At 36.7% G+C, this 72089-nt stretch overlaps 2 protein-coding genes, 1 long non-coding RNA gene and 2 other non-coding genes across 9 annotated transcripts; all 5 read right to left on the reverse strand.

Moving 5' to 3' along the window:
• Window positions 1-12873: 12873 nt before the first annotated feature.
• Window positions 12874-12980, reverse strand: LOC118492636. Its single transcript, XR_004894641.1, has one exon. It is a non-coding gene; the product is annotated as a small nucleolar RNA R71 (small nucleolar RNA).
• Window positions 12981-20826: 7846 nt separating this feature from the next.
• LOC118492633 lies at window positions 20827-20933 on the reverse strand. Its single transcript, XR_004894638.1, has one exon. It is a non-coding gene; the product is annotated as a small nucleolar RNA R71 (small nucleolar RNA).
• Window positions 20934-28665: 7732 nt separating this feature from the next.
• LOC118492337 lies at window positions 28666-29849 on the reverse strand. Its single transcript, XM_035990262.1, has 2 exons — window positions 29501-29849; window positions 28666-29057 (listed from the first exon to the last, which is right to left on the reverse strand). The coding sequence occupies exons 1-2, from the start codon at window positions 29693-29695 to the stop codon at window positions 28941-28943; spliced, it is 312 nt and encodes a 103-aa protein (XP_035846155.1). The 5' UTR covers window positions 29696-29849; the 3' UTR covers window positions 28666-28940.
• Window positions 29850-33774: 3925 nt separating this feature from the next.
• On the reverse strand, window positions 33775-36984 carry LOC110941345. 5 transcript variants are annotated; one of them, XR_004893256.1, is made up of 5 exons: window positions 36747-36982; window positions 36166-36663; window positions 35190-36072; window positions 34260-35093; window positions 33775-33957 (listed from the first exon to the last, which is right to left on the reverse strand). It is a non-coding gene; the product is annotated as an uncharacterized LOC110941345 (long non-coding RNA). The 5 variants fall into 5 exon arrangements; XR_002594027.2 differs by having other exon boundaries at window positions 34260-34609; window positions 35048-35093; window positions 36166-36958; XR_004893254.1 differs by having other exon boundaries at window positions 36166-36978.
• Window positions 36985-55671: 18687 nt separating this feature from the next.
• On the reverse strand, window positions 55672-58066 carry LOC110943641. Its single transcript, XM_022185378.1, has 4 exons — window positions 56667-58066; window positions 56508-56574; window positions 56162-56424; window positions 55672-55945 (listed from the first exon to the last, which is right to left on the reverse strand). The coding sequence occupies exons 1-4, from the start codon at window positions 58064-58066 to the stop codon at window positions 55672-55674; spliced, it is 2004 nt and encodes a 667-aa protein (XP_022041070.1).
• Window positions 58067-72089: the final 14023 nt, after the last annotated feature.

A 72089-nucleotide genomic window follows, 5' to 3' on the forward strand; every position in this document is an offset into this window, starting at 1 on the left:
AAACTAGTTACAAAGATGCATCAAAATAAAAAGTAGCGGTCAAGGCGTGCCCCCTATTCGGGCATGTGGTGACGTTCCAACCTAGCTAATGATTTTCAATTGAGAGGTTTGTTATATGTACATAAAAAAATCATCAAAATGTGTAGGTTTAACTAGTGCATTGTGGTATATGTTTAACGCATAGGTCTATAACGATGCATTATACAATTACAATAGTATGCCAAACTTTGTTATAAAGTGTTTTGACCCGATGTATATAATGATGCATCAAACACATTACATCGGCAGTGCATCAAAATTTGTAAGTTTGATTCAGTAATGTAAGTAATGTAGACGGGTTTTGACTCACAAGATTATAAGGGGAGGCGGGGCAGTCCGTGATGGACCTCCCACCACGCGTTATTGTATCACGCACACCGCCGCCGCCAACTTCATCACGCGTTGAATTGAAAACGCGTTGAAAACTTTTGTTTTGCAGAGATTGTTTTTTCGTTTATGTAATTGAATTAATAGAACTTTGATGAAAAGTGCAAAAATTAGCCCCTTAACTTTTGTTAGCTATTTTAAATAGCTATTTTTTATCACTAGTGACCACCGCCACTACAATTCTATCACTAGTGATAGAATAGTGGCTGATGACATGGCAGGAGATGATTGGATATTGCGAGTAATAGAATTCTATCACTAGTGACCACCACCACTCCCCTAATGGCGTGTCACACCGTAGCACCATCCAGCAAGTGACGGATCTAGACTAAAACTTTAGGGATAATATTCAATTTCTTTTACTGTTATTCATATTCATACAATGTAAACCAAAAAACAAACATGATAATAAAAAGCTCGAGAACGGGTGCAAAGGAGCTTGAGCCTGAGTGGCGGATCTTGACTACAAAACGGCTCGTAAGCTGCTCGAGATCGGCTCGAAACGAGCCAAGCCTTGTCGTGTCCGAACTGAGTTTGAGTCTAAAATAATGCTCGTTTTTATTTATGGAGAACGAGCTCGAGAATAGCATGTGAAGCTCGTTACGCTCGTCGAGCCTTATCGAGCCCTAGTGTATTATTAGTTGTTTATTACTATTTAGTAACTTTTACACTTTTATTTAAAGTTGTCTAGTAAACGAGCCGAGTCGAGCTTGAGCTCCCAAAAATTAATTGAACTCGAGCCTGGTCGAGCTCGGGATCGGCTCGTTTGCACACTAGTGACAATGGAGGTGCATGGTGTTACCTGTTGTAGTCGTTGTGTTCACATTCAGTCCCTTCAAAAATCGATTCTAACTAGCATTTAGGTTTTAATCTATTATTTTAATTGAGTTTTTAACTTATAAATTAAGTAGCGAGCTTTAGTTAGGCTTTAATCTATCATTTTAATTGAGCTTTTTAACTTATAAATTGAGTAGCGGGCTTTTAATAAAATTTTGAGATGATAAGAGTGTTGGGCTTTTTACATGTTGATGAATAACATAATTTAATTTAATTTAATTTAATTTCAGGTGTAGCGTAATACAAAAAAACGTAAAAAAAATGTATTTCGTCGGAAAAGTTGAGGCTAAACACTACATCCGCCTGCCCAGTACCCTAAAACCATCACACCATCCACTTCCCTTCTCCGTTTCTCTCTTAGGGGGTGGGTTTCCATCGCTCACCACACCCAATTATGTCCTGTCACGTCATTGAACTTGATTCCATCACTAGCATTGGATTTAAGTGGAGGTGCCCATCACTAGTGACCACCATCATCATTGAACTTGATTCAAACGGTAACATCATCATCACCATGCGTTGTCACCACCACGCGTTATCACACCACGCGTGGTCACCATGAGTGGCGACGGTCTTCCACGCGTGGTGAGCCACAAACAACGGGCTATCACGTAGCGCTCCACCTGCCCTTATCCTCAAAATATTCACGATCTATATTTCTCTCTGTATCATGCCACTAACATATCATTTTCTTTATCTGTTATTTAAAAACAATGAAGATGACATATTTTTGAAAATAAATAAAATAAAATAAAATGTGTCGTTGTCAATACCTTTGACAATGTTAGAGAAAACGAAAACAGTGTCAAAACACCTCAAAAACTAATACACCAATCAACATACCAAATGAAGAAAGAAGACGAAGACAATTTGCCCTCAAGTCAACACCACAGAACCGAAGACGCTAGGTTCGGATGTGAACACCTTGAACCCGAAATATGCTATAAAGACTACGAATGTGACTTGAGGACACACCATGGCCATAAAGAAAATATGTTCATATGTATATACAATTTATGAAGAAAGTTAATTACATGGCCATAAAGAAAATATGTTCATATGTATATACAATTTATGAAGAAAGTTAATTATGTATGCGCCGCAAACAAAATATCAAGTTTGACAATTTCGTAAATTCACAGATTAAAGAAAGTAAAGTTAGATAGGTTAAACTATTTGAAAGTTATTCATAGCGTCTTTTTTATATAAGATGTCATGTTCTACTATAACGTAACCAACATTTTTTCGATTTACAAAGCAATCATTTTTTTACGCCGACTTCCAGATTGACTGGGTGATCCTAGGTCGGCTTGCGAGATAGACCTCAATTTCAAAACTCACAGGGTTCTTCAAAGAGGGCATAACACATGCTTAACAAAGCAATATTTTTTTGCCAACACATCGTATTATTTTATTAAAGAATAAAATATTTTTACAATAATATAATTTTAAGCGTTTCATATCTAAGTTAAATCAACTCTATATTATAATTTTTTTTTTCTGTATACAAATCGACTCCTTTTAATATTGTGTGATAGGCTGTTTGAGTGTTACACCCAATCTTGTGGTATATTTACAATATATTAGATTATATTCATGTGAATTCATGTGAGAATAAAAAATATAAAATAAGAATTTGACATTTTACACAGGTTGACATATAAAGAAATGGCAACCACAAGTAATTGCAATATACGAGTGTCCCTACAACAAGACTAAATTATGGCTTCCAACAAAATTCTCTTTGAAAATATGTGCATTTTTTCAAAAGTATTATATTATTATTATTATATATTATTATTATATATTATTATTATTATTATTATTTTTATTATTATTATATATTATATATTATATATATTATTAATTATTAATTATTATTATTAATTATTAATTATTATTATTATTATTATTTAATTATTAATAGGAAACTGATAATGAATAGTAGTTCTAAAATTTTTTAAGAAAACTAATGATGAATAGTAGTTCTAGAATTTTTTAATACAATAGTATTCTAAGTTTCTATTATTTTATTATTTATTACTTATATTATTTTATTGTTTTCTTATTTTATTATTTTAAGTTTTCTCATATAACATTTAAGATAATGTCTTCGCAACATTGGTGTTCTGTAGATCTTGACCGAACAACATCGGTTCGGTATCGTAATTATCAGAACCGTTACTAATATTCGTATTTATGGTTTTTGAACAATGTAAAACACGTATCGATATTATTTTGGTCATATCATGACTTTATTTTTTAGGTTTTATTTTTCACTTGATATATTGAGTGGCACTACCGTACCAATAACGTAATGAATCGAACCGATACCAAATGAATACCCGTCAATTGGCGATGAACAATTATCTAACATTTTAATATTTTAAAGTGTTTATTTATTTTTTACATCTATTTTCAAGCATTTATTTATTTTTATTAAATATTTTATTCATCATTCAATTTAATACTTTTCTAATAACTTGCTTCGTTAATTTTTCAAAAATTTAAATCCGTAACTATATCTTTTTCAACATTGCGATATAAAGAAAATTGATACCGTGTCGATATTGTATAAAATAAATCAAAACCGTCGACGAATTGTAGTGTGTTATTTTGATGTACTTATTTACTTTTATTTACTTTTAGAATATTTTATTCATGATTTATTTTGATTTTTTTTCTAATAACTTGCATTTTGTGTTTATTTATTTCAACGTCACACTAAAAAATTATTACTTCAATATTTTTGTTCAATATTGTTTTTTTAAGTTTTAGTTATTTTATTGTTTTATTACTTTAATTCAATTTAATCATTCTTTTTCTTATATTACTTTTAAGTTTAAGATACGATCAAAGTATCCGTTATCAAACAAAACACTATAAAAATAATGCAAACCGGTGTGTTGTTCAGTTCAGTTCAGTTCGGTATGATATCGTAACGATAGGGTGTCAGTTTATTGAAAAAGTTAACAATAAAATTAAATATCGGTACCGATTGATACAGATGTTGTTTAATCGGTTTCAATTCGATTTGGTACGACAACGATACAACGTCCGTTTTCAAATAAAAAATTGCAATGTTGAAATAAAATAGATAAAGAATGCAAACGAACATAACCGATATCAACTGAACAAGATCAGTACCGGTATTGATATTCGTTTTTATTGTTTTCGACTGATGTAATGTTCTCTTTAGAATAATACTATAGCAAATGCCGGTACCGTAACGAACCGAACGAATACCGACTGATTCCCGCTGCGAAGCGCGGGGGAATCTCACTAGTACATATTAATAGGAACTCGTGATGAACAGTAATTCAATTTTTTTAATATTATAGTTTTTTAAGTTTTCATTATTTTATTATTTTATTACTTTAATTTATTATTTTATTATTTCCTTATTTTATTATTTTAAGTTTTCTCATATAACATTTAATATAATGTCTACATTGATGCCCTGGCGATTTCGACTGTATAACATGGTATCGATATCCTTATTATCAGAACCCATTACTGATATTTGTATTTATGGTTTTTGACCGATGTAAAACACATATTGATATTATTTTGGTCATATCGTTACTTTATTTTTTGGGTTTTATCTTCTGCTTGATATATCAAGTGGCAATACCGTATCGATGTCATAATGAATCGAACCCATACCAAATAATACCCGCCGCAACGTGCGAGGGAATTTAACTAGTTAAATGTAAAAATAATAGTGATCTCCTCTATTTTTTTATAGTATATAATAATTTAAAATACTTAATTTTATATTTTAGTTGCATCACATATCACCATTCTTTAAGCCAAAGATTTTTTCTTCTTGATTCTTTTATTTCATCCTTTTGTATTTTATCTATTATTTATGTAATATATATTATTTCAAAATTACGTTTTTATAATTATCAAATCGTTATTACTAACAATTCAACCCGTATAATACATGAGTTTCTAATCTAGTAATACTAACAAAGTAAAAATTATAAATTAACTTTTTAAAGAATAGTCATACTTCTCTACCTCTAAAAAAAAACTTCTAAAAAATCTTTTCCATGTATGGATAATTCAGTGTTTGTTGGAAAATATTTACTAAACCAGGTGGTTTAAAAATTGAGTTTCGGAACTGGAATTTGGTTGAACTCGTGCGTCCCCGCACAAATGCAGATCTGAAAACCCGGGCTCGCGTGAGATAGTTTTTGCACGCGAGACTGACTAATTGTTTTTTAATTAGTCTTAAACTGAAACGGTTGGTCTTGTTAATGAGTTTTAAACTGAAATGATTATTCAGCGATAATTATTGAGTTTCAATTTTAAACGGTTATTATTATCAGTTTTAAAACCGTACTAATGACCATTATTTGGTTTTAATTCGTTGCAATAATGTCCAGAATTCGGTTATGAATTCTTTGACTATAAAACCAGATCATACCAACACAGTTGAGACACACCAACAACATCTTCTCCTCTCTCAATCTCTGCAACATCTCTCTTGTTTCTTTTCAAGCATGTGTTCAAGTCCGGCAGTGCGCTGTTGCTGCTTCGAACCGGCGTACCCTGGGAACAGACCATGAATCTGTTTAAGGGAATTGTGTCAAACACAAGCCCGGTTTATCGTTTCTGTCTCGTTTACTTTACTGTTTCTGTTTCTGCTTTCTTGTTCATATCAACAGGTACTAACAAACTTAAATAGATCAATTTTACTAATTGTTTCTGCATTCCTTTTCTTTTCGGAATGGCATCCCAGCCCCTGTCTACTTCTGTTTCTGCAGTCATGACTGCTGTCATGACTTCTGCTGTTGCTGTCACAACCGGTCTGGTTGCACCACTGCCTAACGCTGTCTCGCATGCTGAGAAACCTGAGAAATTCGACGGTGTGAATTTCAAACAGTGGCAGCAAAAGATGTTCTTTTATCTGACCACTCTGAACCTAGCACGGTTCTTGACTGAAACTGTTCCCCATGTGGATGAAGGGGATGTCGATGCTCAATCAGAGAGCGTGGTTCATGCTTGGAATCATTCGGATTTCTTGTGCCGCAACTATATCTTGAATGGTATGGTTGATACGCTTTACAATGTGTATTGTAAAGCCAAGACTGCCAAAGAGTTATGGGAGTCTTTGGACCGTAAATACAAAACAGAAGATGCTGGCACTAAGAAATTCGTGGTGGCTAAGTTCCTTGACTTCAAAATGATCATTAGCCAAGTCCAAGAACTTCAAGTTATTCTTTATGATATTCATGCGGAAGGAATGGTGCTCAGCGAGACATTCCAAGTTGCAACTATGATCGAAAAGCTACTACTAAGTTGGGTTGATTTCAAGAACTATCTCAAGCATAAGCGAAGGGAAATGACCATTGAAGATCTTGTTGTTCGCCTTCGCATTGAAGAAGATAATAAAGTTGCTTTGAAAAGGATTGATAATCCTGAAACAGCAAAGGCCAATATTGTTGAACATGGCCAATCTTCAAAGGGAAACAAGAACGGTGGAAAGGGTGGAAAGAAAGCTCATGGGAAACGCTCCAACCTTGGTCCTAAGGGGGGAGTTGGGAAAAAGAAGTTCCAAGGAACTTGTTATAATTGTCAAAAACAAGGCCATAAGGCCAACGAATGCAAGCTTCCAAAGAAGGAAAATGCTCGACAAGTTAACATGGTTCATGAGGTTGATAACCTCATTGCTATGATCACGGACCTTTCGATTTTGGTCACCGAGGTTAACTTGGTTGGGTAAAACCACAACGATTGGTGGATGGATACGGGGGCTACCCGTCATGTGTGTTTTGACAAGAACCTGTTTAGCACCTTCAAGGAGGTGACTAATGGTGAAACGGTTTTTATGGGAAATTCCGCCACGACCGAAATCAAAGGCGAGGGGAATGTGGTTTTGAAAATGACTTCTAGAAAGGAACTCACTTTGTCAAATGTGTTGTATGTTCCAGAAATTCGTAAGAACCTTGTGTCGGGGTGGCAATTGAACAAGTTTGGGTTCAAAATGGTGATTGAGTCAGATAAGGTCGTGTTGGCCAAAATGGTATGTATGTTGGTAAGGGCTATGCCCTAAATGGAATGTTTAAACTCAATGTAATGGTTGTGAATGCAATGAAAGAAACCGCTACTAGTTCTACATACTTGATTGAGTCTTCTAATCTTTGGCATGGTAGACTAGGTCATGTTAATAATAATTCCAGTCGTCGTTTAATTAAACTTGATTGCATACCAACATTCGATATCGACTCAATTAATAAATGTGAAACTTGCGTAGAAGCAAAACAAATGAAATCGTCATTCAAAAAGGTTGAACGAATCACCGAACCCCTCGAGATGATCCACATTGATGTGTGTGATCTAAAAGCAATTCCTACTCGTGGTGGGCACAAGTACTTCATCACGTTCATTGATTATAGTACTAGGTATTGCTATGTGTACTTACTTAAGAGTAAGGACGAGGCTATTGACAAGTTTATCTTGTTCAAAGCCGAAGTTGAGAATCAACTAAATCGGAAAATCAAAATCGTAAGGAGCAACCGAGGAGGTGAATATGTTTCACCTTTTATTGACGTATGTGCAAAAAGTGGAATCATCCACGAACTCACTGCTCCTTACTCCCCTCAATCAAATGGCATAGCGGAACGGAAAAATCGCACCTTGAAAGAAATGATGAATGCCAAGATGATAAGTTCTGGTGTAAACCAAAACATGTGGGTGGAAGTAATCTTATCGGCAAATTATGTGTTGAACATGATACCCAATAAGAAAAAGGATGTAACGCCTTACGAATTATGGACGGGAAAGAAACCACCATATAAATCCTTGAATGTGTGGGGGTGTCTAGCTAAGGTGGTGGTCATACCACCTAAGCGCCTACTAATAGGACCCAAAACGGTGGATTGTGTATTTGTAGGATACACTCGTCCTTATGGTCCTTATCGTTTTCTTGTGTATGATTCTAAGAACCCTGGAATACGCGAAGGCACCATAATAGAATATAAGGATGCATCATGGTTTGAACATATGTTCCCATGCTTAGATAAAGTGAACCGAGTTCTTCTAGACCAGTTGAGGAAATTGTTCCCGAGGGTGAAGTTGAAAACGATGAACCTCGAGAACAATCTAAGACTGAGGAAGTTGAAATCAGGAAAATTAAACGGCAAAGGACTAAAAAATCCTTTGGCCCTGAGTTTCTTACCTATATGGTAGAAGATGAACCTCAAACGTACCAACAAGAGGTGCATTCCTCAGAAGGACCTCAGTGGAGGGAGGCAATCAAAAGTGAGATAGACTCTATCTTACAAAACCATACTTGGGAACTAGTGGACCTTCCTCAAGGATGTAAACCACTAGGATATCGATGGATCTTCAAGAAGAAGATGAAACCAGATGGAACCATCGATAAGTACAAAGCAATGTTGGTGATCAAAGGATATAAACAACGAGAAGGTTTAGATTACTTTGATACATATTCACCAGTTACGCGAATAACATCCATCAGGTTGGTGCTTGCCATTACCGCCATTAGAAATTTGGAAGTTCACCAAATGGATGTGAAAACAACTTTCTTGAATGGAATTCTTGAGGAAGAAATCTACATGGAGCAACCCGAAGGCTTCATAACTATTGGGCAAGAAAAGAAAGTGTGTAAACTTGTAAAACCTTGTATGGGTTGAAACAAGCTCCAGAACAATGGCACCAAAAGTTTGATCATGTTATGCTTGATGCTGGGTTCAAAATCAATGAATGTGACAAGTGTGTGTATGTGAAGGACACATCTAAAGGATATGTCATTTTGTGTCTATATGTAGATGATATGCTCATTGCTGGAAGTGATGACAAAATCATAAAATCTACAAAGAACCTGCTAAAGGCAAGGTTTGACATGAAAGACATGGGTCTTGCGGATGTGATTTTAGGGGTCAAAATCACGCGAACCCAAAGTGGACTTGTTTTAAGTCAATCCCATTATGTGGAAAAAATTCTTGAGAAGTTCAATGCAAATGACTCTAATGAAGCTAGAAATCCACTTGACACGAATCAACATCTACCCAAGAATAGAGGTGAACCTATAAACCAGTTGGAGTACTAAAGAATTATGGGTAGCTTGATGTATCTTATGAGTTGTACTAGACCAGACTTACCATATGCCGTGAGCAAGCTAAGCAGGTACATGAGCAACCAAGTTCAATGCATTGGAACTGTATCACTAGGTTGCTTCGCTACTTAAGATACACCCGGGAATACGGGTTGCATTATAACAGATATCCAGCAGTTAATTATAGAAGGACATTGCGATGCAAATTGGACATCTGACACGAATGATTCCAGAGCAACAAGTGGGTATGTATTCACACTTGGAGGTGCTGCTATATCGTGGAACTCGTCAAAACAAACGGTTATCGCTAGATCCACATTGGAATCAGAGTTCATCGCTTTAGATAAAGCAGGTGAAGAGGCAGAATGGCTACGTCAATTTGTTGAGGATATACTAAGATGGCCTAAGCCGACATCGGCCATTTGTATACATTGTGATAAAGATGGCCTAAGCCGACATCGGCCATTTGTATACATTGTGATAGCCAATCGGCACTTGGCAGAGCTCGTAGCACAATGTATAACGGTAGGAACAAACATATCAGACGTATACATAATACGACATGACAACTAATCTCTACAGGAATTTTCACTGTTGACTACGTGAGGTCAAAGGATGATATTGCGGATCCGCTAACAAAAGGCCTAAGTAGAGAGTTAGTACAGAAGTCGTCCATGGGAATGGGACTGAAGCCCTTGAAATTATAAGTTCATATGATGGAAACTTAACTTAGTAAACTGGAGATCCCAAGAGCTGAGTTCAATAGGAAAACCTAATTGTATGAATTAGTAAGGTCATTGTGGGGGATAACCCTACGTATATATATAAGGGAGTTTATTGCAAAGCTTAGTAAACTTCCTAGTCCATTCCTAAAAGTGACAAGTGTGAGGCTAAACCTATGGCTTTTAATGATTCGACGAAGGTAACAATACATAGTGAATCACCTATGTGAGAGAGAAGTGGGGTCGCTTCGAAGGGTGTTGTTGAGGCACAATACCTAATGGCTCTCACAGAACCAGGCTCATGTTCATGACCATAACGAACATTGATGTGTGTAAAATGCAACATATAAATTACATCAAATAAGGCATAAAACTAACCCTTTTTAGTACTAATGTTGGAAAAAGTGTACTTTTATCTTCCTTTTGTATTTTCAGGACTAAATGAGCGTAAATGAACAAAAGAAGCAAATATGCAGCAAAATGTAACATAATTACAAGAAAATAACGTGGCATGCCCGACCCCTCGACAGCATCTTCCCAAGCAAAAACAAGTGAACAGAAGGCTGAACACGGCCCCGTGCCCAACGGACACGGGGGCGTGGTCAGGTGTCTGCAGAAAGGACAAAGCTATAGAAGCTTCTATTTCCCAACATGGGGGCGTGCCCAGCTCAACACGGCCGTGGTCAACGCTAAGATTCGCAGAATCCAAGCAAATCTTGATAGTACAGATACGCTTCTACACACGGGGCCGTGCCCAGCGGACACGGGGGCGTGTGGAGCTAATGCAGACAAATTGCAATTAATGAAGAAAGAGAAAGTGGATGGACACGGGGCCGTGTATGGCCTTCTGTGCAGGCTATAAATAGAGGTGCTTGGTTCACTTCAAAGGCATCCCTTGGTAAACCACCTCTCTCCCACTTCACCCACACTCCACCACCATCACAACCCACATCCACCACCATCATCCATCATCCATCATAGAGTGTGTGTAGTAGTCTCGGGATCCAAGATTGATAGTAAGAGTTCTTGACAATCAAAGGCCATGTTTGCCTAAGTCTCTAACATCACTTGGTGAAGACAAGCATTTAGTGTAATACTTTTGTTTTTTAATCTTTTCGCACTTTTTATATGGTTTTGTATTAATGACTTTAATAACTAGTTTCTTATGTTGAAGGTGAAACTTCCTTATCATTTGTCCGTGGTGTCTTGGCATTATTTTACTGTCTATATAAAATAAAAGATTTACACCATTCATATCTTTACGGTCTATATAGAGATATGTTGGCTACCTGGTTGGGGGTTAAGGGAATGGTTTGGTAAGGTTCTTGCCTTGTTCAGTGTATAGATCCTGCAAGGACCTGGGTCAAGCTTACTAGGACCTCCTTCAATACCTTAATACGCATTAATAACTTAATTGATTATCTTTCAATATTCCGACCCTTTAGGATTGTATCCTTGCTGACTCAAACTATTGGGTTGAGGGTAACGTCATCTTCAAAAGAGGGGCCTACTACTATAACTAAGATAATCTCTTAAAAAGTGTAAAAGTGCGGAAATCATCAAAGGTTACACTAAAGGCGAGTCGGATCCAAGTGATTCATCTTGTCTATCTGTTTTTATTTTTATTTTTTTCAGCATTTTTAATTTTTATTTTCATGTTTAAAACTTTTGCTAAACTTTTGATTTGATTAGATGTTGAGGATAAACCAGTACTAAAAGCTCTTGTGTCCTTGGACGACCTCGGTATCTTACCAACTCTATACTACGCTCACGATGGGTGCACTTGCCCATATGTGTGTCTATTGTTAGCAAAATATCATGTTTTATAAATTTAAAACTTGACTAAAGTGTTAAAAAGTGCTTAAAATATAACCAAAATTATATAACGCTATACACGCATCAAGTTTTTGGCGTTGCTGGGGACTCAAGGATTTTAAGAAAGTTAGGAATCGACAGCCTAATCGTTTTTCTTATTTTTCTGTTTTTTTTAGGATTTTTCTTAAATTTTCAGTTTCTGCAGAGCTCAGCACGGGGACGTGCCTGCTCGGACACGGGCCGTGCCCAGCATCGTTACTGGCAGTTTTTATTTTCCGAGTTACAGAAAGTTGAATACGGGCCGTGTCGGTGCAGCACAGGGCCGTGTTGAACTCTCCAGTAACAGGGATCCCGAAAACAATCACTGTAACTCCGACCACGGGCCGTGTTCATCTGAGCACGGGGCCGTGGTGAAACTTCTGACCGACATTCTTTTTGTTTTTATTGCAGGGCTTGGAACCCAGGCGCCGCACCTGAACTTTCTATGCAGTGTATGAGCTCCAGTTCCAGTAAAGACATAAAAGAACCTCTAGACGAAACCGAACGCTTTCTAAGAAAAATATTAAAAGATAAAAACCAAGAGAAAGTTTCGGGGGACCCACTTCCAATGGCGGATCAACGTACCCTCATGGATTACCTACGACCCACTATAGGTAATTTTGGCGCCGCTATCAATGCGCCGAATGTCGATGCCAACAACTTCGAACTTCGGCCGCATTTGATCCAAATGCTCCAAAACTCCGCAACTTTCCACGGGCTTGCGGACGAAGACCCCATTTACATATTACCAACTTTTTGGAAATATGTGATACTTTTCGGATCAACGGAGCATCAAACGACGCCATCCGCCTCCGATTGTTTCTATTTTCACTAAAAAACCGAGCTAAGGCTTGGCTTAACACCCTTCCAGTTGGTTCGGTAAACACCTGGGATGAACTAGCCCAAATGTTTTTGTATAAGTATTTCCCTCCTACTAAAACGGCTAAATTAATGACTGAAATTAATACATACTCACAAGAGGACGGGGAATCCTTATATGAAACTTGGGAAAGGTTCAAGGAGCTACTAAGAAAGTGTCCTCATCATGGTCTTGCGGTATGGCAACAAGTATCCACTTTCTATAATGGGTTGTTGCCACACACAAGACAAACACTTGACTCTAGCTCCGGGGGACTTTTAGGTAATCGTCGCCCAAATGAAATTTATAATCAAATTGAGGAAATTGCTCAAACCAATTTTCAGTGGCACACTCCCCGAGGCACAAAATCTATTGCCCCGGGCGCCCATAAGGTTGACGAAAGCAACTCTTTGCAAGCCCAAATCGAGGCCCTCTCTTCAAAAATCAAAAAGTTAGAAATGGCAAAAACGGCCTCGGTTATGGCTTGTGAAGGGTCTGGTGGACCACATGAAAATTGGAGTTGTATGAAAGAAATGGATAATCAAACAGAAACGGTAAACTACATTGATAATAGACCTAGGCCGTCAGGTTTGCCAACGGGTACCTACAACCAAGGATGGCGTAACCACCCTAACCTTGGTTGGAGAGAACCCGACAATAGTAGTAACCAACAAAATCAAAAACCAACGAATAAACTTTCAACAACCAAGAAACGAGTTACAAAATTTCTCTCAACAACAACAAGGGGGACGAGAGAGGCTTGAAGATACTATCTCTCACCTCATCTCCGACACCGAAAAGAAAAACTCGGATCGATTTCAACAAATGGAATCGAACTTTAGAAATCAACAAGCTAGTATTCAAAACATTGAAAAACAACTAAATCAACTAGCTCAAAATTTCTCCGAGAGACCACAAGGCGCATTACCCAGCAATACCGAAACAAACCCAAAGGCGCAAGTACATCTCATCACATTGAGAAACCGTACCGTAGGTCCCAAGGAGGCTCCACTACCTCCAACTGAAAAGAGCCCGTCTAACCAAACCGCAACTTTACCAACATCCCAACAATCAAGAGCCTACCATGAATCCCCCGGTACTGTACCCCGGTCGGTTACTTCACCAAAAGACCGATGAGCAGTTCACCAAATTCGTAAATTTACTAAAACAATTGCATGTTAATATTCCATTTGTCGAAGTCCTAACCCAAATGCCAAAATATTCAAAATTTATGAGGGATTTCCTCACTCACAAAAGAAAATTGAATCATTGCAATTAGTTAATTTAAGCGAAGAATGCTCCGCCTTGCTACTCAACAAACTCCCACAAAAGAAGATCGATCCCGGAAGCTTCACCATCCCTTGTTCGATTGGGGGATCACCTATATACAATGCACTAGCCGATCTTGGGGCTAGTATCAACCTCATGCCCGCATCAATGTTCGACCAACTCGGACTAGGGAAAACAAGCCCTACAAAAATGAGCATACAACTCGCCGATAGGTCCATTAAATATCCACAAGGTGTCGCTGAAAATCTATTGGTAAAAGTCAGAGATTTTGTCTTCCCGGCCGACTTTGTCATACTAGATATGGAGGAAGATACGAACTACCACTCATCCTAGGGAGGCCATTCCTAGCTACGGCCCACGCAATGGTAGACATGAATGGTGGGACACTAGCATTGAGGGTTGGGGACAAGGAAATGAAGTTTGGGGTTGGGAAAAGGGTAGAAGACTATGACCCGGTCAATTACTTGAAAGTCATAGACTCAAGTTTGGATGATGCTCTCCGACAATGCAACATGGGATGTAAAACATCCCACTTGGGTAACATATGACTGACTTTGGGTCTAGCCAAGGACCCTTATAAACATGGCGCACCATGGAGGCATTCCGCGGAACTATCCTTCGTTTTAGTTTAGATTAACTGTTATGCTTTCTAGTTTAGTTTTAATTTTCAGGAATAAAACACACTCGGGATGATGGAGGTTACTAAGGGAAACTTGAACCCACACCCCATGCACAAAAAACAGAGCCTCCCGACAATTTTTTTTCATTACAACAAGTTAAGCACGGGGTCGTGCTCAGCCAACACGCCCCGTGCCCAATAATCTGCAGAAAATGCCCAGTTCAGGTAACTGGACACGGGGCCGTGTTCACTGAACACGCCCCCGTGCCCAGCCTTCTGTAAACTATGATAGTGGCAATCTGAACACGGGGCCATGCCTGGATCAACACGGGCCCGTGTCTAGATGCCAGTAACATAAAATTTTGCTTTTAACACCTTTTTACACATTCAATCAACCTAAAAACTTATTTTTGGGACACATTGAGTACAATGTGTAATTTAAGTGTGGGGGGGGGGATGCTAAAACATTGAATTTTGCAAGTCCTAATAATAAGCCTTACACAAAACTCTATTAGAACCGCTAATCACCCCAAATTTTTTCAAAAACTTTTCATTTTTTTACTTGTCTTGGTTTAATTTGGGAATAACAAGTTCTAAAAAAGTTATATTTTTTTCAAATTTACAACCGATAGCGTCGTGATAAAAAGAACCAACATAAGAAAATTATGAAACGGCATGACAAATCTAGTTAAAATCTGATTATATATACTTGAGCACATTATAAACCCATTCCCATAAAAAGTGAGCCTTTATTGAGCATACAAATACACATCTTTAAACTAAATGCTCATTTTTCGTTTCTTGTGTGAATAGCCGCTTGGTTTCTTACGACTCTAGAACTTGCCATAACGATACATTCTCGGTCCTTACCAACTTAAACCCAAGTAAGTAAATGATGGAGGCATTAGGACTAACCATTTTTTCTTTTCAACACCATTATTTTTCAATTTTTTTACCACCTACCCAAAATCCCCCTAGTTAACCGCTTTGAGCCTAAACCTTTTCGTTTCTAAACCCATAAAACAAACACCCTTTACCCACCAAAACCATTTTTATCATCAACCTGTAACATGTTAAAATAAAATTCAATGCAAAAGCAAAGGCGAGTACACAAGGTTTAAATAGTATAGCATAAGTATAAAGCATTTTACTCGAATCCACATGGCAATTTGTATACAAGGTAATTAGCATGCATAACATTACGTCTAAACCCAAAGTGTCCACTAGTACTTAGCATCCCTCGCCACAAAAGTGACGAGACCGTATAGTATATTGACTTAACAAACCCCCGTCGGGTGGTGTGTTACTCCTATAGCGCTATAATTGTTAAGCGAGGGTATAACATAGTAATGGCATAAAGCATGTATTATCTAACATAACAAGTAGCATGTATAACGGATTGAGTTCACAAAGTATGTTTAAGTGTGTGTAAGTGAAATTTTTATATGGTAACATGTTACAATCCAAAAGTGGTTTAAATGTAAATGGGTCGAGTGTACTCACTAAGTTTGCATATGCATCCCGATTATCCAATTGTTGACGAGTAGAGATTTAGAGTCCGAATGTATAAGGGTTAAAGTTCAAGTATGTTTAGAGTCGAGATTCGAAATAAAACAACATGAAAATAACATATGAGAATAACATGTGAAAATAATCATCTAATACATATGATACTTGTTCTTGACACTATGTACTCCAAGGAGTTTATATGGTTTCATGGAACAAGGTTCCATTAGAATCGTAACAAGTTATCATACTATAGGATGATATAATCTAGTACTTGGACATATGAACACTAATTCATCATCTAATATTCGATTATTTGGATTATGTGTTTATATATTACATATATTATATACATATTATTAAGTCTAATATTTCAAGCATGAGGTAGAAGATTAGGATCTTCATTTAGGTACCTCTAAGTATCAGGGAAATCATGTAGGAGGTAGGAAGAACAAGCTTCCATTTAGGTACCTCTAAGTGTTCACCACTACACTTGTTGTAAAAACATACAAGGAGGGTCATGAATTAAGATTATTACAAGTATGTAAACAACTAAACTATGAGAAATCATCAAGGGATGTGGGGATTTTATATTGGACAACCCAAGTTAGTCCATAATCACACCTTCATCAAGCTTGAAGCTTGAACATCACTTGTGGGTTAAAACCTTTGAATAAAACAGAAAATATGTGAGGTTTACACCTCTAATTTAACATTTCTCAGCCTTGTTTTTAAGCCCAACTAACCACTCATTTGATTATGAACATTAGGACATAGGTTTGAGATGAGATTAACTCAAGTTTACTAAGTTTAACAACGTTTAGATAAAAATAGAAACGAACAGCCCACTTTGGAGCCTTTTTGGTGACATTCCAGACCTTGGTTTTCCATGGAAAACCTGCGGAAATGTTCCTAAGGTTGTTCCAAGTAAGTGGGAAAAAGAATCAAGTGAAAAGGTTAAGAAACGAGTGAGATATGCCCACTTTTGTAAGATGTTATAAATCTGTCTTGCACTTGTAATCAGCTGCGTTTTCAGAGTGTTTTGAGAGTAAGATTTGAGTTTGTAAAGTGGTAAGGAGGCTGATTATAAGTGATATTTATAGGGGAAAAGATTAGGGTTTAGGTTAGTTGGCATTAATGGTAATTGGTTGGGTGTTAAACTAAAAAAAAAACAACTAAATTATGCCCCACATGTGCGATCGGTGATGTTGGCTGCATATAATCTTCTATTATATTTTTTTTAACCTTAGTAACAACATAAGTTAGGTATAAGATATTTATTAAATTATGTTATCCAAGAATCATCTAACTAACCACTAATATTATGTGATTGTTTGGAGGACTATGATAAAAGAAAAAAAAAAGACAAACAAGACAGTAGACTTGCAATCGGACCTGTTGTCTAGCCCCTTTTATTTTTTTTTATTTTTTTTGTTGATTAAAACATATTACAGGTGTAGAATTGATAGACATTACTAAGCATAATATGTATTTTGTGATTTTACAAGTAATGGAGGTTTGGACATCAAAACAAAACAATTTAAACAACCTTGAGGGCTGTTCAGATCGTAAGGGCTGTGACAGCCACTTATCCTTCTTTTTTTTTTTATGTTTTAAGACAAATAATTAGTTATGCACATAATATAATATATTAGATTAGATATCCAATATAATTAACTACTAAACATATAAAATAAAAAAAATAAATAAAAACAATTGAAACATCCGTGTAGCTGTCTGATTGGTTTTGCCACCATACATTCTTTCTATATATATATTTTTTTGTTTGTGACATCTAACTTTTACGTTAGGTGTAATATATTATTATTATTATTATTATTATTATTATTATTATTATTATTATTATTATTATTATTATTATTATTATTATTAGAGTGAATTGTAAGTTTTGTCCTTTATCTTTAGGCCATTTTGCAAGTTTTGTCCTTTATGTTTAAATTTGACTAGTTTTGTTCTTTATGTTTAAAAATCAAGCACGTTTTACCCTTTGGGCCTTAAAAATCAAGCACGTTTTGTCCTTTTTGTTTAAAATCAAGCACGTTTTGCCCCATATGTTTAAAAAATCAAGCACGTTTTGTCCTTAAAAATCAAGCACGTTTTGCCCCAAAGGGTAAAACGTGCTTGATTTTCAAACATAAAGGACAAAACTCGTCAAATTTAAACATAAAGGACAAAACTTGCAAAATGGCCTAAAGATAAAGGACAAAACTTGCAATTCACTCTTATTATTATTATTATTATTATTATTATCATTATTATTATCATTATTATTATTATTATTATTATTATTATTATTATTATTATTATTATTAGAATTTAATCATATAATTAATAGTTACCAAGCATGTATAAGTTATGAGTACCAATATGTTGAGTATTGATTGCGCGTATGCATTCGCGATTGGTAACGTATAACCCGAGTATTGCAATACGTATAAGCATGTAAAAAAATAGTATTCCATATAAAAGATTCGTTTCATTACGATCGAAGTCTCGGATTTACAATGGTTTGAAACGAAATACGTAATATAAAAGGAACCAGCTTCCAAAAATAGAAATACAAGACACGTTTTCTAATTAAGGAAAGTAACGAAAAAGCAGGGCGTTATAACCACCATCATCCATCATCCATCATCCATCATCCATCATAGAGTGTGTGTAGTAGTCTCGGGATCCAAGATTGATAGTAAGAGTTCTTGACAATCAAAGGCCATGTTTGCCTAAGTCTCTAACATCACTTGGTGAAGACAAGTATTTAGTGTAATACTTTTGTTTTTTAATCTTTTCGCACTTTTTATATGGTTTTGTATTAATGACTTTAATAACTAGTTTCTTATGTTGAAGGTGAAACTTCCTTATCATTTGTCCGTGGTGTCTTGGCATTATTTTACTGTCTATATAAAATAAAAGATTTACACCATTCATATCTTTACGGTCTATATAGAGATATGTTGGCTACCTGGTCGGGGGTTAAGGGAATGGTTTGGTAAGGTTCTTGCCTTGTTCAGTGTATAGATCCTGCAAGGACCTGGGTCAAGCTTACTAGGACCTCCTTCAATACCTTAATACGCATTAATAACTTAATTGATTATCTTTCAATATTCCGACCCTTTAGGATTGTATCCTTGCTGACTCAAACTACTGGGTTGAGGGTAACGTCATCTTCAAAAGAGGGGCCTACTACTATAACTAAGATAATCTCTTAAAAAGTGTAAAAGTGCGGAAATCATCAAAGGTTACACTAAAGGCGAGTCGGATCCAAGTGATTCATCTTGTCTATCTGCTTTTATTTTTATTTTTTTTTTCAGCATTTTTAATTTTTATTTTCATGTTTAAAACTTTTGCTAAACTTTTGATTTGATTAGATGTTGAGGATAAACTAGTACTAAAAGCTCTTGTGTCCTTGGACGACCTCGGTATCTTACCAACGCTATACTACGCTCACGATGGGTGCACTTGCCCATATGTGTGTCTATTGTTAGTAAAATATCATGTTTTATAAATTTAAAACTTGACTAAAGTGTTAAAAAGTGCTTAAAATATAACCAAAATTATATAACGCCACACACGCATCAAGTTTTTGGCGTTGCTGGGGACTCAAGGATTTTAAGAAAGTTAGGAATCGACAGCCTAATCGTTTTTCTTATTTTTCTGTTTTTTTAGGATTTTTCTTAAATTTTCAGTTTCTGCAGAGCTCAGCACGGGGACGTGCCTGCTCGGACACGGGCCGTGCCCAGCATCGTTACTGGCAGTTTTTATTTTCCGAGTTACAGAGAGTTGAATACGGGCCGTGTCGGTGCAGCACAGGGCCGTGTTGAACTCTCCAGTAACAGGGATCCCGAAAACAATCACTGTAACTCCGACCACGGGCCGTGTTCATCTGAGCACGGGGCCGTGGTGAAACTTCTGACCGACATTCTTTTTGTTTTTATTGCAGGGCTTGGAACCCAGGCACCGCACCTGAACTTTCTATGCAGTGTATGAGCTCCAGTTCCAGTAAAGACATAAAAGAACCTCTAGACGAAACCGAACGCTTTCTAAGAAAAATACTAAAAGATAAAAACCAAGAGAAAGTTTCGGGGGACCCACTTCCAATGGCGGATCAACGTACGCTCATGGATTACCTACGACCCACTATAGGTAATTTTGGCGCCGCTATCAATGCGCCGAATGTCGATGCCAACAACTTCGAACTTCGAGAGAAAGTTTCAGGGGACCCACTTCCAATGGCGGATCAACGTACCTTCATGGATTACCTACGACCCACTATAGGTAATTTTGGCGCCGCTATCAATGCGCCGAATGTCGATGCCAACAACTTCGAACTTCGGCCGCATTTGATCCAAATGCTCCAAAACTCCGCAACTTTCCACGGGCTTGCGGACGAAGACCCCATTTACATATTACCAACTTTTTGGAAATATGTGATACTTTTCGGATCAACGGAGCATCAAACGACGCCATCCGCCTCCGATTGTTTCCATTTTCACTAAAAAACCGAGCTAAGGCTTGGCTTAACACCCTTCCAGTTGGTTCGGTAAACACCTGGGATGAACTAGCCCAAATGTTTTTGTATAAGTATTTCCCTCCTACTAAAACGGCTAAATTAATGACTGAAATTAATACATACTCACAAGAGGACGGGGAATCCTTATATGAAACTTGGGAAAGGTTCAAGGAGCTACTTAGAAAGTGTCCTCATCATGGTCTTGCGGTATGGCAACAAGTATCCACTTTCTATAATGGGTTGTTGCCACACACAAGACAAACACTTGACTCTAGCTCCGGGGGACTTTTAGGTAATCGTCGCCCAAATGAAATTTATAATCAAATTGAGGAAATTGCTCAAACCAATTTTCAGTGGCACACTCCCCGAGGCACAAAATCTATTGCCCCGGGCGCCCATAAGGTTGACGAAAGCAACTCTTTGCAAGCCCAAATCGAGGCCCTCTCTTCAAAAATCAAAAAGTTAGAAATGGCAAAAACGGCCTCGGTTATGGCTTGTGAAGGGTCTGGTGGACCACATGAAAATTGGAGTTGTATGAAAGAAATGGATAATCAAACAGAAACGGTAAACTACATTGATAATAGACCTAGGCCGTCAGGTTTGCCAACGGGTACCTACAACCAAGGATGGCGTAACCACCCTAACCTTGGTTGGAGAGAACCCGACAATAGTAGTAACCAACAAAATCAAAAACCAACGAATAAACTTTCAACAACCAAGAAACGAGTTACAAAATTTCTCTCAACAACAACAAGGGGGACGAGAGAGGCTTGAAGATACTATCTCTCACCTCATCTCCGACACCGAAAAGAAAAACTCGGATCGATTTCAACAAATGGAATCGAACTTTAGAAATCAACAAGCTAGTATTCAAAACATTGAAAAACAACTAAATCAACTAGCTCAAAATTTCTCCGAGAGACCACAAGGCGCATTACCCAGCAATACCGAAACAAACCCAAAGGCGCAAGTACATCTCATCACATTGAGAAACCGTACCGTAGGTCCCAAGGAGGCTCCACTACCTCCAACTGAAAAGAGCCCGTCTAACCAAACCGCAACTTTACCAACATCCCAACAATCAAGAGCCTACCAAGAATCCCCCGGTACTGTACCCCGGTCGGTTACTTCACCAAAAGACCGATGAGCAGTTCACCAAATTCATAAATTTACTAAAACAATTGCATGTTAATATTCCATTTGTCGAAGTCCTAACCCAAATGCCAAAATATTCAAAATTTATGAGGGATTTCCTCACTCACAAAAGAAAATTGAATCATTGCAATTAGTTAATTTAAGCGAAGAATGCTCCGCCTTGCTACTCAACAAACTCCCACAAAAGAAGATCGATCCCGGAAGCTTCACCATCCCTTGTTCGATTGGGGGATCACCTATATACAATGCACTAGCCGATCTTGGGGCTAGTATCAACCTCATGCCCGCATCAATGTTCGACCGACTCGGACTAGGGAAAACAAGCCCTACAAAAATGAGCATACAACTCGCCGATAGGTCCATTAAATATCCACAAGGTGTCGCTGAAAATCTATTGGTAAAAGTCAGAGATTTTGTCTTCCCGGCCGACTTTGTCATACTAGATATGTGTGTCTAGTATTAGTAAAATATCGTGTTTTATAAATTTAAAACTTGACTAAAGTGTTAAAAAAGGCTTAAAATATAACCAAAATTATATAACGCTACACACGCATCAAACATAACTATGAGGACTTGACTTTATCAGGGAGAGTCTTGTGTGAAATGCATTGTCGTCTACACAAACGGCAGGCGAGTTCAAAGACATCGAGTTCTACTCAGAGCTAGTGGGCTAAGTGCATTTCATGAGCGATATATTTTAGATGAAGATTGATTCTGTAGATTAAGATTTATTAATTAGGGCTTCGAATTGAATTTGAAAACTACTAGCTAATTAGTTGAAGATTGATTCTGTAGTGCTTTCAGTTGCAATCGCCAATGAAGCTTTTAGGTAAGTTTATATCCTTATTTCGTTCTTAGTATTTGGGAATCAGATTGAAGATTTTTTGCCTTTTCATAACAAATTTTTGCTCCTTGGTGATTGATTTCTTCTAATTTTGGCTCTGTGCTTTCAAAAGTTATTTGTTCTACCGTCTTTTGTTTTCATGTTCATATAAATTATTTTTTTTACTTTGTTTACCAAGAATTTGACATCTCACGTTGACATTCATATATGTTTTTTTGGGTAAAGATTTCTTGAGGGTGGAAATACAACAAATGAAACCAGACCGGACGACAAAATATTAGTAGATAAATTCGGTGATTTGGAGGACTAAATATGAGGTCCGCTTTTTAAACCCTTTTGTTCATTTTAAGTGTCGAGAAAATCATGGCGTAAATAAAAAAAGGAGTGTTCTTCGATCTTACGTGTGATTTTGTTTGATTTATGTTAGAGGATTTAACTATATTGTAAGAATCTCCCTTTGCGGCCATCAATTTCTTCTTAATAGTGATATCTTTAGGTAAGGATTAAATCTATAAATATATTAATTATTCAAGTATTACAGTGTATTCCTATAGTAGTATATTATTTGTTATGATATTTAAATTTGTTTACAAATATATAATTAAACACTTTCTGTAGATTACATAGGAAAGGTTGAAGATATCGACCATGTTGAAACCGAAAGTGACAACAACCTTTTGCGACTGAAGCTCGAATACATCAGGTAAACATCTGCGATTCTTCAGTAACAAATTTTATCAATGGGCGCACATGGTACTATACTCCATGCCCACAATGCCGTAGAAAATATGCCCACAAGATCAAAAACACATGTGCACAACCTATGGCGAGCAGAGGGTTTTTTTATACATTTTATACCATTCTGTTTGTTACCAAATGCAATTTAACATTGATTCACATTTATAAGAACAAATACTATTGCCACCATTGCAGATCACATTGGTTCAACAACCTTGATTGTTTTTAATCAAGAAATAACATCCATTGTCGCGTTCAATTGCCATACTATAAGAGCTTCACACAATTAAAGGAAAAACACAAATATTTCAGTTTTAACAACAGCAAAAGGGCGATAAAAGTGCCATATAAAATTCTCTATGAATCAAGACTTCGATAGCACTACAGACATCAGAACACCTTATGTGAAATCCACTTCACCTCCAATCCAGCCAACTCGAATTCCTGACACACCAACTGCAGCAAAGGATCAACATGCATTTTCAAAAGGACAACAGGTGACTTCTGTTATAATTCACACCAGAAAAACGTATTTCCTTCGTTTACCTATCTTTTCGGTTATTTTAGATCTATAGTACGATGCTTTCATTGTATTTTAATATTCAACTTCAGATTTCCATAATAAGTCCATGTATACATCAGCTTAAACGTAATTTTTTTTTCAAAAAATAAAAACCATATCATTTCCCAACACCGTGAAATTCGCGAGAATTAACACTAGTATAAAATAAACTCCATACTTTTTTTACTATGGTTCAATGAATTGATATAATAAACGCCATATATAGAATCTATGAACGTAGAAACCAAATATATAGAATCCTCAGCATAGATAAACAAATGCCACACAAATAACACAGAGAGACACCAAACATCAAATCCTCAGCGTATATACAAAAACGCCAAACAATAAAAGGACACACAAATGTAGGGGTGTTCATCGAATCGAATAACGAATTTTCAAATATATAAAAAGTCTTATTTTTATTTTTTTTACTTGAATTCATATTCGATTCTATTCATCTTTGAAACTCAAATTCGAACCGAATTCGAATAAATCCGATTCAATTCAAATGCACCCTAAAAATAGATTATTTTACATTCATTTTTTAAAACTACTACAAACTAAGTATATTTAACATAAAATATACTAATTTAAAAAATTAATTAACTATCAATATTTCAAAACACCGAAATATAGAAGATACTTTGTTTGTTGGTAGCGATTTAAGTTAGGTAAAAATTGAGAAATAAGCAGTATGTACTATTTGTCATTAGGTTTGGTAATGTTATGAATCATAAAGTTATTACTTATGAATGTAGTTCATACTTTGGCTAAGTTTAGAAGTTAAATGTGTGTGTATTTAAAATTTATATATAAATTGAATTCGAATTTCAAATCAAACTGAATGGAAAATAATAAATTCGTATTCGATTATGGGACTCGAATACGAATCAATTCGAATTTGAACCTTGATAATCGACTTCGAATTGAGTCATTCGATTATGGGACTCGAATACGAATCAATTCGAATTTGAACCTTGATAATCGACTTCGAATTGAGTCAAATTTTGATTTTTTTTCGAATCCGAATCGAATTTTGAACACCCCTACACAATTGTATAAGACCAAAACTTAAAAACCAGACAACGTAAATAAAATAAACACTACTTGCACCTACAAAAAAACATACATCGCATTAAATAAACGCCATGGACGGACATAACCATGAAAACACATGCACACCTAACAAAATATAGTCGCATACTATTAACGCAACGCCACATTACAATGCATATTCAGGGTGTGTTATCTGAAGACCCTAACGGAATTAAAAACAACAATGATGTAGACCATTTAACTTCAAAAACATATTCAGGAGTTTAAATGCCAAAGACATAGCATAATTTAAATGCTGAAAACATGTAAGAAACAAGCCTGGACAAAAATCCTAAGATAACACATGATATTACTTTGCAAATCATCTCTAAATACAAATGTCATATATAGATGAAAACTTGCGGAGGAGGTAACTTATCATTCGGAAAAATTAAAACTGAAAAAGTTGAGGGCGCTCACATAAGGAATGTTTCACAAAAAAACAAAAATCGCAAAAAGACGATCATGCCCTTTCATTTAAGTTTGTGTCGTTCCACATGTCACCACCATAACTCTTCCTACGTTTTGTAAGGTTTTGGAACTTTGTACAATAATCCTACACTATTTTTATGTACGTTTACCTTTTTTATGTATAAGTCGGTATAAATTCACGTTTTGACGTAATTACTTGGAAATTTTATGTGCGTTTTCAGTTGGTTTATGTTTTGACGTAAATTTTGTTCAGAAGCGAGTCGGGTTAGATAAAATACGTTTTCATTCGACGATATAAATTCGCGTTACCGTAAGTTTTGATGTCACTAAGTCTTGATGCAAAAGTAACGGTGGCGTAGTGGTTAGGTGAAACCCCACAAAATGAACCCACCCAGGTTCGTTTTCGTTTCTTTTGTATGGTATAAATTCGATTTACTTTATTATTTTTTGATCCAACCGCAAAGCTTATATAGGTTACATTGATTTCGATCAGATACGTCTAAACATGCTTTTCCATAGGGTTAATGCATCAGATAACACTTGGACTAATCCACTCTATATTTGCAACGGGTCCGCAACTTATCTTCCACATGCCATACTACTAGTTAACTATATATATATATATATATATATATATATATATATATATATATATATATATATAGGGTTGGGTTATATGGAAAACCCCATCTTTTTTAGAAAACCTTGGAAACCCAACCTCATCCATTGATTTAAATAGATCTAAATAGATCAATGGCCCTCATTTGTTTAGAGAATTTTTGCCTTTAAAAACAATATAATATTCCATGCTAGTACAAGTTAAGGGCAATATGGGTAATGAAAAAACAACTTTATTGACTTTGGAAAACATAAAACATCAAATCACCATAAAAGCTTATCTTTCTCTTACCTCTTTCTCTTTCCCATTTCTTCTTCCCTAATCTTGAAGACAACCATAGCCACAACCATAAAAGCTTCTCCGACCCTCTCTCTCCTCAATTTTCAACTCATCTAACAACCATAGCCACACCAATCTCTCTGCTCTCCGTCTAATTCTACAAAAAGCTTCAACCTTTAGAAGCAAATGAAGTGTCTGAATGTCTCTATAATTTGTTGTTTTAGAGAGAGAACGATGGCACAATGAATGTTTTTAGAGAGAGAGAGTTGATGTTTTAGATAGAGAAACAATAATCTTTATTTTTTAGAGAGAGAGAGAGTTGAATGTTCAAGTGTGTGTGAGAGAAGAAGTTTTGAAGACCCTTCTTCGTGTTCATCGGACGGTTCTAGATCCGGTAAGTGTTCTTAAAATATCATTTCACAATTGATTTTTTGTTGAAATGGATGTTAATATGTTTTTGTGGGTTGAAAGTGTTCTAGCAATGGTTAATGTTCATGTATTTTAAATAAATCAAAAACTTTAGGATGAGATTTTGAACGAGTTTTTTTGTTGGTTTGGTTGCTTATTAGGGGCTTTTGATCTTAACAGTAGCTGTTTTTTTTTGTTGGTTTGGGTTGCTTGTTTGGGTTTTTGATCTGAACAGTAAGTGTTTATTTGTTTGGTTGCTTGATTCACAGAGTCAGGTCCATAACATGTGTTAAGCCCCCTGTTAGAATGTTATATAATGTGTGTTGATTTACAGAAACAAACCCATAAAAGATATTCAATTGACAAGCTGGATGGATGTACGCGAAGTTAATGCATGTTCTAGTAATGGTTAACGTTCATGTATTTTAAATAAATCAAAACTTTAGGATGAGATTTTGAACGGGTTTTTTTGTTGGTTTGGTTGCTTGTTTGGGGCTTTTGATCTTAACAATAATTGTTTTTTTGTTGGGTTGCTTGATTTACAGAGACAGACCAATAACATGTGTTAAGCACATGTTAGAATGATATATAACGTGTGTTGATTTACAGAAACAGATCCATAAAAGATATTGAATTGACAAGCTGGATGGATGAAGGCGACGTTAATACGGGGACATTGAATAAGTCACATCCTTTGGGAAAGAAGTCTTCGTTCATTTATAACATGTGTTGGTGGTTCATGCTGTAACAGAACACCATGATGTAACCTGACATGTGTTCATGTATAACATGTGTTAAGCCCCTGTTAGAATGATGTATAACGTGTGTTAACCTTTTTTTAATTAAAAAAAGTTATATCTATTTTTTTTTGATGTTTAAAATATCCGATAATGTGGATACTGAGCGTAAAACTTGTACAAGTAATAAATGTACAAGTTAGTATGTAACGTGTAATATGAAACGAGCCATTTATGGTAACACATGTACCGGTAATTTTGGAATATATAATATGAAACGGGTCATTTGTTTTGCACATTTAGGAATGTATAACACGTGTTAAGCTTCTGTTATAATCTTTTTGTAACTTGACATGTATTCATGTATAAGCTAGTGGTTTACAAAACACCATGATGTGTATATACTGATCTAACATGTGTTACAATTTGTCTGTTCGGAACATGTAATTGCTAACATGTGACAAGGGTGAAAACAGTCGACGGGGGCGATGAGTTTAATGGTGAGCTTAGTTAATATCGTAATCTTGTTGTAACCCCACTTGTACAATATCGTAATCTTGTTGTAACCCCACTTGTATACATATGATAACATGTAAGCATCCATTATAACCCGACTTGTATTCATGTATATGAAAGTGGTTTGCAAAACACCATGATGTGCATATACTGATCGTAACACGTGTACAAGTTAATATGGAACATACAAGTTAATATTGTAACACCGTATACCTGGGATAACATGTGTTAAGCCTCTGTTATAATCTTGGTTTAACCCAACATGATGTCATGTATAAGCTAGTGGTTTCCAAAACACCATGATTTGTATATACATACTGTAACATGTGTAACGTGTGTTAAGCCTCTATTATAACGTGTGTTAAGACTTCCAGAATGGACGCATAAACTCCAATAGTAATTTAATAACAACATAGTATACCTGATATAACGTGTGTTAAGCCTCTTTTATAACGTGTGTTAAGACTTCTAGAATGTGTTAAGTCCATACCGTTTTAACATCATGTACTAGACAAAACAATAAGAGTCTCACATTACATATTACTAGTAAACGAAAATACATAGCACTAAGAAAATGGTGGAGCTTCCTTTGACAGTCCGCCTTAGCTTTTCAGCGGCTACCTTTGCTGCCTTAGCTTTTCGGCGGCTACCATTGCTTGTTTGGGTCGGTCTTGAAACGGTTTGTAAACATGTGGGTGTGTGTATGCCAGGGAAGTTATAAAAATGTGTTTTCATGTCACACGTAACACGTGTTACGTTGTACATGGGTTTCATGTCACATGTAACACATGCATGTCTGAGAAGTTCAAGCTATAACACATGTTAGTTGTGTTGTGCTGTAACATAAACATGGTCATGATCCTTGAGCATCTGATCCACGTTTGACGAAACCAACGGTCCCGAGAATTGGATCTTATTTCCCTTGTATCCATCACGGTCCTAATAACAAAAAGATAAGATAACCGTTAAGTCGTTAACCAAACATAAATATTAATACATTCATAGCCAGAAGATCTTTTTTCTCAAATAACATCACAAAAAACAGTTACTATTCAGATCAAAAGCACCAAACAAAGCAACCAAACCAACAAAAAACAGTTACTATTCAGATCAAAAGCCCAAACAAGCAACCAAACCAAGCAAAACTTTTTAACAAAAAAAAATAAAAACCTGCAAATTACATAAACATTTACCCCTTTTAAGAACCATTTTAACAAAAAAAAAAAATCATGTTTCATCTCTAAAGCATCCATTACACAAAAACCTATTAACAACCATTTTAACAAAAACATCAAGTGTGAAATGATTTTTTAAAATAAAATGCTCAAGAGATTGTTGTTTCTCTCTCTAAAACAACAAATTTCTCTCTCTAAAACACTTACCGGATCTAGAACCATGCGATGAACACGATGAAGATCTTCAAACTTGCTTCTCTCTATGTGTTCTTGGTGTTCTTGATAAACATGATGAAGATTGTAGAGCAAACCTGGAACATTATCTTCATTGTAGAACACATCATCGTTGTCAATGAAGATGCTTTGGGTTTTCATGGTCGAGCACATCAGAATATCCTCCATTTTCCTTTAGATCTACCATTGTTGATGGATGCTCCATAGTGCATTAATGGCGGATCTAGTGTGAAATGAGTGGTTTAAGAAGATTAACATATTTTGAAAAAAAAAACTGGTTAATTTGAAATAAAGTAAACAAAATGGAGGATGATGGGTGAGAATGATGTGATGAGTGATAGTGTCAAATCAGGTTGGTCAAAATATCTTGGGAGTGGGGTATGAATATGTAAATTTACCAATGTGCCCTCAAAAGCTAAAAAGGATATGAAGGTGGCTGGGACACGTGGCAACATGTAGGCCATTAGATGGGTTTGCAAAGTTTTCTAAAAATCTAAGGTTTTCTATAGAGCATTACCCTATATATATATATATATATATATATATATATATATATATATATATATATATATATATATAGGGGAGAGTTTAAATGAGAACACCTATTTTTTTGTGAGAACCATGAGAACAAATCTCAGCCACTTATTTATATCCCTTGTGTTTTAATAAAAGGGTAGATTTATAATTTTGCTTCCTTTTATTCACCACACCTTTAATCTCTCCTTCCACCTCTCCATCATGTACTGCCCTACTGATTTATCCCTACACCTCACCACCGCCGTGTCTGATTCGCCCTCAACCACCGGCCTATCACTTTTTAATCGTTCTTCCTCACATTTGCCGCTATAAGCACTCGTTAAAAATCAAAGGTATGGTAAGTGTTCTCTGCTAGATAGGGATCAACTGACAAATTCATTATGATACATGTTAATGTTAACAAATTGGGTATTTTAAAGCATTTGTTTTAAGTTTTCATGTATATGCTCAAAATATCTTTCAACATAATGATTTGTTTTGATTTCTATGTTGAATTTAAGATCTGCTAGTGCTCAACCTCTTAAAAGGGAACCTAATTCTTAATTTTTAATTAACGTTCATAATTATAATTTAATGAAGATTGTACTTTTTATCAAATAGAATTTACGTATTACACCCATATGGCTTGTAAACAAAAGATTCCTTCTAAATATGTAATATTACTTGGTTGGTTGATAAAAAATGATTTGTCTTGTTTACTTAATTAGCTCAGTTGACACTTGATTAAATGATGACTCCATTTGATTGTTATTTACTAGATGATAAATTTGTGTTTTTTTTAACCATTTGATGTTTTGAATACGTTTTTAGGTAGTTAAGATACTTTTTTTTCCGTGTATGAATCCAACAGTTGGTTGAACAGTTGTATCCGTGTAGAATCGGATAAAGGTAGATAATGGCAGCACTTTGTTTACACGGGACTAGGCTGGGATCTTAATCTCGGTTGAATAGTTGCATCAAAAGTGCTACTGCGAGAAGTTATTGAGTTGGATCAATTTTGCAGATAAAGAGGATGATTGAAGATGGGAGATGGATTTGATCAGAGGCTTCTTAGTTCGGTCGATTCGAAAAATGTGCTCGGATCTTATTCAAGTCGAGGAAGACCAGATATTTTTTTGGAATCATTGGCTGCCTAAAATGGTCAACGTCTTTCGTTGGAGGGCCCTTATGGATAGATTACCAACTCAAGATGCGCTTTAGAAAAGACGGGTCCAGCTGGAGTCGGACTTGTGTCCCTTTTGTGAAGAAAACTCTGAGTCTGTGGACCACCTCTTCACAGGCTGCCAAATAGTTGCTGAAGTGTGGAAAGCCATAATGATTTGGTGCATGCTTCCTCCATTCTTCGCCTTTTCCAGCCGAGATATTTTTTACTACCATATAAACGTTAAAGGAACTAAGGTTTATATCAGAATGGTGAGGTCCATTATGCTCTTGGGCTGTTGGTCGCTATGGAAAGCCTACAATTATCTGGTTTTTAACCAGAAAAGGAAGAAGGCTGCAACGATTTTTCAAGAGGTGAAAGCTCTCGGCTTCCTATGGATCAAGGCTCGAGCTAAAATGGGTTCGTTTTCGGAGGATCAATGACATAAGTTTGACTTCGGATAGGCTGGTGTAGGTGTTGTTTCTCGTTTGTTTGTTATGTTTTCCCTCTTTTATACCTCTAGCCTCTGGCTAGTGTTTTGTTGTTTGGAATAAAGCATTGCCTTTTAAAAAAAAATGAACCCAACAGTCCAACGTTGAAGTTTAACCGACAATCAAACTTTTGAGCAATGAGTATTATTAACCATGGTGGAACTGGTAATTCCCACATACCAAATCAATTAGCTATCATGTTCTACATATTTTTTTTTTATTTTCTACATTAGTTTATATGAGTTGTTATGTGCTAGCAAAATTTAATTTAGGCCCCTAAAAAGGTTGAGCTGGCCTTTGACAAGATAGGAGGTGCATGCGCTAGCTAGGGATGTTTGATCCTACAAAGGAGGCGATGCGTTCTTATGATGCTTCGACAAGACGAATCAGAGGCTCAAAAGCGAGGACCAACTTTGAAATACCAATTATGTCCCCATTCTCTGTATCACCAAGAACAGAAGTAACGAAGCGGAAGTCTAGCGGATGTAGTATTAACACTAGCAACAAGTGTCATGTAGTGACTTCAACGGGTTAATTTTTTAGCACTACTCGTTCGGTAACGATAAGTCACTTTGAATATTGGTGGTCCTTTAAAAATGATAAAAAATTAGTTTGTATGCTTTATTATTTCAATGCAAATACTTCTTTATTTGTTTGTTATGTTGCTGGAATTTACAATTTTATATATTATTATTATTATTACTGTTCACATGCACCTATGTAACCCAATCAATTACACATGTGTTATGTATTTGCGGCTTAATTGCATACATACAAATAGCATAATATTAAGAGTTTGTGTTAACTATTGTCACATATGCCAATTACTAACTACTGTTACATATGCTGATTAAGAATCATATTTGTCTTATCTTTAATAATATGTCTTACACACATGTAAATTGTTCAGTATCACATAATGTGCTGCTGACTTACACATGTGTAAATTGACTTACACATGTGTAAGCTGTCCATTATCACATATGTAGATTTCCCATTACTAACAAATTATATTTTCTAGATAACAATAACAATGATGGACCATATATGATTTAACGAACATTGTATTATGCAAAAATTCAAAACCATTAAAAATGTTGATAACAAAACATAATCCTTGATATATTTTAACCACCGTAACATAAAAGTAAAGCCTAATATTAATAAAAACATGAAGTCATTTTTCTTTTCATTTTGTTCTTTATCAAACTCCAATGCTTCCTTTATCATATGTCCTCTGTGAATGTTCGCTTGCGATAGAACTATCCTCGCAACATATTCTTTCTCGTCAGATTTAGTTGCATTCACTACAAGAAAATTGGGTTTTTAGTACGCGCAAAAGCGTCCTAAAATGCTATTTTATAGGACCTTTCATTTAATAGGACCAACGGTAAAAGCGTTTTATGTAAAGGGGTCGTAATAAGTCTCGGAACTAAAAAAGCGTCCTAACATCTCAAATAAGATTATGAAACCAATTTTGTGGTCGCGAAATATGTTTTTGAACAACCAAAAAGTGTCCTAATAAGAACATATTAGGACACTTTTACGATGTTCTAACATGTGCTTACATACTTTTAATCTTTTGATACACTTACAAGCGTCCTTAGAAATTAATTGATAGGACCCTTATGATGTAATATTATAGCTAATTTAGTACCAAGAAAAGGGTCCTAATATACCGAATAAGATTAATAAACCAATTTTATGGTCGCATAATATGTCTATAGACAACTTAAATAGCGTCCTAAAAAGAACATATTAGGACACTTTTACAATGTTCTAATATGTGATTACCTATTTTTAATCTTTTGATACACATACACTACAAATAGAATGTCTTTTAGTGACACAAAAAGTGCCACAAAAGAACCAAAAAATGCCACTAAAGACTTCTATAGGAATGGGCGGCACACAAAAAAAGTGCCACTAGAAGCACTGACGCTAAAACCTTTTAGTGGCACAAATTTTGTATCGATAAAAACTATTTCTAATTATTTTTCGATAGCACATAATTTTGTCACAATAATTACATTATTTACAATATAAAATATAAAATAAACGTTTGATAAAATTGTAAATGTAGAAATCATAATATTATAACTTCAATAATAAGTTCAATTTGAAACATATTCCTAATGTTAGCAAAACATTGTGTAATAAGTAACATATTCCAAATGTTTACACGAAGAGTCTAAACGTTCTTTTAGGTGAGAATTTCACTATGATAAAACTTAGCTCCAAAACTTCTCATGATATTTGCCCTGTCATCATCAACCATATAAACAAACATAAGTATTGATTCAAAAAATATCTAAAAAAAAACATATATAAGAAAATGGCTCGAACACCTAATTATTAGTCACAAGAAAACAACATATAATATGTTGTCATGTAGAATTGACGCGAACACCTAACAGTTAGACAAAAAATAAACATATCACCTTAACTAGAATGTCAATGTAAATTTAAAAATCAGTTGTACAAATGTCTTTCTTGCCCTGTAACAACAGATTTATGATGATGCAAAGAAGATCAAACACTAGAAATATTTAACATCAAGTACCTTTTGTGGTGTTTCTTGTTTCGTCCTTGACAACAGCTGCTTGTCTCGCCTTACATTGTCTGCACAAAGTATACTTGAGCATTTAATAAGTCAGTTTTTCTTAGGTGCATTTAGGATAATAGGAATCCTAATTGCTATGTTTAACCAGCTGAGATCATAAATGAGTACATCGTGCAACCGATACCCATGGAAGATGTAATCTTGTATCACAAAAAAAATATTATAACAACACTCCTTCACCACACACATCACAGAAGATAGAATCTTGATAAATTATGTTCCCCCTTTCTACGGCCCAAACAAGCCACGCAACCAGCCTTGATTTGAGCAACTGATCTTCCAGAGCCACACTACAAACCAACAACAAATGTCAATTTTCAACAAGTTATGTTAGGTCCCTAAGCATGGTACAACTTTAACTTAAAAACAAAAAAAAAAGGTTCAAACCGCCCAACGTGTACTTTTAGTGCATGCAATCTCATAAATTGCTTCATTAAAAAAACTAGATTATTAATATAGTTTACACCGAGAGAAAGATAAAGAGAGAGAGAAATCCAATCCAACCCGTTGACCAGCACAAAAGTATGTTACCAAACCAGTCCATATCACCACACAAAGTTGTAATACCAACTGCCCAAGACGAAACATATTCTGAATACATAGAAATGCTATGACATGGAAGTGTTGCTAGATTTCTAAAAACAAAACATAAGGCGCTTATCCTGTAACAACAAAAAATTAAGATGATACAAAGAAGAACAAATACTAGAAAAATTAGTATCAGGTACCTTTTGGTGTTTGTCCCTGACAACTTCATGTCTCGCCATACAGTGTCTACAGTAAGATTCAAAAAGAGAAGTATGGCTCTTGTTAATGAGGATGATGACTAACAAACAAAATTAGGAGTAATTTAAAGCAAAACCCACGTACCTACAATAATCAAAAGTACTCCCGTTTGTTGAGACTAAACCACACAACCCTTCAATGTCCTAAACCTTTTTATTAGTTCTGCTGACTTGATTTTCTAAACGTTTGATGTTTTACATGTTCCTAGCATTCACTTTCGACTCAACAATCTAAACATTTATGCTGCATAAACGTTTACTAATGGTACCAGTTGACTCATCAGCAACAAGAATACGCTTGCCATGTGTGCTAATGTATGCAGCATTGGCAATTACCTCATCTGATAAAAAAAAGAACCTTTTACATCTGTCCTACTTTACCATAAACAAATCTTTAGCTATGTAACCTATGTTCTAATAAAATGATACAACAACTATAAAGTTGAGTACAATTCAAGATACAGATGTACAAAATCATTATAACAGAGATATCAACAAATCTTTTAATTCAGATCAGTTGAAAGCCAAGTTTCTTTTGAAATAAATCACACGGGATGATACACTAATAAGAAAAAAAAATTAACATATCATAACGTACTATTATATTAGCATTTAAACTAATCTAATTCAAATCAAAATAACCATTTTAAATGTAACGAAAGAAAGTCGCTTATATGATCCACCATCTACCTCACAATAAGCCTCCATACCCCACCACTACAAAGTCATATTACATAAATTACTAAAAAAGTTAATTGAAATTTTTGCATATTGAATTCTACTTGTAATTATAGCCTAGTAAATACAATAATATATACGGTTCACAACCTGAATGGTTTTGAAAAAAAAATATAAGAAAAAGGTAGCCAGAATTGAACCATGGCAACTTGATTAAAGGAAAATGGTGCTTGCCACTGCAACCTAGCAAAGCTTTTTAATCATTCTTGCGCTGTTAACACATGGGGTCACTACAGAAAAAAAAGGAGTCGGGTCAATGAAAATTTTTGCATCATACGCTCTATATAAATTGAAAAAATCAATAGCGTCGCTTGAACCCATACCGCATAGAGTAGCTCTGCCCCTAATAGCATCATACTACTTTTGAATGTATATGCCCCCTTCAAACAGGACATTCTTTTGCACACTAATCTACACATGATAACTGATAGAAACACCAGCAACAAAATAATTCATAGAAATAATACCAACAAAATAGGTGACTCCAGTATAACATTTGTATTGTGGCAACAAAATTGTGGTTACAACAAAAAAATAAAACTTACATGAGTGCAATTTCATCAAACAAGTTGTGTGCATATACCAAAAATAAAACTAACATATCTAGTCATGGATGTTTGATCACCATTAGTGTCCAATTTCAAGAAATAAATAAATCGGAAAGCTTAATTCACAATCACAAAACAAAAGAGCACATTCAAAAGCTTTAACGAGGAAGAACATAAATAAAACTCACAAGCATAATAACATACAATGATTTTAAATCACGGGTCGAGCGAAGAGACGGAACATGTGCCACACTACCGACATAATAGAGATAACTATGACAAGAGGATAATATATTCAAATCAGATGCTTAAGAGTTAAGAAAAGGAATAAGCCTGAGAACATGACTAAATTATACCGAGATGATTGCTGCAGATCTGGAGTCTCGATTTGATACATGACGAGACAAACATTTTCAGTTGTTTTGGGTATAACGGAACCAGCACCCCATTCATTCCACCGGCCTTGTTCGGAGAAAGAAGAGTACGCTTTCATGATTTGGGAGGAATAAATTAGTTTTTGGGTGTCTGTGTTTTGTAGGTTTTAACTAGTTGAAATTTTAACGACCTGAGTCATCATAAGCATTTTCTTTAACCATTTAAGTTCAAATTTCTAACACTGTTAAAATTATTCTGTTAACTTTTGTTAATTGACCAAATTACCCTTTTAATTAAAACAACCAATTTATTATATATATATACATTCTCTATATCATATATCCAGATCACACCTCTTATATTATTAATGAGTCTCTCCCTCTCTACCTAAACCATCTCCATCCCACCACCACACTTCCACCATCAACACCACCGTCGCCACACCATCAAGACCACTGTCGCCACCGTCGCCACTACACCTTCGCCGTCACCACCACCACTACACCGTCACCACCACAACACCCACCACCGCTGCACCTCCACAACACCCACCACCGTTGCACCTCCACCGTCACCACCACCACTACACTGTCACCACCACAACACCCACCACCGCTGCACCTCCACCGTCACCACCACCGATCTTCAACAACAACAAACCTGAGATGAGATCTCCGTTTAAATCCAGACCCTCCGTTTTCCGGCAAAGATCAACAACAAACCTAAGATGAGATCTCCGTCTAAATCCAGACCCTCCGATCTTCAACAAACCTGAGATGAGATCTCTCTGCTCCGGTGAGGTGTTGCTGCATGATTTTTAGATAATCGATTATACAAGGATAATTACAGGTGAGAATTTAGAGAATTTACAGGTGTTGCTCCGATGAGAGTGTTCCTGCGTGATTTTAAGTATTGTTGCAAATATGTGATTCTTGGACTTTGGTGGGAGGCCCCTGCTTCTCAAAATTTAGGAACTATCTCTTTTTTTTTCTTCAGTAATATTATGGTTTGATTCGTATCAAATTGGTATGAAAAATGAATTTGGGAACAGATTGCAATATTGCTTAGATCTGAAATTAATTTGAGGCGTTAGGGTTCAGATGCATGTGTTAGATCTGAAATCAATTTAACGAAAGTGATTTGTGGTGGTGCATCAGTGGTGAAGATGAAAGAGGATAATGAGAAAGTGGTTTGTGTGTGCAGGTGTATTTGTTTACGTTTTTTTAATAATAATAATAATAATATAATACATGGGTATTTTAGTCGTTTAATGAGAAACTAACAGAAAATTTAAACAGAGTTAGAAATTTGGACTCAAATGGTTAAAGAAAATGTTTATAGGGACTCTGATCGTTAAACTTTTTGCTTTTGGACTCAACTAGTAAAAACACATAAAACACAGGGACTCAAAAAGTAATTTACCCCAATTTTTATGTGGGAACTCATTAGCGTTAAATAAATCGGAAAGCTTAATTCAGAGTATGAATTTTGTGGAGGGAAAATGAATTTTTAAAGTTAGGAAGCGGGAACTTTGGTCTAATATAAAAATTAGCGCATTTTGTTCATAAAATTATACAACTAATATATAATTAAAACTTTTAGAAAATATAAAGCGTAAGTTACTTTTTTTTTGAACGACAAAGGTTACATAACACTACTCCTAAATTACATTAAATTTTACCCCATGCTAGGAATTGAACCCTGGTCACTCCCAAAGAGACACGAATCCTATACCACCCCACCAAAGTGGTGATGGCTAAAGCGTAAGTTACTAATTGTGGTTTTTAAATTTTACTTAGTTGTACAAACAAAGTAAAAAAATGAAAAAAAAAATACAAAAGAATATGAAAAATAAGTTAATTGTATTTTCTAAATATGTTAATCTAGACGTAATATAAAAGGTTAAGAAAATATACAAATGTCTTAAAATATCATGGGGTGATAAGGGTCACGATTAAACTATATTGTAATGTAATGAGTTGTAACTCACAACCAGACAAATGTGTCTTAGTGTGTCAAACCAAGTCTTAAGAGACATTCAAAATTTTAACGCTAATGAGATGAGGAAGACTCATTCGGATGGCAAGGAGGAATGGCGGAGATCGCAAATTTATCTAAAGACACCGACACAATCTACAAGGCGCTACTCGCAACAACCGCCATTGACGGCCTACTAGAATTAAGGTATAGGAAGATGATTTGGTGTTGGGTGGTGGTATCAAATATTGGGAGTGAGCGCGGTTAACTTTGTATGGGAAGGAAGAAAGTTTATGGGTAGAGAAATGATTAGGGGGAATTTTATGAAAGGGTTTCAAGTAGCCGAGGAGGGAAGAAAGGGAAATTTTAAGAAGAAACGCTCAAAGTTTAGATGGCAGTCACTAAAACCTAAATTAGTGGTATAAAATCTAAATCTCACTAAAAGTGTGGTTTAAGAAAATAGTCATACACAAAGTGCCATTAAAAACCTAATTTAATGGCACAAAAACTAAATGCCATAAAAAAAGTGTGTGCCAATTAATCTCGATTAATTTTCGATTAACTTTCCATAATTAATCACCACCACCACCGCCGACCACCACCACCAGCCACCACTCACCGACCACCACCACTACTCACCACCACCTCTCACCAGCACCACCAGCACCATCACTCACCGGCCACCACCACCACTCACCACCACCACCACCGGCCACTACCACTACTCACCATCATCACTCACCACCACCACTCACCGGCCACCACCACCACTCACCGGCCACCACCACTACTCACCACCACCACCACCACTCACCACCAGAGAAAACCACAACCCAGGATAGAAATGAGTGTTATAGGATGAATGATGAAACTTTAGTTTCAAAATTATTATTTGTTTACTACCATCCCGTGTAATCACGGGTCAATAACCTAGTGTTATTATAAAACTCTAGCAAATAAACGTCCTATAAAACTTATGTTTTACGACTCAAATATCAAGTGTCATATTATGGTGTATTATAATAACACCATAATGATTAAGCGTCCTATATAGGTTAAAGTTATAAGACCCAAGTGTCAAGTGTCCTATTAAGTTATGTTATAATAGAACTCTAGCGAATAAGCGTCCTATAAAATTGATGTTTTATGCCTTAAATATCAGGTGTCCTATTACAGTGTATTATAATAACACCACGCTGATTAAGGGTCCTATAAAGGTTAAATTTATAAAACCCAAGTGTCAAGTGTCTTTTTAAGTTATATTATAATAAAACTCTTATGAATAAGCGTCCTATAAAACTAATATTTTATAACTCAAATATCAAGTGTCCTATTACGGTGTATTATAATAACACCACAATGATTAAGCGTCCTATAAAGTTTAAAGTTATGAGACCCAAGTGTCAAGTGTCCTATTAAGTTAAGTTCTAATATGACTTCGACTAGAAAGGGTCCTATAACACAGAACATTTATGACTTAACTACAACGTGTCCTATTAAGTTATGTTATAATAGGACCCCAGATGATCAAGTGTCCTAATACAGTACCACATAATGGGACACTAACAATTAAATGTCTTATAAAGTACTTTATTAGGATCTACATTTTAAGTGTCCTATTAAATTATATGATAATAGGACCCTAAAAAATCATCCATCCTATTAAATAGTTTTTTAGGACACCGGTTTAGTAGAGTATAATATAAAAGGATCCCAAAAGTTCATTAGTCCTATTAAATAGTTTTTTAGGACCCTCTTTTACAAACGTCCCACAGAAAAGGTCCTAAAAAGCCATTTTTGTTGTAGTGATTCTTTGTCTTTTGATTTTCTCTATTTTGAAGTGACAATCCTAGTTCTTGGAATGACTTTCCATGTACATTTCCACATGTCACATCACTAACACTCCACAATCAATACGATTTTTCTTTGTTGCTCAAGTTAGTTGTAGTTTCAATATCTCCGCAATTGAACGTCTTAGTATCTGCAATATGTTCGAAACATGTTAACATGGTCTTCAAGTTTTTAACTGTTATGATTTACACATGTGTAAACCTTCACATCTATGCGTATTTTTCAAAAAAAAAAAAATGATTTACATATGTGTAAACCTTCATATCTATTCTTTTTTAAACTACTATAATTTACACATGTGTAAAACTTAACGTTTTTGCTTATTTTTTAAGCCATTATGATTTACACATGTGTAAACCTTCATATCTATGCTTATTTTTTTAAACTATTATGATTTACACATGTGTAAATCTTTATATTTATTCATTTTGAAAACTGTTATGATTTACACATGTGTAAATCTTCATGTCTATGCTTAATTTTTTTTATAAACTACATGATTTACACATGTGTATACCTTCATATCTATTCATTTTTTAAACTAATATTATGACTTACACATGTGTAAACCTTCATGTCTATACTTACTATTTTTAAACTATATGATTTACACATGTGTAAACTTTCAGATTTATACTTATTTTTTAAACCATTATGATTTAAACATGTGTAAATCTTCATATTTATTCATTTTGAAAACTATTATGATTTACACATGTGTAAATCTTCATGTCTATTCTTAATTTTTTTTTATAAGCTACATGATTTACACATGTGTATACCTTCATATCTATTCATTTTTTAAACCATTATTATGACTTACACATGTGTAAACCTTAATGTCTATACTTACTATTTTTAAACTATATGATTTACACATGTGTAAACTTTCAGATTTATACTTATTTTTTAAACCATTATAATTTGCACATGTGTAAACCTTCGTGTCTATGATTTACACATTTCTAAAAACATACAGAGATTTGTTATAACTTTTTTATTACATACCTTAATGTTTTATCCTTTCGGTTAGTTTGTATGCCTGAATTTCTCTAGCTATCTTCATCACCTCCTGTTTCCTTTCTATGTTTTCACTTCTTGATGCTTCTGTTAAAACATTACAGTTACTTATCTTTCATAAATAAATAAATGAAAACATGATTGGTTTGAACATTATGTTTAAGGTTATGAAACTCTCTTTTTTGGAGTTCAAATTTTCAAGAACAGATTTGATAAGCATTAACTACAAACTTACCGCTAAGAATCATAGGTTTATGATGTGCCATTGATAAACAGTAAATTTAATTAATGTTAAATAGCATATATACTCGTTGAACTGTATAACAATAATGTAAAACACAACAAACAAATCAATCTTTCAAATTTACTCAACTGGTGAACAATTATCAACTACCAATTAGTGCCAATACAATTCTGCATCTCAGCAACAATGAAAAACAGAACAAACAAATTAATCTTCTAAATTTACTCAATTGGTGAAAATTATCAACTACCAATTAGCACCAACACAATTATGCATCTCAGCAACACGTGAAATTCCAACTCATTGAATCTATGCACTAACAAAACCCTATTTTACCAAAAGAATAACCATATTTTTTATAACAGAGCTGAATGAGATTCGATTTTCTGCAAGTTAATCAGATAAACAACTAAATACGATAACCTAACGTAAAGAATCAATTAGTAAGAATAAAAAATGTTGAATTAGGGCTTTACTTTATAGTTTGATTAGCCTGCGCGACCATGGTCACCCGATTAGAATCAGATGCAAGGCTCCAGTAGCGGCCATCATCGCCGACAACCACTTGGTTAAGAAAGATACAACAGCTGAGGCTGAGGCTGTGGATGCAGCGGTGACGGTGGCGAAGGTGGTGGCGGTGGCTGGTGGATAGGGTTTATCTAGACACACAGGTTAGCATGAATCGATTTCATAAACCTGATAAATGTGTTTTGACAGGATTGCCCTTTCACCTTATGTTAATATGTTTTAATACCCCCTCCTTAATCTTAGTCTTTAATTGGATTTGATCAATGGATGAAATTGGTTCCTAAGGTTCTCACAAAAAAAAGTGTTCTCAAGATAACCCTCCCCTATATATATATATATAGAGAGAGAGAGAGGCCGGTTATCATACAAATACACTTATCATACATTATGTACGCTACATTCAAGACCGTCAGATCAACTCATTTAATCCGCGTGTTTTACTATTAAATTAATCAAATTAAAATTAATAAAAAGAAACCGTCAAGGTTAAAATCGTCCAATGCGAGATCAAAATCCCTGATAATCAGCACAATAACTCACAAACATACCGAAAAACCCAAAATCAACGATGTAAAGCAAAGCAAACAACTAAAATTCATCCTGCTACTCTCCCGTTGCGATTCAACTAACATGACTTTTGAGAAACGAAGCAAAGCAAACAACGACAGACCACAAGCGAAGAAGATGAATCCAGGTATCGATTGACATTTGCGATTTTATAATGGAATATACAGGGACTTTAATGTCAAATGCGATTTTGTTTGTTTATTAAGCTTTTAGACTGAAACATATAGTTTTAAAAGTTTAGGTATTGTTCATAACTTCAATTTTGTTAGGGTTTATGACTAGTATGGTTATTTATTAGGTTTAGCATGATTATGCAGTTTTCTAACTGATAAAACTGATATATGTGCGATATTATATAGGGTTTTGTGAGGGTTTTGTATTACAACTGCGATTTTACAGATAAAGTTTTGCTTGTAAAAGGTTTTTGTCATAACTTAGGTTGAACATGCGAATTGATAAAAAACTCCTGCGATTTCATATGATTAGTTGGTTTCATGGATTATGATTAAATTATACATGCGATATTATATAGGATTTTGAATGAGTTTTGAATTACAAATGCGATTTTATAGGTAAAGTTTTGTTTGTATAAGTTTTTGTCTTAGCTTAGGTTGAGCATGCGAATTGATAAAAACCACATGCGATTTCATACGATTAGTTAGTTTTAGGGGATTATGTTTAAATTATTTTTTCAGTTGCTTAAAGCATGCGATTTATAAAGATTGGGTAGTTTTGGGTAATGCTTAACTAAGACATGCAAATTGATACTCATTCATGCGATTTTATCACTTAATGCTTACTGTACATGATTAACTGATAAATGCGATTTTATAAAGGTTCTTGACTGATAGCATGCGATTTTGTAGAAATAGATTCTGATGATGACTTTGAAGGCCCAATATCAACACTGATAAAAGTTAACAAAAATAGAAAAAGAAGAATACTTGAAGAAAGTTCTGGAGAGGATGACTTCGTTGAGCCACTCCCAAAAAAGAAAAAGAAATGACAGGAAGTCTAAGATACAGACAAAAAAACATTCAACAAAGGTGGAACCACCTAAAACAGAACATAGGGAATTCTTCAAATACAGCAACGAAGCAATACTGCTGAGATGCCAACCTAACTCATACATGGATAATGTGAATAAATTTTCAAAAAAGCAGGTTGAAGAGGTGAGGAATATGGGATTTAGAGCTATTCTCGATATCAATATCAACCATATTTCGACACGATTGGCATATTGGCTAGCCAGAAACTTTGACGAGAAATTCGATACGCTAATCGTAGGAAAACTACAAATAAAGATAACATCACACACAGTTTATGAGGTATTTGGAATACCAAAGGGGCCAAAGCAGGTTGAAATAATAGCCGATAAGAGAAAAGTTAAAAAGCAAGAAAAAATTGAAAAGAGTAAAGAACCAGGAAATGCTGTGAGGGATACATTCATCAACCACTGGGGGGGAAACACAAGGATTACCCATGGCTTAATTGCAAATACAATGGAAAATCAAAGAGATGGGGGGAGCCTGTTTAGATTAAATTTCCTGGTGTACTGGATGACCTTCTTTGCGGAGATTACAAAGGCAACAACTGCAATTGATAGATGTTTGCTTGGTGTAGAGGCTGTTGAGAAAATACAGAATCTAGATTGGTGCTCATTTGTACTTGACACTTTGCGACGTACACGAGCGGGCTGGAAGAACTATAAAATACAGTTCGTGGGACCTGTTGCCTTTCTTACCGTATGCATTAATTAATTTCATAACATATTTAAAATACTAGTTTGTTTTGTCATATAATTAAACAATTAAACGATCTTGCGATTTATACAACTTCTATACACGCATGAGTACAATAAGAAGCTTAAACTGTTTGAGAAAGTCGTGGAAATACCAATTATTCGTTATATCACATCTTCGGAGATTGATAAAGTCGAAGAGCATATTTCGGATAACGGACCTCTATGGATATCAAGTGAGAGTGAAGAAGAAGAAGAAAATGAAGAAGAAAATGAAGAAGAAAATGAAGAAGAAGAGGGTCCTTCAACGGAGGATTATACACTACGACCACCGGTTGACACCACAATAAGCTACAAAAGAAGGACTGCACGTGCAGTACAAAACAAAGAAACCGGGGAAGAGCCAAAAGATAACGAGAACATTGATGATTTCATGGATTTCAGTTTTGAAATCCATGAAATGTCTCAGTTGAACCTTGAGATGGGAGTTGGAACACAGACACTGAAAATGATGGATTATTGCAACACTCCTGTTCAACTTTCACCATCCGTATTCTACGACACAGCCCACGAACGAGAACTAGAGGCTTCGAGAACCAACAAAAAGGTAAGCGTAAAAAAATATTAATTTCACTTAATCCATTTATATTTAACATTTCAATTAATAGTATCTTAACTTGAAAAATATTACAGAACCTGTTGAAAAAAATGAAAGCAAATGTCAAAAAGTACATTAAAATGGTTCAAGATGTTCAAGGGATGAATAACTTAGTTTCAGAAGCAAGAACTAAGTGTTTTTGGGATCCGGAGATTATGGCTGTAAGCAGTGGGATGAGACGCTTCAGAATAATCCCATTTGTGTGCCGCCTGATTCGGTTCAAGAGCATGAAACTGCACCCTCTCCTGTTCATCAAGAGCCTGAAAATCCAGCTTCTGAAGTTCATCATGAAGTTACTACAAACGAAGAAGTTAGACAGGATGAAGAAGCTCAAAAAGTAATATCCAATGTTTTGGTACAAATGGCATCAGAAGGTAAAACATGCGAACTCAATATTAACACATGCGAAATTATGTAAAAAAAATCATTATTTTTTTATGCATATGCGAAACCTAAAAAACACATGCGATTTCTGTCAAAACACTTCAAATTTGATTTCGCATGCGATGTCATGTATACCCATGCGATTTTGATTCTAATGTACTAAAATTAAATAATTTGTATCTATAGGTGTACTGCAGCCAGATGACGCAGCACTGACAAATAAAGATGATGGAGGAGTCATAGACACCCTTATTGTAAACATTCAAACTGTGGAAATGGGTGTATACGCTTACAAACCACCTGCCAAAGGTAAAAAAAAAAACACTTTATATTATGAAAAAAAATTAAAAAGCATAAATTATTGTATTTATTAACTTACTCTGGCCTGCAGAAAGTGGTGAAAACGAAACTGTTATCGAAGAAACAGTGAACTTGGCAGAATCTACACAAAATATTCAACAAAAAATTCAAGAAAAAGTGCCAGAAGTGGAAGTAGTTTCTTTAGGAGAAACTACACAAAAAGATCTTCAACAACCCGATTCGGGAATCGAAGTTGAGAAGAAACCGGAAGTTGAATGCCCTCAGGTAACGGCTGAGGAATTGCAGTCAGTTGAGTTGCTTTTGAGCCTCGGACACAGCCTGGAAAAAAATAAAGGAACAAAACCAACTAGGGGCAAAAAAAAAAAAAAAAACTCAAAGCCAAAGCAAGTTCCACAACAAGTTCTACCAAAGGGGTTAAATGAACTGCTTTATAAGACAATACAAGCAGCCAAAATTCGAGCTGAGAAAAGATGTGCAGAGCTTGGAGATAAATTTTGTTCCCCTTACTGCAACAGAGTGGTAAACATGCACGAAGCACTCTTGAATCAAGAATTGAGTGTGATCCGATATACATTTGCTACATTTGCAGGCATAGAGTAAGTAAAATAATTATATCAACTAACAAACATCTAAAATATATACACACAACAAATATTAATTATTTATTTTATGGCTGGCAGAGAAGAATTTTACCGATCAAAAACTGAGGTTGCCACATTCAAAGCTATATTTGAAAGCTTCTACAGGGGTCAGTACGTAGCATCGAACAGAATAGATGCATTTGTGGATGTTCTAAACCTTGAAGAGAAGAAGAGGGATAGAAAATCATCACCATACAGACTCTTCTTGTTTAGCACAATGATGGTATGTTTTCATATACATTTTGGCATTTGAAATTATAACAGTAAATGCATATTCAATGATTTTGCATGCTATTTATATCTAAATCGCATGTAGTATAGACGAAAGTTTTCCTGTGAAACAACATTTCTCATACTGTTGTAATTTCGCATGTGGTATATATACTATTCGCATGTGAAAAAATCCATTGTTTGCATAACTTTGATTCTAATTACATAACATACAGCCAGATATCTTTTACGACGAGGAGAAATACACAGACAACCAACGACTAAACATATTTTCCTCAAATTTTGATGACATATTACTGAGATATGAGGTAAAAAAACTTGATTCGGTTGACCTGGTGTTTATTCCAGTACTTCCAGGTGACCACTTCTATGTCTTGTGCTTCCACTTGAAATCCGGCAAAATTGAGCTGATTGACAATTCAGCAGCTAAACAAGAGTTTAAGGATAGATACAAGGGGCTTCCAGACACACTGGTAATACAAAAACTTTTTCATATACATGTTATATTTTATGTAAAAGCTACTAACACAATGTTGCTATGTTACAGAGAAGGGTATTGGTTTTATACCTACAAAAGGCTTTAAAACCAACACCGGCTATAAAAGAACTTGCAAACTCAATTATAGAAAGAAAAGAGATGGATTGGAGGACGAAGAATAATGACGTAGACTGTGGAGTGTTTACGATGCGTCACATGGAAACATACAAAGGAGACAAAATACCATGGGTGACTGGATTTGTGAAAGAAGATGAAGTAAACAACAGACATAATTCACAACTTCATCTCCTAAGGCACATACATCTCAGTAAAATCATTCTATCCGAACACAATATGCATCGTCAACTAATAATTAAAAAGGAAAATGCTTTCGATAAAAGGCCAGACAAAGAAAGGTATATGAAAGATTTGGATAAGATAATCCCAGATAGGATGAGTAGATATTTTGGAAAGCCAAAGTAAACTTGTTTGATGATGGATTTATGTTAAATATTTAAACTTGTTAGTGTTTTTAATTTCGCATATATTAGTGTTTTTAATTTCGCATTTGTGTTTTTTATTTCGCATATATTATGTTTAAAATCGCATGTTTGACATTGAATTATTAAAATTTGCAATAAATAGGTGACTATGAACATGCGAAATACAAGTCCATTCCATAACACAACATGCGAATTTATTGAAACATTTAAAACTTGGAAAACAAAGCACCAAAATAAACAAAAGTTCATTCAAAAGATGAAAGAAACTCCATTTTCATCTTCATCGAGCATCTTAAGACAGTTATTGCATCGGCCAACTCTTTCAACTGTTTCTCATCCCTCTCACCCAAATCCACCATAAACATAACAGCAATTTCTTTAAGACTACTCACTTACATTTGAGATAGCAAGTTCAGAATTTCTTGTCTTCTCTTCATGTTTTCTGTTACACGAGAAATGTTGGCCTCCAACATCTCTTGACATGATCGATCCTCTTGAATTTGTTGCTGAATCCTTTTCCTCAAAAGCTGCTTGATACTTGGTTCAGAAGAAGAGGATGTTGGTAGATCTGCCATTTTTAATAGGATGTTTGAAATAGTGATAAAAATATAAAATATATAATAAAAGAAAAATTATTGATATGAATTATTGAAATCAATTATTGAACTGAATTATTTGATTTCAATTATTGAACTGAATTATGAAACACACTGTGCGAAAATAAAAATAATTATTATTAAAGCGTGCAAAATAAATAGCTATATTTGATAAATACTTTCAGGTTTGCGAAATGTCTTACTTAAAACATGCGAAATTATACAAATGATCCATTCTTAACTACCTGGACTATGTTAAAACACCACATGCGATATATCAAACAACACATGCCATATGGTAAACCCAGCAAATAAAACCAAAAACAACTTATCTTTAACCCTCATTTATAATCTAATAAAATGAAAAAAAGCTTCAAATCAAATAAAACCCAGAACTCAACCTAATAAACCTATTGACGAATCCTAAATGACGAATCCAGCATTTTCGGAAATTGTGGTTCGGTCAGGAATCAATCAAAAACCCTACAAATCGAATTGATACGAACAATAATTAAATGGACGGTTACGAAACGAACTTCATATCTGCTTCGTAGTTGACGGAATTCCGTGATTAGCCCTCAGATGTTCGAATAGAATGTCTGATATACCCTTATTTAATTAAATTGAATCAGGACACGTGTATGGCTGAGGGTAGCGCGTACATAATGTACGATAAGGAGATTTGTACCATACTCTTTACCTATATATATATATATATATATAAATATATATATATTAATAAATGAGATGATTTGAGCCATTTGTCTTTGAATGGTGGAGCCATTTTGCTTATGTGGCATCCATTGGTTTAGTGGAGGTTGATTTTGGGATGGAATTGGTCTAATTATCTGTACACAAACCAAATTTCACAATACACAAACCAAAAGTCAAGATTTGGACGCGGGATCCGGCAGTATTTGGGTCGGATATATGGGTTTCGAAATAACCCAATAACAATATGGATCTTATTTAATGGTTTGTCTCAATTATTGTACACCAAATTATCAAACATACACCTTCAATCAAGAATCTTTCAAAAATCTAAGGTAAAACTACATGATCAAGTCTAAATACTGTTTGTTTATGTTGTTCGATCTTCATTTTAATCATGAAAAAGTAATTTTTTTTTGTTGAAAACCGTTTCGGCAAATGCTAATGTTTGTTGTTGTTCTTCTTTTTTTGTAGATCATTACACATATAGAGAAGGTATGTAAACAATATTAGATTGTTATGTATTGTAAGTGTTTAATCCCAATTTTTTGAAGATTTTTCTGTATTTTTTATGTTGTTGTTTATGATTTACATTATCCGATTTGAATGTTATGAAAGGATCATTTGTTGTTGATGTCTTTATGGAGTTATGTTGTTACTGATTCTTTTGTTTTTGTTTTTCCTTTTTCATGATTAACCCTAAATTTTATGCCACTGCCGGACTATCAATCTTCGTCGAACACGTTACAGGTAATTTTAGTTTTATTGTTTTTTTTTGCTAATTTTTGATCCGGTATAATGTTAGGTTTCATCGTTTATGCTTATTTATTTTGACTGTATTTTTTTGTTAGTAATAAATTTTGTATTGTATTAATTACCAATCCATTAAAGATTTTGCATATTTTATTTATTTTATGGTCTCATATGTTTTTCCGGAATATTGATTGTGTTTCTACAAGTAAATTGTTTTACATTTTTTGAAATCGTTGCTTTTTTGTTTTATATTTTTTCCCGCTCTTATGAGTTTGTTTCTATAAATAGTTTACCGTTTTACGTGTCTAAAACCGTTCATAATTAATTTGCAGGTATGGATCCGAGTAACAACAGTTCTTCATTCTTAAAGCTGATTGAGGACGATGATCCTATTTTTTGGTATGTTTATTGGTTTTATGATTACTAAACATATTGTATTTAAACTGATGTTTTTCTTTTTTGTATTGTATTTAAACTGATGTTTTTCTTTTTAGTTGGTTAATTCACTGATTTTTTATTCATTTATTGTAGTTATTGACATGAATTTTTCCTCCTATAAAGCATAATATTGGGTGACAAATAATATATGAGTAGAGCATAGAGCAACACAGTGAGACGGATATCTCGAGGCTGAGAGAAATTATATTAGACGCCAAAAATGAAGCAGCATGTGACGCACGAACTCGGGAAAAAATATAATATTGAAAAGACAAAAAAACCCCTCAGATCCTGATTACATCCCCGCCACGTGTTCCATCAAGATGCGTTCTCACCGTTCTCACACTTTAGGGTGTTTTCTCCTGAACCCATACCTATATATATATTTATGGATCAGTTTCATATGATAATAAAAATAAAAATGGGCAATAAAAGTAAAAAAAGAATGTGTAAACTTTACCTCCTGGTTTCACTAATGCCCTTAGCTTACAGTCATGCTCCTGCTAGTATGGATTTTATAACTATGGTGGTCCTACCATGGATGACTGATTAATGTGACCCTGAATTAAATTTACATTTAGTTTTACTTTAATATTCGACAATTGGATCTTTTTGAAAGTGCTAATAGATGAAACTATTTACTAAAGGTGGTGTATCTCACAATATCAAAATTTAAGCGTAAATTAGAGTGTATCTGGTAACTAAAAAGTTTGAAGTTTAAATCTTACGTTGTAAACATGGATTTAGCATAGAAAATCAAGGAATTCCTATTATAAAAAGTTAAAAGTTTAGGGGTTAAAACCCGTGAGAGACGTATATTTTGGTTAAAAGGAGTGAATATAGTGGATGACATAAAAGAAGAGACTTTCTTATGGTTAAAAGGCAGATCGAAACTTGAAGGTCTAGTATGGGAGAGATGGGTAGATTTCAATATAAGAGATATAGTAAAATAATATATGTATTGGGTGAATGGGGTAGGTTAAATGTTTTTGTCGTTTTATTTTATTTTCTCTTATTTGTAGTGTAATCTTGGGTTTTACAGCATATGCTGGCCCTGTTCTATAATCATAGAATATTTTTGCCGTTAAAAAAAAAAAAAAAAGACGTATATTTTGGTAGTTGACCATTCATGGTTGAAATGCTCGTGTGAACTCTGTTTCCTAAAACTCAACGTTTGACATACGGAGGAGCTTATGATATCCCACCATGCACGAAAATTAAAGTCAAATAACCACTCCACTTAAGTAGGGCTCACAATGCACTTATATTTAGAGGTGTGCAAAAAACCGAATTAACCGAATCATAACTTAATTAATCCAAAAAACTGAACTAAAAAAACGAATCAAATAAAAATTAAACCGGTGGGTCGGTTAATGGTTTTTTTGAAAACCGAAAGTAGCGGGTTGGTTATAGTTATCATTTTATACATACCCACCATAACCGATCTGACATGTAATAAATTTTTGCAGGATTTATGACTTTTCACCATATTTTTAATATTTCATGTTTTTGACTGAAGATTTTTAATACTTACCGGTTTTTCATATTATTTTGTGGATTTGGTTAAATGTTTATTTGAATTTATGGAATGTATTATATCACTTTATTTGAATATTCGATAATAATTGGTATTAATATAATAGATTATATGTATTTTTAATACTATGTAATATACTAATATAAAAAATAGTGTAAACTGCCATTTTGGTCCCTGAGGTTTGGCCAGTTTTGCCACTTTGGTCCAAATTGCAAACCTGTTGCCATTTTGGTCCTTGTTGTTTCGTTTTTGTTGCCATTTTGGTCCAAATTTCAAACTAGGCCAGATTCCTAAACTTAAAACCTTCTATTTTGTCTTTATTCTCAGGGGCATTTTGGTCATTTTAGAATTATTATAACTCACAACTAATTAAAAATAATTAACCCAAAAACATCATCTTCCCCAAATCATTTTCAAGATCATCATCTTCCCCACACACACAATCCACAGATCTCATTTGAACCACCCCCCAACATTATCACCAACACCACCATCACCCTCATCACCACCCCACCCCCACCCCCACCACACTGCCCCCACCACCATAACACCACTCTTTCTCTCTTTCCTTATCTATGTAACACCACCACCATTTACTGCATCCAAAAAACGAAGATCGAGATGGTTCCGATTCAGACAACCACAAGTTCGGTAGCATGTAACCGTGTTAGACGGTGGTTACCATGGTCCATGGCGACGACATCGTTAAGGAATTTAAAGGTCGTGACGGCTAGGGTTTCAAAGAGGATGTTGACTGCGAGCTACGGTTCAGGCACTCGGCGGCGACGTAGGGTGTTTAGATTACGGAGAAGAGAGTTCAACAGTGAATAGACGATGACGGTCGGATTCGTAGCTGCGATTCCGACCCGAGGTTCCAGTCACGACCTGTGAACCACTGGTAAAGCAAAATAGAAGGCGATAGTGGTTGCCGGTGAACCTCCGATCAAGACCGGTGAACCTCCCCCTCTTTCTCTCCCTTTTGGATTCTCTGTGTAACTCGTTTCTCTCTCTCTTTCTGAGTAACAATGGTGGTGGTGCGACGATAATGAAGGCTGTGGTGGTTTGGTTATGGTGGTTGAAGATTGAAGATAAAGGGGTGGTGGGGGTGAAGAGGGTGAGGGTTGTGTAAGTTTGGTTATGGTGGTTTAAGGTTGAAGATGAAGTCGTGGCCGTTTAAGAGAGAGAGTCAGAGGTGAGGTGTGTTTAAAGAGAGAGAGAGGACAGAGAGTTTAAAGAGAGAGAGAGAGATGTGTTTTGAGGTTTTTTTATTTTTATTTGTTATAATAACTCATAAAATGACCAATTTGCCCATGAACAAGAAGACAAAATAGACAGCTTTCAACAGTCAAATAAGGGGTTTTTTGAGTTTGGACTAAAATGGCAACAAAAACGAAACCACATGGACCCAGATTTAAAAAGTTTGAGATTTGGACTAAAATGCAAAAGTGCCCAAACCACAGGGAACAAAATGGCAGTTTACTCTAAAAAATATGCAATAACAATTTATTCCATGTTAAAAAAAATTAAGCAATTTTTAGCTAAGCTAAATACACGGTTACACTACAAGAATGGACCACCTTTAGCGGCGACAGCTGTCGCCGGTATTGATGGGAAACGTCGCCGATATTGACCTTTAGCGGCGACATGTCGCCGGTAAAAGGTCGCCGGTATTGATCGGCCGCTATTGGCCTACTATCGTCGCTAAAGGTCTTCGTCGCCGGTATTGATCTCAGACCTTTAGCGACGACACGTGTCGTGCTAAAGGGTCACCGATATTAGTTGTGGTCGGTAAAGGGTTAAAGGCAATAGCGGCGACACCTGTCACCGCTAAAAGTCTTTTTTTTTTTAATACAGCAGCTGTATATACAGCACTCAGCCAGTTTTACGGCCGAAAAAACAAAACCTGCCTATTTCAAACAACGCAAACATACGCCATGAACATATACTAAAGGTAATATAATTAAAAACTACGTTTAAGTCGTACATTATAATCCTACAACGTTTAATTAAACCATACATTAAAAACAACAAGTCACTCGTCGTCGGAATCATTATCGAATAAGTCATCAGAATCGTAGTCGTTTGACTTTCCTTTTCTTTTTCCTTGTGAAGCAAGGTAGTTGTTAAGTTGGTTCAAAAAGGACGGGGTTTGGAACAAGCTGTTAACAAAATCCTACAATAATAGATATCAAAACGTATATTAGCATATTAATTAACGCTACCAACATATATTTAACAAGGAAACATGCGTTCGTTTGTCATTTTATAAATTGCGTAGTTTACCTCGGAAAAGGGTTCTTGCGTCCGAGCTTGCGAAGACGACATGTTCGAGGACGTGTTGGAAGAAGGTTTAGGCCCCATCCCGCGGTACCATCCTCGCTGCTCTCCCAACGCTTCCTGATACGGGGCAATTGGAGGACCATCACCGCTCCATTCATTTGTGGCCTGTTGTATGTTCCGCTGTATTTTAAGAAGATGATTAAATATATATGTATATATATATATATATTTGTTATAGAAAATAATACTTAAAAGAAATACTTACGTAATTTTGTTCAGTAACCGGATCAACCCAATTCCCTTTATTGTCCGTATGGGTTTTGGCATACGTAGGTACCTAATCCATATCCTGTTTAACATTAAACTTAGATTAGACATTAAATAAACAAAAGCTTACACACACGCACATATACATAAAACATTACATTTTTATAGGCGGTGCTACCGTACGACGATGTCCCCCACGGTATGGGAATTGTTTTTTTTCTCACGTACTAGTTTGTTGGCCTCGCTTCTTTTAATATATTTTGCGTCCCGGAAACCTTCGATGGTTCTCAACCAGTTATCATAGGGCATATCCGCGGGATGGTATGCCCTTGCCCTCTCAATATCATTGTAACCTCCCTGGCTCTTAAATAATTTTTTAGCTTCATACTTGCGGTCAGAGTACCGCTTCATAAGCACAATCCTAACACCACCCGTCAAGTTTCTCGCCTCTAAATCACGTTCCACTTCATCAAAATTGAAACTTTCCTACAAATTAAATAAAAAAATTAAAATATCATATATAAATTAGATTTGCATGTGCTTCAATATTTGATAAAATTTTATGCATATAACTTTATTACCCATAAGTGGTTCATGAGGGCATCCTTGTGCGATTGTGAAACGTTATCCCATCCAATTTTATCGAACGGGATGGTCCGCCACATATACAGGCCGGCCTCCCTTGAAAACAGATCTCTTGATTTACCAACAGGGGTATACGTGACCTGTCTGTCAAACGTAAGCGATACATGCCCCCCGCTTTTACCAGACGCCGTAGTTTCTCGTTTTTGGCTTTCCCCCTAACCCTCTTCGGGGGAACCACTGCAATTAAAACAAAAATAATTAGTAACAACATTTATAATATATAAAATATAAGGACTACAAAATAATTTAGTAAAAAACTTACTGTCAGTCTCGTGCGTGCCACGAAATCCACCAGGAGGCGGTGGATCACTAGCGCCGTCACCCCCATGTCCCCATGGGGCCACATCCGCCATCAGATAAGCGAATATAAGCAATACCGAAAACATAATCCCTATAAAGTAAAGTTACAAATGTTATAGCATGTGTATCTAATAGAAATTAAGGGAAAGCACAACAAGTGTAACTCAAATTCAAATAAATATTTCTAACAGGTGTTTATCAAATACAAATCAATATAAATTACAATAACTTTTTTTTAGTCAGACTCCACATAATCGGGATCATCCTCATCACAATCAGCCTTGACCTCATCACAATCAATCTCGACCTCAAACACTTCATCGATGGTAGCCGTTGGGGGATCAACTTCAATTGAAGGCTCACCCAGAGTAACATGAGAAGATCCAATTTGAAAGTATTGGGTCAAGTCAACGACAAGTGGACAGTCAGATGAAGAGTTGTTGTCGACAACATCAATATCTTCTAAGCCTTTGTCAACATTTTGAACCTTATTGACGCGGTCATCATCACTTAATGGCCGATCCCAAATTTTTAGATGATTAACATTTTCGACTACCCACCTATGTTTATTTTTTTGGTTTCGAGACGTTTCTTGGATGAAGAACACTTGTTTGGCTTGCGAAGCAAATATGAGTTGATCGTCTTTGTCTCATTCATGTTCAGTGCTTATACTGGTGATATTATTGTCATGGTTTACACCCCTTCGAGTATCAAACCACTTGCACCGAAATAGGACAGTGGAATAATCATTTGTATAATGCAACTCAATAATTTCTTCTAATTGGCCATAAAATTTCACACCGTTCTCTCCAACCACTTCCACCCCAGAGTTTTGCGCTGCGCATTTTGCATCACGTTCAAGTGTCTTAAACCTAACACCGTTGACTATGCAAGCAGTGTAAGTGTAAGCAGTCACTTTCGCACAAATTGAAAGAGCATACAACTCCGGGCGGAATTTTGGAGAATTTTGTGTTTTCATCGAATGGACCTAACAAATATAGAGTAATAATGTTTGTTATATATGTATTACCTAGCAAGTGGAGAGTAATGAGTGTTATATATGTAGTATACCTTATGGAGAAACCATCCCAGAAATTTGGTTTTAAGATAATCTTGGGGATGTGTATGTTTGAATTCACTACATTGATCACAAATATAAGAAAGGAATGAAAAATACCAATTAACAGATTATGAAAAATTAAAGATAGAAACACTCACTTCATGTACTACCTAACTTCTGCGCAGTTTTCGAGGACAAACCATTCCATCTTGCTTTTTTCGATGAATGATAGATATTTATTCTTTGTTGCGCCAACAGGACGACATTTGGACTCAAACAACCATAACTTTCTTTTTTCAACAACGACATCATCGTTTCTATCTGGGCGATTGAACTTAGTCTGAACATATTTAAGGTACATTGAACAAAATGTTAGAGCTTCTTCAAACATATAACCTTCAGCTATACAACCTTCCGGCCTTGCCGGGTTTCTGACATAGTTCTTTAGTTTTTTCATGTACCTTTCAAATGGATACATCCATCTAAAAGCTACTGGACCTCTCGCAATCGCTTCATCAGGTAAATGCATAAGTAAATGAACCATAAGGTCAAAAAACACAGGTGGATAGATCATCTCTAACTTGCATAAGATGGTAACAATGTCATCCTTTGCTTTCTTCATATCATCCACCGATAGTGTTCTAGAGCAAAGTTGCTTAAAGAACATACAAAGGTTTACTATTGGTGTAGATGTATCTTTAGTCAAAAGCCCTCTAACCCCAATCGGTATCAAACGTTGCATGAGGATATGACAGTCATGAGATTTCAATCCGGTAATGTTAGCATTGTTATCTATCACCCTCTTACTGATATTAGATCCAAACCCATCTGGTAATTTAACAATTTTTATAAACTGACAAAAAAGTTTTCGATCATCGGACTTGAATGAGTACTTTGGGTGGGGACTTAAGAACTTGCCACCCGATTGTTTCAGCCATTGTGTCGGCCGAATGTTTAGTTTTTCCAAGTCGGACCACTCATTTGGCGTGTCTTTGCTCTTATCGTTCATTAGAAGAGTACCGAGCAAGCTGTCGCACACATTTTTCTCTATATGCATTACATCTAAGTTATGTTTCAGCTGCAGAGAAGACCAATACTCAAGGTCAAAAAATATGCTTCTTTTGGACCAGTTCAACTCAAAATCTGACCGGGTTATCCTCCCACCTCCAAAAGCTGGATGCTTGCCTGGTAGACGATTAATTAAACGATCGAGTTGAGCTTCTATGTCAGCTGGGCTAAACTGTCTCGGAGGGTCTCGTGTCTCGGGTCTCCCGTTAAAGTCGAGACTTGTTCTCCAAGGATGGTTGGCATCTAAGAACCGGCGATGACCAACATAAGCACATTTACCAGTTACACGTATTGAAGGAGTGTCTTGGTTACAAGTTGGGCATGCCATGTAGCCTTGTCCGCTCCAAACTGATAGACTACTACGGGCTGGAAAGTCATTTATGGTCCATAACAACGCCGCCTTCATTGTGAAGTATGTGTTTGTTGCTGCGTCTTTAGTACGTACACCTGTCTGCCACAATTGCTTAAGCTCAGCCACTAACGGTCTAAGGAAAACGTCCATGTCTTTCCCAGGTGATTTATGTCACACCCTGGCTTTGCGGAAGCGTGGTTAATTTTGGTGTGACTTCTTAATACCATAGCTTAGTCATAACAAAGCTATATGAATTAAAAACATGCAAGATCATCCATTAAGTTTTGAAAACCAAATACAATACCATTGTTTTAACGGGGATACACCCTAACAACCATAATCTTGTTCAACAAATAAACAAAACATAAACACAGTTTAAGGACTGTGACTTGTCCAGGAAAGAGTCACATTCCCTAAACCCCGGATGACCTCGGAAACTAGTGCAGCGGGAAAACGTGCCATACCGTGCCAGATCCTTTAATTCCCTGAAACACATGTAAGTTGAAAAATCAACAATAATGTTGAGCGAGTTCATGTGTTTAGTATGTGCGCGCGAATAAACCTTTATAACCATTGTAAGTGGGAATATTTTGTAAACTCTGGTATGAAAGCAAATAAGGAAACATATCAGTTAATGTGTAACCACATGGTCCAACCAGCGGGCGCATGGGAGGGGATAGGACAAGGTCACCACATGGTCCAACCTGCGGGCGCATGGGTGGTGTTACGACAAGGTCACCACATGGTCCAACCTGCGGGCGCATGGGTGGTGTTACGACAAGGTCACCACATGGTCCAACCTGCGGTCGCATGGGTGGTGTTATGACAAGGTCACCACATGGTCCAACCTGCGGGCGCATGGGTAGTGTTACGACAAGGTCACCGCATGGTCCAACCTTAGGGCTCATGGGTGGGGTTTGTTATGCTCAAATAGGCCTATCACTTGTATCCCTCGATCGTACTACGAGGACTAATGTTCTTAAGGTTTCACTTACCCAAATCACATAACCTAACAGTTCCTTCCTTAGCTGACCATACCATGTAAGAAATATTCGTAATCATAGTAACATGTATTTCACCCCCGCAGTTTAGAAAACTGAAAACAGTTAAGAGAAAAGGGGGACATGAACTCACAGTCGGTGCGTCTCTACCAAGTACTCCAAATCGGGCAGCTGTGCAACGACCTACATGTGCTAATTCTATTAGACGGATGGCCGTGCCTTAGCTTTATAGTTTAAGTTTTTGGGAAATAGTTAGACAACTATTTCGTGTTTATATTTTGCATGTACTTGGCAATTAATCTCCTTCCCAAGGATGGGGGATTTAATACATGGGCGTTCGAATTACACCATTAAGTCTCACTTAATATATTCATTTCCAATTCCAAAATATAAATATTTTTCTCAAAAATATTATATTTTCATTTCACATAATATTCCCCAAAAATAATACGTTGATAAAATATACGTTCATAATTATTTCCGTATAATGCGTAAGTTACGTTTTAGCGATCGTGTGGTAATAATAATTACCATTGTAACTTATATGTTTATCGTGAAAGCGTTCGTATTATTTTGGATTCGTCAACGTTTGTAAATATTATTTTTACTCTAAAAATAATATTTGTGTATTTTTCACAAAATAATCATAAATAGTGTTGTGAAAATATATTTACCAAATATATATTTATCACGTTTAGTTTTGTGAAAATCCCACCTCCGAATATTTGTAAATAAAGTCGTGGCGAAATATATTTTGAAAACATGTCAAAATAATTCTAACACTTGTAAATAATTCTAAGTGTTAGGTTTTAGAAAAATTTCGCCAGAGTTTCCCCTGTAACTGGAGGTGGCCACGCTTTCAAGCGTATCATTTTCTTTTACAAAATCATTTCAACAACTTCTTTATTCAATCAACAATTTCCGACACATCAAACTAGTCGACAAGTATGTAAATCGCATAATCACATGAACTTGTAGTTTTTCCAAAACTATAGTGTAAATCCCATTATATTTTGTGGATCTTTATATAAAGTAGCTTAATCTCGTAAAAACCTCGTTTTTAGAATAAATCCATCTTTACAACTTCTCGTCACCTTTTACAAAAACTGTTATTTTGTCGGATCTTTTCATTTCACAAGTGTTTATACACTTGTGGTTTATAAAAATCATACTTGTTAGTGTAATATCCGTCTTTTAGAAGACATGATTTTCTTGACGCTTGGTTCTATGAAAATACCATTCGTACATACGTAGATCCGCACGTTTTAAACACTATTTTACAAGTAAAAATACTTTTACACAAGTTCATGTTTCTCGTGTGGTAGAGTTTCACCTTTTAACCCTTGTACCATTCAAAACACGCTTATGTCAAGATCCGTGATCTTAACCAAACCGGGTTAAATGGTGATCCGAGCTACCACAACATAGATCGGGCCTAAATAATCACAACTTTCAATTACTACATCATTTACACAACTTATATGCTTTTAACCAACATTATTCATGTTTTAGTAGACTTTTATGCTTCAAAACGCAAGTTTCCGAATTTTAACCGTTACAACACATATTAACCACCTTAGATTAGTTTAAGAGAGTGTTTTAAGCATTATACCTCTAGCTCGAGGCTAGGGAAGAATCTATGCGTAAACGAGGTGGATAAAAGCTAGATAGAGAGGTCCTTCGTCTTCCGTTAGCTCCAAGACTCCTCGTATGTGACCTTTAACACTTGTGTGTGCTTGAATCTTGCAAGATGGAAGTCGAAAGTGGTTGTATGTGCAAGAGGGTGTTCGGCCGTGAGTTTGTAGAGCAAGAGAGAGAGTCTTGAGTGGTGAAGAATGGAGTGTAAGATCAAGTGTGTAAGAGTTGTTTCTTATAGACAAAAATCAAGTCCTTAATCCATTGGTCCAAATGTTGTCTAGATATTAGACAAGTGTGATTATTTTAATCACCAAGGTACCAAGTGTGTCCCCCCTACAAGGGGACGGTTTGTAAGGGGGGGGGGTACTAGTTTGATTCCAAGTCTTAGTTGGTGTTTAGTTAGGTTAACCAAGTTAGGTTTAGGGGTTAACTTGGTTAGTGGTGTGATGTGCTCTATAGCGGATGTTAGGGTATTCAGGGACCCCAATATTGTTAATGTCAATATTTTTATGTCCCGGGTATGGTCCGGTTGTTCGGTTGGATAGTAATCCGTTAAAGTGCTTAACAAAGCTTTTAAGTGTCGTAACTATCATTTTTAGTGACACAACTTATTCCCCAAAGTGTCAGGAATATTCTCCTCATGTTTTGGCACTTTACTAGTTAGCCAGAAGCTGATATGTTAATTAAAGTGCTGTGTTTTGTGCTTAGAGTACGTTTTAGGCACATCCGGTCACTATAACTTATCCCTAGAGACGCAGTCCTACAACCCTTGTATCCCTACACTCACTATGGGTGTAGTAAAATATGTCTGGCTCATACAGGCCTTAGAGGCAGTGTCTGCCTGATGCTGGCTTTATCAGCATGTTCAATAGGTTATCCGTTCAAATGCTACTGTGCTTTTGTGCATCATGTTTGTCACTAGAGTTCAGTATGTAAATAATGTAGTGACGGAATCAAAGTATGATGCAGGAATATACAAGTACTAGAAATTAAGTAGCAGTTTATCAGCAATTTCAGTTAAGCATAGTAATTAAACAGCAATTAATTATTAATTAGATAGTACGGATACCTGGTTTAGTGAGGGTTGTCACATTCTCCCCCCGTTAAAGAAATTTCGTCCCGAAATTTTAAGTTCTGTTTGTAGAAGCAGGGTTCTTAGGAAATAAGTGGGGGTATTTCTTTTTTCATTCGGTCCTCACGCTCCCAGGTGAATTCAGGACCATGTCTAGCATTCTAACGAACCTTGACGAGCTTGACACTGCTCCGGCGGGTCTTGTTTACTTTCCAATCCGTGACCTCAACAGGTTCTTCAACGAAATGGAGCGTGTCGTCAACATGAATTTCGTCGGTGCAAATGGCAACGGTAACTTGAGTTGGACTCCTCTTCAGGTAGGATACATGGAATGTATCGTGAACTCCATTTAGTTCAGCAGGTAAGTCCAGCTTGTATGCTACGGTCCCAATTCTTTCCCAAAATTCTGAACGGACCAATATATCGCGGATTCAACTTTCCACGCTTCCCAAAGCGTGCCACACCCTTCCAGGGTGATACCTTCAACAAAACCATATCACCAACCTCAAACTCTAGAGGTTTCCTACTTCGATCCGCGTGGGCTTTCTGCCGGTTACGAGCCGCTCTGATGCGATCTCAGATCTGTGCAATCTTATCAGTGGTTTCCTGGACTACATCAGGACCAACCAACTGTCTATCACCAGCGTCAGACCAACAGAGCAGTGATCTGCACTTGCGTCCATATAAAACTTCGAATGACGCAGCACCAATACTGGTATGGTAGCTGTTGTTGTATGAAAACTCAACCAGGGGTAAATGCTTATCCCAGCTACCGCCCAAATCCATAACACACGCTCTCAGCATGTCCTCCCACATCTGAATCATCCGCTCGCTTTGACCGTCGGTCTGTGGGTGAAACGCGGTGCTCATATTCAGCTTCGAGCCAAAAGCTTCTTAGAAGGATTGCCAAATCCTTGAGACGAACCTTCCGTCTCTATCGGAGTTGATTGAAAGAGGTACTCCATGGCGTGTAACAATCTCTCTCATGTAAATTTCGGCCAATTTACTCGTATTATCCTTCTCTCGGATAGGCAAGAAGTGTGCTGACTTCGTTAATCGGTCCACTATCACCCAAATAGTTTCATGGCCTCTTGGCGTTCTTGGCAATTTTGTAACAAAATCCATGGAGATTTGTTCCCACTTCCACTTGGGAATCTCTGGTTGTTGCAGAAGTCCCGAAGGCTTCTGGTATTCCGCTTTAACCTTGGCGCATGTTAGTCACTTGCTCACATAAACAGCAACATCGCCTTTCATCCTAGGCCACCAATAACAATCTTTAAGATCCTGGTACATCTTATCCGCTCCAGGGTGGATAGAGTACCGTGACTTGTGAGCTTCATCGAAAATAACCTCCCTTAGACCTCCAAACAAAGGAACCCAAATCCTTTTCTCAAAACACAACGTTCCTTCCCTGTTTGGTACCAAGAACTTCTCCATCCCACGGAGATATTCCTCTGCAAGGTTTCTCTCCTTGAGAGCTTCTTTATGCGCTGTACGAATGCGTGAGGAAAGGTCGATTTGAATAATCATTTCTAAAGCCCTAACCCTTATGGGCTTGATCCTTTCTTTTCGACTTAGGGTATCGGCGACCACATTCGCCTTCCCTGGATGATTCTTTATCTCGCAGTCGTAGTCATTCAACAGCTCAACCCATCGTCTTTGCCTAATATTCAACTCTGTCTGGTTGAATATATGCTGTAGGCTCTTATGATCTGTGAAGATCGTACACTTCGTACCATAAAGGTAGTGTCTCCAGATCTTCAGTGCAAATATCACTACGCCTAGCACCAAATCATGTGTGGTATAGTTCTCTTCGTGTACTTTCAATTGGCGTGATGCGTAGGCAGTAACCTTTTGGCGTTGCATCAACATACAGCCCAATCCTTGACGCGAAGCGTCACAGTATACCACGAAATCATCTGTACCCTCCGGTAGTGCTAAGTTTGACGCATTGCAGAGCTTATCCTTCAATATCTGGAACGCTTCTTCCTGTTTGATTTCCCAATCAAACTTCTTATCTTTCTGCATGAGGAGCGTCAATGGTTGAGCGATCTTAGAAAAATCCTCAATGAACCCTTGATAGTAGCCAGCCAAACCCAAGAATTGTCGAATCTTGGTTGGCGTCTTTGGCGTTTCCCAATTCTTAATCGCTTCGATCTTGGTGGGATCCACGTGGATTCCATCTCCATTTACCACGTGCCCAAGGGTTTGCACTTCTCGTAGCCAAAACTCGTACTTAGAGAACTTGGCATACAACTGTTCCTTCTTTAGCAGTTCCAAAATAGCTCTTAGATGCTGTTCGTGCTCAGCCTTTGTTCTTGAATAAATCAAGATATCATAGATGAGTACAATCACGAACTTATCCAAGTACGGCTTACAAACTTGATTCATTAGATCCATGAATACTGCAGGTGCGTTTGTCAACCCAAACGGCATAACCAGAAACTCGTAGTGCCCATAACGAGTTCTGAAAGCTGTCTTTGGGATACTTTCCTCTTGTATCCTTAACTGATGGTATCCAGATCGCAAGTCGATCTTTGAGTAAAAGCTTGAACCTTGCAGTTGATCAAACAGATCATCAATTCTTGGCAGAGGGTATCTATTCTTGATCGCCGGCTTGTTCAGCTCCCGGTAGATGATGTTTATTTGAAAATCATCATCCCTCTTTTTGACGAGTGGTAATGGGGTTACCCCAAAAGGGAATTTTGGTCTGTTATCTTCCTTCTCTATCCATTGCTAAAACTTCTCTGTCATTCCTTGCATCTCCGAAAATGTAAGTCGCTACGATGCATTGACTACGGGTGCAGTGCCTGGAATTAATCGTGGAGGAGACGATTCCGGCAAGTCTTCGAGGAAGACTTCGGGGTATTCTCCAATCACAGGGATGTCTTCGGGTTTTGGTTCTTCGGCTTCTTTTTCCACGACATGAGCCAAGAATGCAACACATCCTTTGTGCGAAAAATTTTGTGTCTTCTTTGCCTGATGATCCGTAGGAGCGTATCCTGCTCCATGAATCACCACCATTTCTCCGTTCGTCGTCGGGGTGCGGACGACAATCTCCGCTGGGTTGTTCGACAACCAGTCCATCCCAATTATCACATCGAAGCTTCCGTTAGGCTTGTTCTATCGAGAACTGGGTATCTAGGTTACTTACTACTAAAACAACTATATTTTCTGAAGCTAAAATTTGACAATACTGTCAAATAGAGCGTAACATTGACTATTATGAGACGTACCGATATCCACGCTTGGATTCTATCCCCGCTGTTGAGCTTTCATCCACGTGCCTGAGTGTTCTTAGGGCAATACTTCCTGAAATGCCCCACACCACCGCAATTAAAACATGCTTGGCCACAACCTTGATCGTTACCATCCCTGCCTTGATAGTTGTCGTCGTTGTTATTTCCTCCGCGATTTCCGTTATCATCTTGACTTCTATTTCCATGTTCAGTACCTTGCCGACATGTTTCCTTGACATGTCCCACCTTGCCACAATTACCACATTTTCCATATCTACACCGCCCGTTATGGTGACGTCGACAGTTGTCGCACTTTGGTAGGATACCCGTGTACTCTTTTCTCTTTTTGGCCTTGTCGTCGCTACTCGACTGGGTATCTTGTTTGCAATTCGCCAACTTCCTCTTGTTGTCCCCAGATGACTCTACATGAGTCTCCTTCTTCTCCTCAGAGGCTGAAAATTTGTTCATCCTGATTGCCTCTTCCGTCAGGGCAACCCTTAGATTGATGGCCTCAGAGATTGTGGCAGGCTTTGATGCCGTTACCATGCTCATGATTTGGGGTGCCAATCCCCAAATGAAATGCTCAATCCTTTTAAACTCCGGATCTACCATGTAAGGAACGATACGCGATAGAACTTGGAACTTCTCCACATACTCAGCTATTTTTGGACCTTCCATCTTCAAGTTCCAGAACTCAGTTTCTACCTTCTGGCTTTCTGTTCTCGAACAGTACTTTTTATGCATTAGCTCTTTCAGCTCGTCCCATGATAGAACATACGCAGCAGCCTCGCCCATTGTCTGAACCTGAAGTTTCCACCATGACAGAGCCCCATCTCGGAACAGCCCGGAAATGTACGTGACCTGATCTCTTGGGGCGCATTTGCTCGCACGCAAAACAGTGTCCGTCTTCTCAATCCAGCGTACGAAGGCTACGGCACCCCCAGTGCCGTCGAAATGTAGGGGCTGGCAGCCTAAGAACTGCTTGTTGGTGCAGCCGTTGGGTGGGTTATTTCCTGAGGTACCTCCGTTGCGCTCGGAGTGATGGGCCTCGTATTGTGCGATGACTGCAGCAATGATTCCCTGAAGTTCCGCCTCGTTGGTGGGTATGCGTACATCCCGTCTTGGAGGCATCTTCTAAATGATGATCGTATGGGTCAGGTCATAGTAAGTAAAGTGTACGTAAGTATACAACAATATCAACACATAACATCCCATGTTATAAACAAACCAGTCACATAACATCTCATGTCATAGAACATAAACAATAGATCACTGCGATTGCATTGCCACAAATCGAGACCAGAATGTAAGGTTTACAGGTACCCAACTGTATCATACAACATCAATGACTTAGTAGGTGACGACCCTAGGCAAGTCGTGCGATCGCTGGACATGTTCAGGAATCTCTGGTTCGTCCATTTTCAAATTCCAGGACTCTAAGCTTCTGAATTCCAGTCTTAGAACCACATTTCTCCTCCATCATTTCCTTGAGCTCGTCCCAGCTCAGTGCATAAGCAGCATCTGTACCAAGGGTCTGAATCCTATCATGAAAGTGTGCCATCTAGAAATGACCCCGAGGTAAAGGTAACACTCCGTTAGGGTGAACAGTTAGTCATTCTTAGAATGGAGTCAATCTTTTCGGACCAACGAACAATTGCAATGGTGCTTACTGTTTCGTCGAAGTTCAAAGGCTTGCAGTTCAGGAACTGCTTATAAGTGTGGTCAGTTGGGGAGTTATTTCCAGTAGTGCCATTGCTGTGCTAAAAGCGGAGAGCTTCATGTCGTGCAATTGCCTGTGAGTTGCGTTTTTGCAGCTCGGCTTCTATCCTTGGCAACGTACTGGTGTTTGTGTCATGCCTGGGTGGCATTCTCTTTTGCCGAAGTGGCATGAAGCGGGTTAGACATCATCTCAATTGTCTAGGAGATACATAGCACCATAAGCCATCATGTAACCACCCAATTTCACACGAAAATATACTCAATGCATGAGTGGGGAAATAAATTTCTGAGCCTTCACATAGGCTTGCCAATTTGGCTTGCTGCTTGTAATAGAATGAACTCGAGGCTACATCGCCTTGCCTTGGTCATTCGTGTTTTAGATATTTCCGGCTACATTGGTTTTCATTAGCTTGACCCGCAGAGTCCGCCAGGATTTCTGTGCACTACAAGTCGTTATTATGTGGGCCCCCGTAATAATAAATTGTCTTGCACAGTTACCCCAAATTTTCTCTCGTCCAAGCAGATGATCAATCAAGGAGCAACAGCAGGTGCATCGGCATGAACAGGGTCATGCTCTAATGCGGTGTTAGGAGCAACGCCTGGCTCAGGGGCCACGGCTGGCTCCGGATCAACAAACTCCATCTGAAAATCAGCTGGATCAACCCTCACAGGGGGTTACAGGATCCTCCAAGGGCTGGCCTAAGCGTATGAACTCAAGGTCATGGTCTGGATTAAAACCAGATGGAAGAACAGGATCACCCTCAATACTGTGATCAAACTCAAAGCTGTGTGCGGGAACCGGTGCAGCTGATGATGCCGTACCAGGGTCGGCGTCGTGTGAATGGTGCTGCACTCCCTGTATATGCGAAAATGCGGATGTCAGGAACTCAAATGAGTCTGGGACAGGGGAATGGGCATGAGTTTCCCCTGCAGGAGCGTCCGCAAGCAGTAGGCTAATACTAGCAGCAATAGGGCATCGCCCTTGAATGGGTCCTCCTCTAGTAGATCGTTATCGTCGTCAGAGGCCACGTCGGGGGCATATCAACAATGGGATAAGCGGCAAGGGGGCACAGGAGCAGGGATCACCGCGAGTGGCAAATTCCCAACAAGATGGCCACCAGTAGGCCCTGCTACGACTTTAGGCAGCGCAAGGGCTGAATGTCATCATTGTCTGTGCCGGTAGTATCGGAAATGTGCACCTCGTGCTTCGAAGAACTATGTCGTCTGATGCTATGGCCATGGGATTCGTAGTGTCCATCTTTCTTGTACATGATGAAAGCATGACGTTTGTAACATAAACACATATACGTATAACAATCACATCAACACATAAACATGTTAGTCAGCAATAAGCAATCAAACAGTCCTCCTAGTCCCACTAGCCTCCCAGTCTCTCAGACTGCTCTTCCTAGTCCCACTAGCCAATTCTCCCAGCCTCTCAGACTGCTCTTCCTAGTCCCACTAGCCAATTCTCCCAGCCTCTCAGACTGCTCTTCCTAGTCCCACTAGCCAATTTTCCCAGCCTCTCAGACTGCTCTTCCTAGTCCCACTAGCCAACTACCTCGGTTTCCTAGACCGAGCCTCGGCCTCCAAGACCGAGCCTATAAATAATAAAGGAAATGTGCTCAACATTTGTTTGTAAAAACGTTTTGGATCTGGACTTAAGTGGTATGCAGTAAAAATGTTTTTCGTGAGAGCCTTAGTGATCATAGTCTAGACTCGAGAAAGAATCCTAGTTCGCTATGATCAGAGCTCTGATACCAAGTTGTCACACCCTGGCTTTGCGGAAGCGTGGTTAATTTTGGTGTGACTTCTTAATACCATAGCTTAGTCATAACAAAGCTATATGAATTAAAAACATGCAAGATCATCCATTAAGTTTTGAAAACCAAATACAATACCATTGTTTTAACGGGGATACACCCTAACAACCATAATCTTCTTCAACAAATAAACAAAACATAAACACAGTTTAAGGACTGTGACTTGTCCAGGAAAGAGTCACATTCCCTAAACCCCGGATGACCTCGGAAACTAGTGCAGCGGGAAAACGTGCCATACCGTGCCAGATCCTTTAATTCCCTGAAATACATGTAAGTTGAAAAATCAACAATAATGTTGAGCGAGTTCATGTGTTTAGTATGTGCGCGCGAATAAACCTTTATAACCATTGTAAGTGTGAATATTTTGTAAACTCTGGTATGAAAGCAAATAAGGAAACATATCAGTTAATGTGTAACCACATGGTCCAACCTGCGGGCGCATGGGAGGGGATAGGACAAGGTCACCACATGGTCCAACCTGCGGGGGCATGGGTGGTGTTACGACAAGGTCACCACATGGTCCAACCTGCGGGCGCATGGGTGGTGTTACGACAAGGTCACCACATGGTCCAACCTGCGGGCGCATGGGTGGTGTTATGACAAGGTCACCACATGGTCCAACCTGCGGGCGCATGGGTGGTGTTACGACAAGGTCACCGCATGGTCCAACCTTAGGGCTCATGGGTGGGGTTTGTTATGCTCAAATAGGCCTATCACTTGTATCCCTCGATCGTACTACGAGGACTAATGTTCTTAAGGTTTCACTTACCCAAATCACATAACCTAACAGTTCCTTCCTTAGCTGACCATACCATGTAAGAAATATTCGTAATCATAGTAACATGTATTTCACCCCCGCAGTTTAGAAAACTGAAAACAGTTAAGAGAAAAGGGGGACATGAACTCACAGTCGGTGCGTCTCTACCAAGTACTCCAAATCGGGCAGCTGTGCAACGACCTACATGTGCTAATTCTATTAGACGGATGGCCGTGCCTTAGCTTTATAGTTTAAGTTTTTGGGAAATAGTTAGACAACTATTTCGTGTTTATATTTTGCATGTACTTGGCAATTAATCTCCTTCCCAAGGATGGGGGATTTAATACATGGGCATTCGAATTACACCATTAAGTCTCACTTAATATATTCATTTTCAATTCCAAAATATAAATATTTTTCTCAAAAATATTATATTTTCATTTCACATAATATTCCCCAAAAATAATACGTTGATAAAATATACGTTCATAATTATTTCCGTATAATGCGTAAGTTACGTTTTAGCGATCGTGTGGTAATAATAATTACCATTGTAACTTATATGTTTATCGTGAAAGCGTTCGTATTATTTTGGATTCGTCAACGTTTGTAAATATTATTTTTACTCTAAAAATAATATTTGTGTATTTTTCACAAAATAATCATAAATAGTGTTGTGAAAATATATTTACCAAATATATATTTATCACGTTTAGTTTTGTGAAAATCCCACCTCCGAATATTTGTAAATAAAGTCGTGGCGAAATATATTTTGAAAACATGTCAAAATAATTCTAACACTTGTAAATAATTCTAAGTGTTAGGTTTTAGAAAAATTTCGCCAGAGTTTCCCCTGTAACTGGAGGTGGCCACGCTTTCAAGCGTATCATTTTCTTTTACAAAATCATTTCAACAACTTCTTTATTCAATCAACAATTTCCGACACATCAAACTAGTCGACAAGTATGTAAATCGCATAATCACATGAACTTGTAGTTTTTCCGAAACTATAGTGTAAATCCCATTATATTTTGTGGATCTTTATATAAAGTAGCTTAATCTCGTAAAAACCTCGTTTTTAGAATAAATCCATCTTTACAACTTCCCGTCACCTTTTACAAAAACTGTTATTTTGTCGGATCTTTTCATTTCACAAGTGTTTATACACTTGTGGTTTATAAAAATCATACTTGTTAGTGTAATATCCGTCTTTTAGAAGACATGATTTTCTTGACGCTTGGTTCTATGAAAATACCATTCGTACATACGTAGATCCGCACGTTTTAAACACTATTTTACAAGTAAAAATACTTTTACACAAGTTCATGTTTCTCGTGTGGTAGAGTTTCACCTTTTAACCCTTGTACCATTCAAAACAAGCTTATGTCAAGATCCGTGATCTTAACCAAACTGGGTTAAATGGTGATCCGAGCTACCACAACATAGATCGGGCCTAAATAATCACAACTTTCAATTACTACATCATTTACACAACTTATATGCTTTTAACCAACATTATTCATGTTTTAGTAGACTTTTATGCTTCAAAACGCAAGTTTCCGAATTTTAACCGTTACAACACATATTAACCACCTTAGATTAGTTTAAGAGAGTGTCTTAAGCATTATACCTCTAGCTCGAGGCTAGGGAAGAATCTATGCATAAACGAGGTGGATAAAAGCTAGATAGAGAGGTCCTTCGTCTTCCGTTAGCTCCAAGACTCCTCGTATGTGACCTTTAACACTTGTGTGTGCTTGAATCTTGCAAGATGGAAGTCGAAAGTGGTTGTATGTGCAAGAGGGTGTTCGGCCGTGAGTTTGTAGAGCAAGAGAGAGAGTCTTGAGTGGTGAAGAATGGAGTGTATGATCAAGTGTGTAAGAGTTGTTTCTTATAGACAAAAATCAAGTCCTTAATCCATTGGTCCAAATGTTGTCTAGATATTAGACAAGTGTGATTATTTTAATCACCAAGGTACCAAGTGTGTCCCCCCTACAAGGGGACGGTTTGTAATTGGGGGGGGGGGTACTAGTTTGATTCCAAGTCTTAGTTGGTGTTTAGTTAGGTTAACCAAGTTAGGTTTAGGGATTAACTTGGTTAGTGGTGTGATGTGCTCTATAGCGGATGTTAGGGTATTCAGGGACCCTAACTGGCTCAGAAAAAGACCAATATTGTTAATGTCAATATTTTTATGTCCCGGGTATGGTCCGGTTGTTCGGTTGGATAGTAATCCGTTAAAGTGCTTAACAAAGCTTTTAAGTGTCGTAACTATCATTTTTAGTGACACAACTTATTCCCCAAAGTGTCAGGAATATTCTCCTCATGTTTTGGCACTTTACTAGTTAGCCAGAAGCTGATATGTTAATTAAAGTGCTGTGTTTTGTGCTTAGAGTACGTTTTAGGCACATCCGGTCACTATAACTTATCCCTAGAGACGCAGTCCTACAACCCTTGTATCCCTACACTCACTATGGGTGTAGTAAAATATTTCTGGCACATACAGGCCTTAGAGGCAGTGTCTGCCTGATGCTGGCTTTATCAGCATGTTCAATAGGTTATCCGTTCAAATGCTACTGTGCTTTTGTGCATCATGTTTGTCACTAGAGTTCAGTATGTAAATAATGTAGTGACGGAATCAAAGTATGATGCAGGAATATACAAGTACTAGAAATCAAGTAGCAGTTTATCAGCAATTTCAGTTAAGCACAGTAATTAAACAACAATTAATTATTAATTAGATAGTGCGGATACCTGGTTTAGTGAGGGTTGTCACAATTTAGGACCAGGAATCAACAAGGTCAACATGAATGTGGACTCTCGCATGCATAGCCAGGGAGGCAGATTATATGTGGTGAGTATAACCGGCCACGTGCTATGAGTTGAGGATCCACTACCGTTGTTAAAGGGATTAAAACCGTCAGCTGCGA

Source organism: Helianthus annuus, chromosome 5 (assembly GCF_002127325.2).
Source record: "Helianthus annuus cultivar XRQ/B chromosome 5, HanXRQr2.0-SUNRISE, whole genome shotgun sequence".
In the NCBI taxonomy this organism is placed as follows: Eukaryota; Viridiplantae; Streptophyta; class Magnoliopsida; order Asterales; family Asteraceae; genus Helianthus; species Helianthus annuus.

What these genes read in the sequence shown, in the direction of transcription:
- LOC118492337 (XM_035990262.1), bottom strand. Translation starts at nt 29,695, where the DNA reads ATGGAGGATATTCTGATGTGCTCGACCATGAAAACCCAAAGCATCTTC. An exon ending in ATCGCATGGTTCTAGATCCG is followed by an intron (nt 29,058 to 29,500) that starts GTAAGTGTTTTA and finishes TTTTGTTATTAG; the next exon opens with GACCGTGATGGATACAAGGG.
- LOC110943641 (XM_022185378.1), bottom strand. Translation starts at nt 58,066, where the DNA reads ATGGACGTTTTCCTTAGACCGTTAGTGGCTGAGCTTAAGCAATTGTGG. An exon ending in GAAAACTGCGCAGAAGTTAG is followed by an intron (nt 56,575 to 56,666) that starts GTAGTACATGAA and finishes TGATCAATGTAG; the next exon opens with TGAATTCAAACATACACATC. An exon ending in TGGGATGGTTTCTCCATAAG is followed by an intron (nt 56,425 to 56,507) that starts GTATACTACATA and finishes TATATTTGTTAG; the next exon opens with GTCCATTCGATGAAAACACA.